The 70,318-nt window shown below is 47.1% G+C and overlaps 5 protein-coding genes across 6 annotated transcripts; 3 read left to right on the forward strand and 2 right to left on the reverse strand.

The window, feature by feature from the left end:
- The first annotated feature begins 17,541 nt into the window (after window positions 1-17,541).
- Window positions 17,542-22,556, forward strand: LOC136450401 (phospholipase D beta 1-like). The gene is made up of 10 exons (XM_066450818.1): window positions 17,542-18,604; window positions 18,851-18,967; window positions 19,095-19,289; window positions 19,471-19,728; window positions 19,820-19,888; window positions 19,975-20,122; window positions 20,320-20,468; window positions 20,733-20,903; window positions 21,035-21,232; window positions 21,658-22,556. Exons 1-10 carry the CDS (start codon window positions 17,717-17,719, stop codon window positions 21,949-21,951), a joined length of 2,487 nt encoding a protein of 828 aa, XP_066306915.1. The 5' UTR covers window positions 17,542-17,716; the 3' UTR covers window positions 21,952-22,556.
- Window positions 22,557-23,526: 970 nt separating this feature from the next.
- LOC136470142 (protein FAR1-RELATED SEQUENCE 5-like) lies at window positions 23,527-26,004 on the forward strand. Its single transcript, XM_066468092.1, has 3 exons — window positions 23,527-25,617; window positions 25,701-25,877; window positions 25,969-26,004. The coding sequence occupies exons 1-3, from the start codon at window positions 23,533-23,535 to the stop codon at window positions 26,002-26,004; spliced, it is 2,298 nt and encodes a 765-aa protein (XP_066324189.1). The 5' UTR covers window positions 23,527-23,532.
- A 1,984-nt stretch (window positions 26,005-27,988) lies between these two features.
- On the forward strand, window positions 27,989-29,876 carry LOC136450396 (uncharacterized). Its single transcript, XM_066450808.1, has 4 exons — window positions 27,989-28,214; window positions 28,566-28,813; window positions 28,928-29,114; window positions 29,594-29,876. Exons 1-4 carry the CDS (start codon window positions 28,011-28,013, stop codon window positions 29,714-29,716), a joined length of 762 nt encoding a protein of 253 aa, XP_066306905.1. The 5' UTR covers window positions 27,989-28,010; the 3' UTR covers window positions 29,717-29,876.
- An 8,537-nt stretch (window positions 29,877-38,413) lies between these two features.
- LOC136450388 (uncharacterized) lies at window positions 38,414-42,067 on the reverse strand. Its single transcript, XM_066450796.1, has 3 exons — window positions 41,491-42,067; window positions 39,294-40,144; window positions 38,414-38,767 (listed from the first exon to the last, which is right to left on the reverse strand). The coding sequence occupies exons 1-3, from the start codon at window positions 42,014-42,016 to the stop codon at window positions 38,762-38,764; spliced, it is 1,383 nt and encodes a 460-aa protein (XP_066306893.1). The 5' UTR covers window positions 42,017-42,067; the 3' UTR covers window positions 38,414-38,761.
- A 727-nt stretch (window positions 42,068-42,794) lies between these two features.
- On the reverse strand, window positions 42,795-54,325 carry LOC136450377 (hydroxymethylglutaryl-CoA synthase-like). 2 transcript variants are annotated; one of them, XM_066450780.1, is made up of 13 exons: window positions 54,189-54,325; window positions 53,963-54,068; window positions 46,135-46,241; window positions 45,578-45,710; window positions 45,173-45,316; window positions 44,606-44,764; window positions 44,437-44,510; window positions 44,279-44,354; window positions 44,057-44,112; window positions 43,855-43,942; window positions 43,633-43,773; window positions 43,375-43,524; window positions 42,795-43,282 (listed from the first exon to the last, which is right to left on the reverse strand). In XM_066450780.1, exons 2-13 carry the CDS (start codon window positions 54,032-54,034, stop codon window positions 43,088-43,090), a joined length of 1,395 nt encoding a protein of 464 aa, XP_066306877.1. In that variant the 5' UTR covers window positions 54,035-54,068; window positions 54,189-54,325; the 3' UTR covers window positions 42,795-43,087. The 2 variants fall into 2 exon arrangements, with proteins under 2 accessions (XP_066306877.1, XP_066306884.1); XM_066450787.1 differs by having other exon boundaries at window positions 54,197-54,233.
- Between the last annotated feature and the right edge of the window lie 15,993 nt (window positions 54,326-70,318).

Raw genomic sequence — 70,318 nt, forward strand, 5'->3', positions numbered from 1 at the left:
CGGCGTGATCCCAAGGACACAGGCGTACCCGCTCGGGCAGATCGACCTGCCCATTACGTTTGGCAACCGAGCCAACTTTCACGCGGAGGTCCTCACCTTCGAGGTGGTGGACTTTCTAGGGTCCTACCACGCCATCTTGGGGTGGCCATGCTACGCCAAGTTTATGGCGATCCCCAACTACACCTACCTCAAGTTCAAGATGTCAGGACCAAACGGTGTCATCACCATGGGTAGCACCTTTTCGCATGCCTACACGTGCGACCGTGAGCATTATGAGCTCGCCACTGCTGTCATTAACTCCGCCGAGCTCCTAGAGCTTAGGAATTCATCGACTCCGGCTGTCCTAGACTACAATGAGCTGACCTGATCGAGTGCCTTCCACCCGACGGAGGAAACCAAGGCGGTGGGGATCGACCTCGCTGACCCAACCAAAATGGTGCGGATCAGGACCAAGCTCTTGGCCAAATAGGAAAGCAAGCTCACCGACTTTCTACGCGCCAACCATGATGTCTTTGCATAGAAACCTTCTGACATGCCAGGCATATCAAGAGAGGTCACCGAGCACGCATTATGCATCATCTCGGGCTCAAAGCCCGCCAAGCAACCCCTGCGTCATTTTGACGATGAGAGGCGTAGGGCCATAGGTGAAGAGATTGCCAAACTCCTAACAACCAGATTCATCAAAGAGGTATACCACTCCAACTGGCTAACGAATCCAATTCTTGTGAAAAAGAAGACCGGGAAATGGAGAATGTGTGTTGATTACACTAGCCTCAACAAAGCATGTCCAAAGGATCATCTTCCTTTGCCATGCATAGACCAGATAATCGACTCCACCTCAGGATACGAAAATCCTATCCTTTCTGGATGCCTACTCTGGCTACCACCAGATCATGATGAAAGAGTCTGACTAGGTCGTGACTTGATTCATCACCTCGTATGGTTTGTACTGTTATGTAACCAGGCCTTTTGGTCTAAAGAACGCAGGCATCACCTATCAACGCTGTATGCAGCGATGCTTCGCCAACCAAATTGACTAGCCCAACCAGCCTGACCAAGTCAGGTGGCCAAAACCAACGATCGCCGTCTATGTAGATGACATAGTGGTCAAAACAACTCAACCTAGCGACCTGATCACAAACTTGGCCGCAACATTCACGAACCTCTGAAGGTTTAGCGTCAAATTGAATCCCAAAAAATGTGTTTTTGGGGTCCCAAAGGGAAAGCTGCTTGAATACATCGTGTTCGAGCGAGGCATCGAGGCCAACCCCAATAAAATCATGGCCATCTCTAATATGGGACCTATATGCAACATCAAGGGCATATAGATACTCACAGGTTGTTTGGCTGTCCTGAGCCAATTCATCTCCCGACTAGGCAAGCGGGGGATGCCTCTCTACAAACTTCTCAAGAAGACAGACACATTTGCCTGGACAAAGGAGGGACAACAGGCTTTAGAAAACCTCAAAACATCAATGACGTCGGCCCTAATCCTCTTTGCTCCTGAACGGGGAGAACCCCTCCTCCTTTACATCATGGTAAACAACCACGTGGTGAGCGTCGCCCTTGTTGTTGAAAGGGAGGAGTCGGGACACCCCCAAAAGTTCCAACGACCAGTATACTTCATTGGTGAGGTACTCTCCGACGCCAAGGATCGATACCCCTAGGTGTAGAAGCTTCTCTATGCCATTCTGATGGCGACCCAAAAGCTCATGTACTACTTCACCGACCACGAAGTCATGGTCGTCACTTCATACCCGCTGGGAAACATCGTCCACAACCGTGACGCCGCAGGATGGTTCTCCAAGTGGGCACTCGAGCTCATAGGTCATGACATCAAGTATATCCCCTGCACTGCTATTAACTCTCAAGCTCTCACCGACTTTATCGCCGAATGGATGGAGGTCCAGCTCACGACCCTAGATGTCACCCACGAGTACTAGACGATGTACTTTGACGAGTTGGTCATAGCGCCCGGCTCGGGGGCTTGAGTGGTTCTATTCTCCCTAGATGGGAGCAGGCTCCACTACATGATCCGTCTCCATTTCTTAGCCTCAAACAACACCGCAGAGTGTGAGGCCCTCATCAATGGACTACGCATCGCCATTGAGCTCAGAGCTACATGGTTGTTCATCCGCGGCGACTCGGAGTTGGTCATCGACCAAGTCATGAAGGAGTCCTCTTGCAAGATCCCTCTCATGGTAGCATACTACTAGGAGGTACGCAAGCTCGAGGACAAATTCTGAGGGATCGAACTGCATCATGTCCCCCAAAAGGATAATAAGGCCACCGATTTCCTCACAAAATTGGCTGCCTGGCGGCTCTTCGGATGGGGTCTTCATCAACGATCTCTAAGAGTCATCTGCCTAGATTCTGGTGGATCCAATCCAAATGCACTCCAACACTAATCTGGCACCTGGGGGCTCTGACCTCCTGACATGTCCTGACCCCGACCAAATGCTCGGGCGCTCCAACCTTAGTGCCTCAATGATGACGTTGTCCGTCGACGTCACCGTGGTGGCACTTGATTCGGTCGACTAGAGAGCACCACTGCTCACCTACCTCGTCAAGGATGTTCTCCCACCAGGAAGGACTAAAGCGCGATGAATCGCTCGATGCACCAAGACGTTCGTCGCCATTAGTGATGAACTTTACAAGCGGAGCTCGTCGGGAGTACTCATGAAGTTTATCCCAACCGACCTAGAGAAACAGGTTCTCTTCAAAGTCTATGCCGGAATCTACGGACATCACGTGGCCCCAAGGTCGCTGGTCAGGAAAGCCTTTCGCTAAGATTTTTACTGGCCCACCGCGCTACGAGATGCAGAGGAGGTCGTTCGTAGGTGTGAAGGATGCCAGTTCTACGCTTGGCAAACTCATTTGCCATCGCAGGAGCTTCAAACCATCCCCATCACCTGACCATTCATGGTCTGGGGCCTCAACATGGTCGGACCCCTCAAAAAGGCCCTGAGCGGCTTTACACACCTGCTCGTAGCGGTGGACAAGTTTACCAAATGGATAGAGGCGAAGCCCATCACCAATATCCCCTCGAAAGAGGTGGTCAAGTTCTTCCTCAACAACATCTATCGGTTTGGTGTTCCTAATTGTATCATCACCAACCACGGAACAAACTTCACCGAGAAAAAAGTTCTTAGACTTCTATGATGGATACGACATCAGGATTGATTGGGGCTTAGTCGGACATCCGCGTACTAATGGTCAGGTCGAGTGGGTCAATGGCATGGTCCTCTAAGGACTCAGGCCTCGCATTTTTGACTGACTCAGTAAGTATACCGGGCGATGGGTTGCTGAGGTCCCAACGATCCTCTGTAGCCCGAGAACAACCTTGAACTAATCTACAGGGTTCACACCTTTCTTCCTAGCCTTTGGAGCTGAAGCAATGTTGCCCTTCGATCTCGACCATGGCGCCCCAAGAGTAAAGGTCTTCGACCGAGACTGAGCCGTGGAGGCTTAGCAAGACATGGTCGACCTACTCAAGGAGGCTCATGAGACGACTGTCATCCGCTCCGCTCGCTACCAACAAACTCTCCGTAGGTACCATGAAAGAAAAATTAGGGGGAGGATCCTCGAGGCTAGTAATCTTGTACTTAGGAGGACCCAGTCCACCAAGGACAAACATAAGCTCTCTCCACCATGGAAAGGACCCTACATGGTGACCGAGGTGATCTGACTAGGCACCTACTGGCTGAAGGATAACAACAACAACATTCTCACCAACACATAGAACATCGAACAGTTACATCATTTCTTCCCCTAAAGCTCGGTCTTACCATTTCTTTCCATTCAATGTTTGCTCCTATAGCACCCCAGCCCAAGCACTCTCGGCCTAGGTCGCTCGAGGACACCACCCTCCCTTTTTACTATCATGTAGTAATACTTTTTGCCCAAATGAAAGGGTGTCACCCAAATGAAAGGGCATTCTGTTCCTTTGATTACCCTACGTAATTTATGTTTTAACCTCCCGATCGATCACACCCCGCCACAACTTATGGTTACAAGTAGCTAAGCCTCACGGGCCACGCTCGGGTTCTTAAGGTTGCAGCCTATGGGTCAATGGGCAGGTGCAAAAAAGGCAGGAGAAAAAACAAAGCTACGCTAGGGTAAAAACAAGGGTGGATGGGACAAGGTTCCCCTTATGAGTGATTCCATCACAAAACAAAATTGAAATAGTCACGAATGTAAAACTATTCACATAAGGGCTCCTCCATGAACTTGACTTTTACATATACTGACTATTTCTACTCTAAACTCTACTATGGCCCCCGGCGGCATCGGCTGACGGGACGGTCGACGAGGATGAAGGCAGCTCGCTTCCGGTCGGGACGACATTTGGCTTGGTCGAAGGCGGGATGACGCTCGCCTCCGACCCGGTCTCCACTTCTTCCATAGGCTAGACGACATCTTCCTGGTGCACATCTTCAGCCACTCGAACGGCGAGCCTCCATCACCCATTGTGCGAAAACTTACTCGGCAACTATCTGTGCATATGGCACCAAGCTCTCCCCAAGCGCATGGATTTCATCTATGCTCCACCCGTCGGCGTACCTTCTATAGATGGCGGCGAAGTCCAGATCGGGGTGATGGGTCGCCACCGAGGTCAACACCCCTGACGTCCCGTAGAACACGCCATCAGAGATGAGCGCTCGAACTTCATTTGGGACCTCTACCAGCTGGACGACGGGTGTACTGGTGCTCGGTCCTGACCCGAACACCTCAGAGACGACCACCTGGGTGACACTGTGAATTTGGTCGAGCTCTCCCTCAAGAGCGTGTCGCTTCTCAAGAGACTAGGCTAGCGCCTCCGCGCCTCGACCGACCGCCGCTTTGGCCATCTCCAGCTCTTACTCTAGAGAGCCGATCTTTCCACCTAGTTCTGGGAAAAGGCGACAAATTTAGAGGCAAAGGAGAGAAAAAATCAAGGCATTTACCAAAGGCGGAACAGATACATACCAAGATGGGTGCTTTCAAGAACGAAGAGCCCTTCCTCTTGCTGGGTCACCTTCTCGAGCAGTCGGGCGTTCGACTCCTCTTCTTCGAGCATTTGCCCCCGAAGCATAATCACTTCTTGTTCAGCGCCCGAACAGGCCATCCGTTCCTTCTCTAGAGCCTCCAAGGACTTCTGAAGCACTGCCTCAGTCTCTGCTAGGTGGACCTTCATCATAGTCGCCTGCTCAACTGCACACAGTTCTACCAGCCTGCGCTCCCATCGCCTTGGCTGTTCGGTCTTGGGACTCATGGCGAGCGAACTCTAGCTGGTGCTAGAGCTCGTTGACCCACCACGATGTTGTTGCTTCCTGCTCCATCCGACCGTGTTCTTCCCAAATAAAACAGGACTTATGGATCGACATCATCTCCAGATCCTGTGAGACAAGAAGCAGGCATGCTAAAACAACTAGTGAAAGGCCAAGGAATCAAGGACAAAACCAAAAACACAGAGAACTTACCTCTACTACACGTGGTAGGTCGACTATCATGGCCTGATGGACGAGCTCAACCGTCTCCGAGGCATCCTTGAGCCTCGCCTTGGTAAGGGCGAGATCAGACTCCATCGATAGTCCTCTCTCCCCGAGCAAGTGCTAGAGCTTCACCTCCTCCTCATCGTGAAGGATGAACCAAGCCTTTCCTAGCTCATCGGGGCAAGGCCACACCAGCTCGTGGGTCGCCCCCGACTCACTGGAAGATCTAGCAATTGTAGTGTCATGCGATGACCAAATCATCACCAACTCCCATGATGGCGGGACGGCTGGCGGCTCCACCCCGATGTTTTCCCCACCAGAGAAGGGGATATCCACCGCTTGGACTCCATGGCTCACCGGTAGATGTTTTACCTCTAGCCTAGTTGTGTCTCCACCCGACCCCTCTAGCTTTGACCAGGAGGGCAAACCGTGCACTCCTCCGCTGGGTGAGGTAGGGAGCCTAGTTTCCCTCCTCTCCTCCTCTATAGCTGTTAAGGGAGGGATCATGAGGGTCACCTCTGACCCAACCTCCACCATCACCATGGGGATTGCCGCCATCACCACCGCCGCCCTGCTCCCAACTGGCTAGGAAGATGCAACCCCCAGTAAGGAAGGTCACACCGCCACCAGCCTGCTTCCTCCACTGCTCGTCGCATCCCATAGCAGGTTGGGTCTCCATTCTTCTCGCATGGGAGGTGGGGAGACTCCCAATCCCGCAGCCCCTGGCTACTGTCAAACAAGCATGGGTTAGTCACACTAAAAAAACTCTACTATGAGAACAGGAGGGAGCGTGAATGTTTACCTAAACGAAAGCGACAAAGCCCTAAAGCCCCAACCGGCTGACGACGATCCGACCAAACAAAGACCGCTCGTGAGTCATGACCCACGCCCCTCATATCGACCGAGGGAGGAGCCGACCCGACCGGCTCCCGATCGCCCCGCGAATGGTCGCAACTGCCAGCTCATGGCGAACCCACCAGAGCAACTAGCGGGGCATCTCTCCATTGTGGGTTGCACACACGCGTTGACCCCGAAGATGTAGGGGAACGAACATGTTCCTCTGATCAGCCGGCGTGCTCCACCACACTTGGAGCAAGGGGTGCAGATCCAATGATGCCTTCGAAGGGTGCGGTGACCGCGCCCGCTTCGCCTCTCATTCGACGGCAGTGTCTTCGCTCGTAGAGTGCTTCCTTGATTTGGGAACGTCGCTGCGCATCTCCATATCACGCCTGCCGTAGTCGGATGTGGTCGTAGGCTCATGGTGCTCCACCAAGGTCATGATAGCGCCCCTGTCTCCTTCATGCATAGAGGCACTCGCATCACCACCCATCTTCATGGGCTCCTCCGACTCGAGCTCTGCCTCCACGTCGCTCTGACTCTCACCCCCTTGAACCCACCGGTTGATCTTCTTGTCCATTTCAAACCTCCTCCGGGCTTTCTCAGCCTTCTTCTTCTTCTTGGCAAGCGCAGCCTCCCTTTGAGCAGCTTACCGAGCTGCGCCCTCTGGCCCTCTTAGAAGATGCGGTTGGGATTTATAACCCGTGAGTCCCTACGAAATAGGCAACTCAAAATCAATCAAAACAAGAAGAGTAAGAAGGAAAAGGTCACGACAAAAGAAGAGGGAAGCATACTAGATTGGTCAGCGTCACGGCATGGAGAGGTTTGGGCTTCCCTTCAAGGGAGTCTTGATCCCTCAACTGCAACACCTAATCGAGTTGACTCTAGACTTCATCCTTTGGCAACTCCTCATGCGACGCGCGGTCGAGATCCATCGGGCTGATGTATTCCCACATCGGTCACGTTCTTTCCACCAATGGGGCAACCCGACAGTGGAAGAAGGTGTGGAAGACCCATAACCCATTGAGGCCATGCTGCACAAGCTTCTAAAGCTCTGCCTCGATAACCTCCAACTTGTATTGCCGACCGGCAGGACCCCACGACCAGCTTTCCCTCCTCTCTGGCCTTCTTTCGGTGAACGACGGGAACGGGCCTCCACTGGGTTCTTGATGTAGAACCACTCGTCGTGCCACCCCTGATTAGAGTCACAGGGGGAGTACGCAAGGTTGGGGGTTGACGGCTTCGGCTTCTTCTGCAAGACAGATCCCCCAACCGACGCAGTTCTAGGCGGCTTCCCCTCGGACAGGGCTCGCCCGCTGAAGATCCACCGGAAGAGGTCCATGTGCGGCTCCATCCCAAGGAAGGCCTCACAGACAGTGATGAAGCTGGTGATGTGCTGCACCCTACTCGGGTTGAGGTGCTGCAGCTCTAGGCCCCACTCATTGAGGAGCCCACGCAGGAACCGGTGTATGGGATACCCAAGCCCGCGCTCATGGAAGGCGAGGAAGGAGATGACCTCATTAGCTCAGGGTTATGAAACAACTTCCCCCACGTGCAAGAGCCCTCCAATATGCCACCTCCTTCGATGGGAGCAGTCCCTTCTTGACAAAGGTGCTAGCACCTCCTCGTCCACGGTGGAAGGCCTCTAATTCAACATCATGCCTTGGATTCATGAATGGATCTGTAAGTTCTCCTCTCCCTTGCTTTACCCTCTCTCCTAGAAACCACCATGGCGCATGAACGGGCCTAGCAAAAAGGAAGGAGGAAAAGAGGCAACAGTTGGAGAAATGTGAAAGAATGGGAGGAAAACCCTCTCCCTTCCCCATATTTAATGTGGAGAGGTGTGCGCTGGGACGCGCCCTACCCAACGAAACATTGCCTGGTTAAACATGGCGTGGCCTGGGTAGGTCCCACCACTACCGCAACTTGGCATAGGAAACAAGGCGCAACCGCACGCAAACGACCCTCCACCTTCCCAGGCAGGGGTTGGAAGGGCCCACCAACGGGATCTCCATCGAGGAGAGACCAAGGGGTCACCCGAGTCGATCGGATGACTCGGGAGGCTACTGAGAGAGAGGAAAGGAGCAGTGGGATGCCCCATGTGGGTCAGGCTGGCTCCGTCATGAACGACGGGCCCGGGATCCATTCGGGCATATTCGATAAAAAGCTCCCCGAACCCGTCACTCGAGCCATCGAGGTAACTTTACCAAAACCCCTTTTTATTTTCTAGTACATAATCATTCATTCATCCATTCTCATGTATGCATTCATACATTCATGCATACATCCATCCCATACATCCAAGCATTGCATATGCAATTGTTGCATCACAACGCTTCGTGTTGCGTCACGAAGCGGTAGTCGCCTCATTCGATGTGAGCGACGACCGACTAGGGTTCGAAGGCCAACCCACAAAGGGCTCGTGGCCGCCTCACGTCAAACAAAGCTAGGAGAGAAAACACAGATGAGCCCCAGTGGCCCTCGTCTGATCCACTTCGAAGTGGACAGAGTCATCTCGACCTTCTCGTTCGATCCAAACCTCGAGCCATGTCCACAGAATCTCCATCGAGGGGAGACCAGCGGGCCACCTAAGGCGATCTCCGGAATGGCTCGAGAATCTACTAAGAGGCGGGTTAAGGAGTAGTGGAATGCCACATGCTAGCTATGCTAACCCCGTTACGAACGACGGACCCAGATTCCACTCGAACGTACCAGTTAGTAAGCTCACCGAGTGCGTCACTCGAGCCATCGAGGCAAACGACGTTAGCTCAACCCCTCCGATTGCAAAAACCGTGGATGCGGTAACACATGAAACTAGACCGACCCCTTGGCCATACCTGACACTTGGGTTGGTGAGTCCGTCTCGCCCGACACCTCGGTCGCACCCGACACTCAGGTCAGCGCCCGACACTTGGGTTGGCGACTCTGTCTCACCCGACCTCTCAGCAGGGCCCGACGCTTGGGTTGGCAGTCCATCTCGCCCGACCCATCGGCCGTGCCCGACGCCTGAGTTGGTGCTCTGTCTCACCCGACCCCTTAGCCATGCCCGACACTTGGGTTGACGCTCCGTCTCGCCCGACCCCTCTGCCGCGCACGACACTTGGGTTGGCGGCTCCGTCTCGCCTGACCCCTTGGCCACGCTCGACGATCAGGTCGGCGCTCAACGCCTGGGTTGGTGCTCTGCCTTGCCCGACCCCTCGACCGCGCTCGACCCCTGGGTTGGCGACTGTGTCTCGCCTGACCCCTCAGCCACGCCCGACGCCTGGGTTAGCGCTCTATCTTGCCCGACCCCTCGGCCACGCTCGATGCCTAGGTTGGCACTCTCGACGCCTAAGTTAGCTCGCTCGACACTTCGGGTCGGTGCTCCATCTCGCCCGACGGCAACCCACGATCTTACGCCCATCGGTGCTCTCAGAAAATGAGTGTAAACAACCCCTTCATGACTTCACAGAAGTCCCAAAAGGGTTAGGGGGCTCCTATCGGGTTCATAAACCCACTGTCCCCAATGGACTCGCTTTCCAGCGAAAACTCGGCCCAACAGACGCCGTAGCAACAACGAGCGCCTCCTGGGCCAGCCTAGTTACCTAACGATTGGCCGAGAGAAAGATCTAGTCTCCGACCGGGAGGCTTGGCCAAGGAGGAGACATAGTCCGACTCCGACCTCTTTTTCCGACCGGAAATACACCGGACCTCCGCTCAAGATTCTTCCCCGACCGATACGGTCGGAGCCAACTAGGGAACGACCGACGGGGGACACCCGCTCGACGAGGACCCGAGGATCAGGCGGAGCACATAAGTAAGGCGCTTAAGTCATCCACAATACCGAGGACCGTACCCTGCCATACCCTGCACGTCTGCAGGGCAGTGCCACCGGTCAGTGCCAGACGGGTACTATGTAACCTTCTAGGCATGTCGGAACACAAACAGTGTTGTGGACGTCGATATTTGCCTTACAGTATTGTAGACGCCAACGTTTACCATACCTGGCGAACACGGTAAAACCTGCCAGACGCGTCTAGGCATGAACAGTATTGTGGGCGTCGACAATCGTCTCGTACCCGATGGCGTGAGTAACGAGACTAGATAGCACACGTACACACACTCTCTCTATCTCTCTAACTTATAAGGCCATTCTCTTCACCTATAAAAGGGGATGCGCTCTCTCCCAACAGGGACGGTCGTTCAGACTCTCTCTGGCTGGCTCTAGACAATTTGACCATTCAAACAGCTCCACATCTGGAACTCTAAAAGCTACATAGAGCATACACTCTAATACTTAGCGCACGTTAGAGCTCCCGTCACTCTCTGTCCTTCGGTTCAGAGTCCGACTGGACCTTTAACACCCCCTTCTTATTCCCACTCGTTTGTAATCCCACAGCAAACTTCGAGCACCTAGGCTCAGGAATAAAGTCACTGATCAACAGAAACTGGACGTAGGGCACGTTGCCTGAACCAGTATAAATCCTGTGTCATTGGATGCTAGGCCATATCCGATCATAACGCACGGCAAAACTATAAATATTTACTTGTTGATCACTTTTCGCACCGACATATTTATACTAAAATTTAAAATGACTTGACTCATCATAGCATTGGAAGGTAAGTTTTTGGTTCTTTTTAGAACAGAGGTATATATAAAAAAAAGGCACTGGATGTGGGGAAAAAGGGCTCCATAGTTTTCTTTCACGGGAAGGTCACATCCCGATCCTTTGCGACGGCATCTAACAAAATTATAGAATTCGTTAGTATACCGCGAGACGAATTTATTAAGCCTAATTAATCCACTATTAGCACACATGTACTATAGCGCTTTGTTGTCAAATCATGGACTAATTAGGCTTAAAAGATTCATCTCGCAAAGTAGTCGCAATCTGTATAATTATTTATTTATTAGTCTATATTTAATATTTTATGTATGTGTCAAATATTTAATAAAATATGGTGTAAACTTTAGAGTGAGGATCTAAACAAGCCTCGCTACCACGCATGGAAACGGGGCGTGGAGCCAGTGAGCCACGCTGCTCGGTGCTTGCGTCAGCTGCCGTTTCGTGCTCGGACACGTCGCTTTGAGCGAGCACGATCATGTCGGACACCTCACTTCACCTCGCCGCCCTATCAAAGTCCCAGGAAGCACAAGCACTGCACTAGCCACTGGATACACAGGCCGTGGAGCCATGGACGCCACTTCCCTGTGCTTAGTCGCTTTTTGAACACCTGACGAGGGATGAGTGATGACAATCAGCCTGTTTGTCTGTTGGTTTCAGCCAGAGTTTATTAATTATGATACAGTATTTTTGGGCTGAATGGATGTCGTTGAGAGAGAGGAAAAACAGCAAAGGCTGCTGGGCCTGGGCTTGCATGGTCATCCTTCGGCCAGGTGCACAGCCAGGTCAACGAGTCAGCGAGATCACGAGGTGCACACCGCACAGCTCACACGCACCAGCAGGAGTGTGTGTGTGAATGAGTGATAGATGAACGGAACGGACCTCGAGCGCCTTTTGAGCAGACAGCAGAGGCCGGGCACTGGATGCCAGGAACAGCCGAACAGACTGAGGCAAATGCAGCGCAATGCAATCAAGTAGCGAGTACTACACACGAGGACGTCCGACTGTTGTGTGCGGGTGCATACTTCATGCTTGGCTTTGGCGGTTTGGCCTGTCCTCCTCCCGCAGAATCTCCACACGCTTGGGACATGGGGGCTGGCCGGCTGGGGCGATGGCTGATCTGGCGAGGTTGAGAGGCGGGGGCGGGCCGTCCCCGTCTCCGTCACCAACATTTTTATTTTTTTAGCTCTTTTTTAATAAAAATTAATAAATATATTCTTGGAGGTATGATTTTAAAATCTGGACACTTAGCTCAATGTCATCGTTAGTGGCGTCGAAGCTTACACAGTCTCGACGTTATAGATTCTGGAGTCCTAGGTCTTGGGCTCTACGCAGACGTGGCGGTGACTTTGGCAGGCAAGCTTGGCGCCGAGCTTGACGCCAATATCTATGGCACCGAGGTGATGTTTTAACTCGGTCCCCAACCTTCCTGCCCTGAGCTATCTTTCTTTCTTTCTACTTCCTCTCGGGTTTTTTCTCTCCCCACTTCGTCCTGCCTCACGAAGCGGCATATTAGACCTTGGAAATCATGATTTGATCCGTAGATCTTCGAGAGCAAGGTATCCTCGCCCCTCTCAGTTTTTTTTGCATCGATTCGGTATATATTAGTCGGAATTTTTCAACCTTAGAATCGTCATTACTTAGGGTTTCATGCAATTTTTAATATTTGTATTATACAACCGCAGGATGCCAAGGCGTGGAAAACTACCAAACCAAGGTAACCTCAGCGCATGTTGTTATATTATGGGTTCATTGCTGTGCATCAAATAAGAAATCCTAGATTTAGGGTTTAATGTGAATTGCTTTCGGTTCTTAGAACGAAATTGATTCATTTGTACTTATGGCTGGATGACCGGAAATACCTTCGACCCATTGCCTCTGCCTAGTGGTGTTCCGGTGCCTATGTGCTTATGCGGCGATCCTTATAAGGTAGCCAAGTTCGATAAAGAGAACACGTATAGGCAGAGGTATTGGATGTGTTCTAATTTTGCGTTTGAGCCTACACTTCGTCAGCACCGCATTAACAAGATGGTGAGGAATTGATGTTTGTGTCATATGACATCTTGCATGATTTTTTTGTTTTATAACAATTGCATTTTTTCAGACCCCTCCACTGCTCTGTGATTTTGAGCAGTGGATCGACACTGAGATCAAGCCTGAAGACAAGGAATGGATGCATAACTGTTGCGGTGGGAGGCAGAGAACAAGGAGATGATGGAGAAGAGATGCGGAGAGGAGGCTACAAAAAAGGAGCACAAGGAAGAGGAGCAAAGGAGGCGTGTTGCTGCGTATAGGGAGGAGAGGGAGAAAAAGTTTGAGCATGCACGCCGAGCGAAAGCAATGATGGAGGAGAATTCCGTTGCCCTGAGGAAGGCAAAGTGGCCTCGTTGCACTCAGTAATCTCCATGACTTGCTAGTTCTATGGTTTATTCATGAACAATGATGTCTACTATCGACACGTACTTCTAGTATTATTGTGTTGTTTAATGTGGCATAGTATTGGACTTTTTATTATGTAGTTGTTTTCATTATTTGTGGGGATAATATTCAGTATAATATTACGGACGTTGTGATATATGATCACGTGCTGTAAATAAAACCTAATGAAATAGGACATTATATAATTTAACACACAAAACACATGAAATAATATATGAGAACATGTATCGAACTAGGGTACAGAGTTCCTTCGACTAAACCTAACATGCCTTAGCTAATTAAATCAAACAACAAAAACATGGATGTGCCATGTGAATAAGATAGGGTCGTCCTAGTAGTGTGGCCACATAGCAAATTGTGTTGCACCTTCTCCACAGTAGCCTCCCATTGTTGGTGGTGGTGGCGGCGGGGGTGACGACGGAGGCCCCTTATTATTGTGGTTAGGGCAGGTCCAATATAGATCATTGTAGAGTGCCTCCTATGAATCGGCACCATTGTTGTTGTTGTTCTGTTCGTCGTCCTTGTAACCGCTGCTAACTTTCCTTTCTAGATCAAAGATACGGTCCTGTAGGTAGTAGATGTACTTCACATGCGGATAAATAGGTCGAGGATCGACCCACCTAGTGAACCCACAATTTTCTTCGATCAAGGAAGACTGCAATAAGTATATCATGTAAGTTGTATAGAAGTGGAACATATTGAAGAAACCAATAGTAATAGCAATTACACATGCTCGCGGGCATTTAAAGAAACAACGACCTCCATCTATTTCCTCGGTGAACATCTGCACTAGGCAGTCCTCACCATGCATGTATTTTGGCCACTCTTCTTTCCGTTCATCGTATCCTCTCAGTGGTGCCTCTTTGGTTAAATCACTTTTGCTCTTAACTAGGAACCTCTCATAAAAAGCTTCCTCAAAGAAACCTGGACCAAGAGAATCCTCCCACACAATAGTAGTTCCCTTCCCCTTTTTTCTCCCTCTGAACGACCCGCCAGACATTGGTACTACAACGAAAGAAAATACTAGTTGAGAAGTAAGTAGCAATGCATCCAGCATTGCGTATATATAGGCAGAGGCAGGTTTAGTTGCCGTTTCAATGTGTTATAACTGGTCACAAGGAGCCTAATTAGTTTCACTGAAGAGCCTATTTCAATGGACACTTAAAAACCTAGATTCATTTCCTGAAAAGTCTATTCGTCGTTGACATGATAAATCACTGAAAAGCCTAGATTCGTTCACTCTTACTGAAAAGTCTAGATTCGTTTACTATTACTGAAAAGCCTAGATGTTATAGGTGTACTATGTAAGTGAAGTGATAAATCACTGCTGTCATCGTACTCCTCGTCCTTGTAACTGAAAAGTCTATTTTCAATGTCTGAAAAGCCTAGATTCGTTCACTGTTACTGAAAAGTCTAGATTCATCTGCAAAGCGTTTGTACGATACGATTGGACTATACATGTTCTTGTCCACGTTCTCGTGCAATAGCTCCCATTGCTCAATGTAGTACTGGTGGTGCTTCTCCCAATCAAAAATCTTTCTGTTCTTCTGACGATCCAACCTGCACATATGTCATCATTACTTAATCTATGTACATGTCACCATATTAATGGAAATAGACCATCACGAGATAATTAAAATAGCAAAACACTTACTTGTGTAAGTCAACGCCAGTCGAGAACAGAGCCGTTGACCAAAGCTGTCTCACTCTAAATTGGTGTGCAACTCTATCTGGCAGGTGGAACTCGACAACATAGAAATAGATTAGAGGGCAACTCATCCAAAGAACGTAGGCAAACATGTGTAGGATCCACGCCCTGCAGTAGTACCCAACTATCTCCTCATCTACCTCTTCGGAGCACTGTGCGAACTCTTACCGGGGCTGGAAGATCAGATCTCCAGAAGTACGAGGCCCTTGCGGTGGCGGGCGCGGGCGCGGTGACGGTGGCGAACGCGGGCGAGGGCGAGGGCGCCGGTGGCTCGAGAGAGAGGAAGAGAGAAAGAGAAATGAAGGGATGGCCCGTATAAGACAGAGCTCGGCGCCAAGCTCGACGCTAAGATCCATGGCGCCGAGCTTGGCGTCAAGATTCACGGTGCCGAGCTGGCTGCCATATTAGCGTCCACGCCGCCAACGTGGCCCGATCTAGACGTTAGAATCTATGACGCCGAGACATATAAGTTCGGCGCCACTAACGATGACGTCAAGTTAAGGGTCTGGATTTTAAAATTATACTTTCGTAAGCATATTTGTGAAAAAATTTCTAAAAAAGCTAAAAAAACAAAAAAATTCGGTCTCCGTCACCGTCTCCTCAGGCTGCAGTGCAGGCGGCCTGTTGGACTGGGGCTGGACCACGGAGGCACAGCAACAGCGACGCGCGCTCCCGGACCGTACCCGGCCGCACAATCGCATTTGCGAGAGGAGCAGCGTCAGCCGTCAGGGGAGAGGATCGAGGTTTCAAGGCTCAAGGGCCAAATCGAATGCACACGCAGGGTGTGTCTCGTGCGCGCGTGTTCCTCCGTGGTGTCGCGCCAGGGCCAGGACACGACAGCTGTGGTGTGCACTGTGTGTGTACCGGATTGTACCTGTCTGTGCTGTTTGAATTGATAAATCATCGGTACACCAGGGAATAGTCACAGTAAGACCTTAGCATAGTTTTTTTTTTCAGCATATACTCCCAAAATAACTATCGTTTTCGCTTCCAAGAAACAACTAAATATATTTTAAAAAATATTAATATTTATGGTATATAATTAGTATTACCGGAAAGATCTTTGAATCTAGTTTTTTAACAAATTTATTTAGAGATACAAATATTACACATATTTTTCTACAAATCGAGTCAAATTTGTGGCACATAAACCCAAAACGACAGTTAATTTAGGACGGAGGGAGTAAGCCTTTTCTAACACGCTATAGTAAGGGTCTGTTTGGATCGCTGAACTAAAATTTAGTCCGTTGTTGAATAGTAGGGTAAATGTAGACTAATTAAAGTTTTTTTTCTAATAAGTTTTACTCAACAATTAGCCTCTATCAATTTTTGTTAGACTATGATTAGTTCATGTTTAGGCCTTCTATTTGACATCCAAAACATGGACTTCCATCCAACCCCCCCCCCCCCCCCCCACCCCCACCCCACCCCAAAGTAGTATGACCTTGCCACAACTTGTATTTGAAGGTTGAGGCACTAAATAAAATATGACCCATTTCTTTCTCCTCCCTTAAGGGCTTATTTAGGATCTCTTTGAAGGGGCTTACTACGACTTCTGCTTTTGCACTGTGGTGTACTATAGTGCTATTATAGTGAAGCCTCTCTAACCTGGCTTCACTGGCTTATCTTTCTTGGTAGTTCATGTTGGAGGTGGAGAGAAAGAAAAAAACTCTTGCTACAGTACAATACAGTATGCTACAAAGTTTTGCAGGAGAAGGTGAAGCATGTGTGAGCTGCACCAAAGAGAGCCTTAGTGTGGCTCCCGCCCTGTAGCCACCATCATCAGAGTCGCACATACGAGCCCCAAATCGTAGCTCCATCTCTATATGGAAAAAAAATGACTCTAGCTCCTCTGCCATACGTCCAAAATAACTACTCTTCTAGATGTTCAGCGCGTGGTTCTGTTCGCTTCAATGTTGATACTGTCGCCAAAGCGATACGAAATAAGCTATGAATAATCTACTCCCTCTCTCCGAGAATAAAAGCACGCCTAGATTTTGGGGGAGCAGGTTACTGTGGATGGGGAATTACATTATTGCCTCTACAAAAGGGTCTGACACTTGTTGTAGACGGGTAAACTTGTGGTTGGTACTTTGACTGCCGATGGATAGTGTTGTATGTCTTTTTTTTATATGAACATTTATTTTGGGATAATATTTGAACTCTAGAGGTGCAATTATTTGGGATGCAGGGAGTAGGAGCCGGTGAAACCACTTTTATCTAATTTCACCAGCAGACCAGCTCCATAGCAAGGTGCCAGAGCTGTAGGAAACCCTGCCAAATGAGTCCTAGTTTGCAAAGCAGGTTGGGCCTTGAGAGCCCATATAGGTTAGGCCCAGTCATGACGGAGGCCTTGAGGGCTTTGGAGCCCATGGATCGAACGGAGCGTCATTTGCCCAGTTCGCGGACACTCTTCGGCTCAACCGCTCCCAGTCCCAGTCCCAGTCCCAGTCCCAGGCTCCCCTCCAATTCAGGGGAAGCGGCCGATCCGCGCGACGACGAACCGGGTACCGGGAGCGGGACGAGAGGAGAGGAGGCATGCACATGCACGCCGGCCCGCGCGGGAGGGAAGGAGGGTGACGACTGAGGAGGCCACCGCCACCCAGCAGGAGCGGAACCGTGCCATCGGATCGAGGCAGGCGCGCGGACGGACGATGCCCCAGGACAACGACGAGAGCATCGCCTGGGTGGTGCAGGGCGCCGGCGGTGACGACGCGCCGGCGGTTCTGCTGCACGGCAGCCTTTTAATCTGGATCCACGAGGCGCGGAACCTGCCCAACAAGGACATCCTGTCCAAGAGGATGCGGGACCTTCTGTGCAAGCCGTCGGAGGGCATGACCAGCGACCCCTACGTGACGGTGCAGGTCGCCTCCGCGGTGGTGGCGCGCACCTTCGTCATCCCCGACGACGAGAACCCCGTGTGGGCGCAGCAGTTCCTGGTGCCCGTCGCGCACGAGGCCGCCGCCGTCAACTTCGTCGTCAAGGACAGCGACGTCGTGGGCGCGGAGCTCATCGGCGTCGTCGCCGTCCGCGCCGACCGGCTGCAGGCCGGGGACAGGGTCGAGGGCGCGTACCCGGTCCTCGAGCGCAACGGCAAGGAGTGCGCGCCGGGGGCCGTGCTCCGGCTGTCGGTGCAGTACGTGCCCGTGGCGAGGCTCACCATGTACCACCACGGCGTCACCCCGGGCCCAGACTTCGCCGGCGTGCCCAGGACCTACTTCCCGCTGCGCCGGGGAGGGAAGGTCACGCTGTACCAGGACGCGCACGTGCCTGACGGGACGCTGCCGGAGGTCAGGCTCGGGAACGGCGCCTGCTACCGGCACGGCCAGTGCTGGCGCGACGTCTACGACGCCATATCCCAGGCACGGAGGCTCATCTACATCACCGGATGGTCCGTGTTCCACACCATATACCTGGTGCGCGACGGCCACGGGGGCATGGCGCTCGGCGACCTGCTCAGGAGGAAGTCGCAGGAGGGGGTGCGGGTACTGCTGCTCGTGTGGGACGATCCCACGTCCCGGAGCGTCCTCGGCATCAAGATGGTACGCCGTACGCATGGTTCACCGGGCGGCTCCAAGCGCTTGACAAGGATTTCATTTCATTTCCAAAAATATTCGAACTGCATTTCTTTCATCAAATTTGATCTCTCTCCCAGACTTCATTTGGGATCTCAGAAAGAAAAAGAAAAACTTTATGGATACATGTAGTCGCTGTAAAAATGTGGCAATAAGCCGTGCTGTTGTAGAATATGAACAGAGCCTGTTTGCTTATTGGATTCTTACCTGTAGGAAGGTTACATGGGCACGAGGGATGAGAAGACTCGGAGATTCTTCAAGCACTCTTCGGTTCAGATACTGCTTTGCCCACGATCTGCTGGGAAAAGGCACAGCTGGGTGAAGCAACCGGTCTTATACTAGAGCATAACTATACATTCTGATGACCACATAAAATTAAGCATCCCTCTCTCCATCCTAATGTTTACCTGCAGCCATATCATCTGGGGTGTGCACTGATGGTAACCATTGGTTCCAGGAAACAGGCACTATCTTTACTCATCATCAGAAAACAGTGATCTTGGATGCTGATGCTGGGAATCATAAAAGGAAGATTGTTGCTTTTGTAGGAGGCCTTGATTTATGCGGAGGGCGGTATGATACACCAAGACACACTCTATTTCGGACTCTTCAGACATTTCACAAGGAAGATTATTACAACCCGAATTTTGCGGTGGGTCTAATTTTGCACATGTATTGTATCAAACTGATTTAGTTGAGAACCTTATGCAGTGGCCAGAAAAAGAATTCCTCCCTTGTTGTCTTGGAGCTTTGTTCCATTTTGTTTTTCTTTTAGGAGACAGGAAACCCGTCGCAATTCGTTAGATCCTCATGTGTCAACCATTTACTCGCAGGTTGAAGATGCTCGTGGCCCAAGAGAGCCATGGCATGACTTGCATTCCAAGATCGATGGTCCAGCAGCATATGATGTCCTGAAAAACTTTGAGGAGCGCTGGTTAAAGGCATCAAAGCGCAGTGGCGCTAAGAAACTGTCAAAATTGTCGAGATCGCATAATGATACGCTGCTCTGGATTGAAAAGATACCTGATATTATAGCCATTGACGACGAAATCTATTCAAATGACAATGATCCAGAGAGATGGGATGTGCAGGTAAGTCCGGCAAAGGGATCCATAAATCACTGCAAATAAAAAATTCTGTTATTCATGGTGGAGCCCTGAGCAAATTTCACTTGGAAAGCAGATTTTCCGATCAATTGATTCGAATTCTGTCAAGGGTTTTCCAAAAGATCCACGGGAGGCCACTAGTAAGGTAAATGCACTAGATTATACCTATGTTGACCACATATGCAGTGCTTCATTGTTTGATTTAATACAAACTTTTGCTTTGATTAATAGAATCTTGTTTGTGGGAAAAATGTACTGATTGATATGAGCGTGCATACAGCATATGTGAATGCCATCCGAGGTGCTCAACATTTCATCTACATTGAGAACCAGTACTTCCTTGGCTCTTCATTTAATTGGGATTCACATAAAGATGTTGGTGAGCATAAAAATCCACTTTTCCCTTCTGAACATCTGAAGTTTCAAGCATGTATTTGGATCCATTACACCCCAATGGCACTCTCTTGCATCCAGTGGTCCAAATTGTGTTGATCCCCTCATTTTCCCAAATAACACCAGAAACAAAGTAATTAAAGTACTACAAAATTCAGGACTCTGAAGTACAGTACATTGCAGGTGCTAATAATCTGATACCCATTGAGATAGCACTCAAAATTGCAAACAAGATTTATTCGAATGAGAGATTTTCAGCTTACATAGTAGTTCCAATGTGGCCTGAGGGTAATCCTACTAGAACTCCTACGCAAAGGATTCTCTATTGGCAGGTTAGGTCTTACAACCCTTCTATTGTCTGTGTTATTAGAATATGACTTGTATTAGGATTAGGATTGTTTCCTTGTTTTGGAGCAGTGAATTATCTATTCTGTAAATCTTTAGTCGTGCGCCTCCCTCTGCAGCGAGAAAATTGCAAATTTGCCAATGCCAGCAGTGGGCTTCACAAATTTGCCATTTTTCATATATAAACTCTTTTTGAAACAGCATAGGAACTTATCTCATGTAACTCATTTTTCTTCCTTTTACAATTGTAGAAAAAGACAATGCAAATGATGTATGAGATAATCTATAAGGCATTGAAAGAAGTAGGACTGGATGATACATATGAGCCGCAGGATTACCTGAATTTCTTCTGCCTTGGTAACCGTGAAGCTGAGGACACTACTTGCACTTCTGGTGGACCATTCTCAGCCAGCAACCCTCAGGTTAGACTGCAGACTATTGTTCTGTTTTCTGCTGCTGATTGCGGCACACTTTAGAAATGTCCAAAACTGAAGGATGTACTGATTTCAAAAAAAAAAAAAACAATTATGCTGCAACTTGGATATCCAATCAGGAGCAAGCTCGGAAGAATAGGAGATTCATGGTGTATGTGCACTCGAAAGGCACGATTGTGGATGATGAATATGTGATCATTGGGTCTGCTAACATCAACCAGAGATCCATGGAAGGAACTAGAGATACAGAGATTGCAATGGCTACATACCAACCCCAGCACACATGGGCAAATACGCTTTCCGCTCCTCGAGGACAGGTAATATGCCTCAGTTCTGATAAGTTGGTAACTTGGTATTGCAGTACTGCCATAGCGCTATCTTGTGTATCATATTTTCTGTGGCAAAATGACAAAAACAGAAGTTCATATCACAATTCGAATTGTGTTATTTTCCTTCCAAGAACACTTAGGAGATTTTTTTTCGGTAATACATAGTAGAGCAACGTATGTTTTCATTAAGAGGAAAATGGAGTTTACAATGTGGGCCAAGCGAGTGGCGCACACATTTGCTGCTTACAGACACGTTAAACTAGCAATACCCAGAAAGAGATCCTAACATTAAATGCTAAACAAAACTAACTCACTAGCCAACACCGTACGTTCCTACGGAGGCAACGCAGGAGAATAGTGTATTTTCATAGAGACAAATGGGCTTTGCTGATCTGGTGTGCTTTCACCTGCAGATTTTTGGGTACAGGATGTCTCTATGGGCAGAGCACATCGGATCCATCGAGGAGAGCTTCACCAGGCCGGAGAGCCTAGAGTGCACAAGGCAGGTGCGGCACATCGGACAGCAGAACTGGGAGAAATTCATCTCCAGCCATGTGACCGAGATGAAGGGCCACCTGCTCAAGTACCCCGTCATCATCGATTCCATGGGCAAGGTGAATCCTCTGTCTGGGTGTGCCACATTCCCGGATCTTGGCGGGAACATCTGCGGCTCGTTCCTGAACATCCAAGAAAACCTCACAATATGAGCAGAGCTTATAGGTTACCAAAGTCACTGTGGGTGACATTGACCCACTCCTTCAACATTGTGTCAGCAGAAAAGAGAATTCCATGCCTCCATCTGGATTGATTCAAGAGATCACCTAGCTTTCTGTAGGAAGGTCAACACCAGAGATTAATAGGTTAGTACTTTGTAACCAATAGCAGTGTCACCAAATGGTTCGTCAGTTCAGTTACGTAAATTGTACATGAACACATTATTGGTTTTTTTTGAAAGGTAAACAATAGTGGATCTGGCTCTATACTTTTCTCTGTAACAGTAGTTTCTGCAGCAGATAAAAAAGAATTGTAGCTCACCTCCGGGTGTGCTACTACTTACAATTGTCCGACATATATAATGGAAAGAAATATCCGGCTTCGCCCTCTGGAACAAAGAATCAGACCACCTTATCATAAAAATCACACGACATTGACCCAATCGAGTTTACCAAAGAAATTGAAATTTTCAGAATTGCCTAAGCACATATTGAAGGAGTAGCTCAAATATGTTAGTGATCAGTTAAACAACCAATCTGCTGAATTTCGCAAGCACCGTAGTAGCAGCAGGAATTCGAAATAGGGGGAAGCGGTAGTCGATAGAGCGAGATAATCACCTGTAGACGCCCACCGGGCCAAGTTTTTCTTCAACCCATCTTAGCCGCGCTCATCGGGCGAACTTCCGAGTTCCGCCACTACCAGGAACCGGGAACAAGCACCGGTTTCCCCACCGATCCAGTCATCCGCTGCGGACAACGCCACGTAGTCAACCCCAACCTCCGTTTCTTCACCATGAGTTGCACACTGGTGCATTGAGATTGGGGAACGAAGCTGCCGCATCAGCGCAGCGAGTGTGAGGAGACGGGCGAGGAGGGACACGGAGGCGGCGGGGGCCGGAGTAATACGGCGCGCGATAGGTGATATCCGATGTGGGAATGGGGAGAGAGGCCGCGAAAGGAGGAGAAGCCCATCGACGGGAATGAGATGGCCTAACTTCACAGCATACGACTGCACCTGCAGTCAGCATAATCAGCACCGTCCGCTGCTGATCCAACGTCTCCACGTATTGGCTAAGCACTCTGGCTGCCGTGCTCCTCTGCTACATGGGCCTTGGCCCAAGAATAACACCGCCACTTCCGTATTTGGCGGCGTCTTTTCCTTTTTGGCGCGAATACTGCGTGCTTTCCCGCTAGCGAAGGTGAAGCGTCGGCGTCGGCGTCGGCCATCGGCTTTCTTGCAAGCACGGGCGTCAGGCGTCGGCGATCGGCTGTTGCCTGTGTTGTGCGCCAGAAATATGTTTGCAGGTTTGCACCGCTTCTCTCCTCTCCACATGTGTTTGATTGTATCAGTTTTCTTCTAATTTATTTGCTATCCTCTACTACCTCAGCTTATGTTGGAATTGATTAAAGAAGAAATGTCAACTTGCTTTCAGAATATATGAGATGGAAGAAAAGAGGTGTGTGACCCATGCCTGTTTCTTTCTCCCCATGCGTTCAGACACATTTCAGTTGCTTATTGAATATTTCGTGTGCTATAGGGATGAGTTTTCTTCAAATTTCGCACCTCAAGTTGGCATGGAATTCAACAGTACACATGAGGCTTGGTTGTTTTGGGTCAACTATGGTGGTCAAAAATGTTTTGAGGTTAGAAAAAGATACTCAAACAAAAGAAAATCAGATGGAAAGATTAGGTCGTGCAGATTTGTTTGTGCGAATGAGGGTCACAGATTGAAAGATAAAAGAGATCATTTAATAAAGTCTCCGAGAGCTGAAACTAGAACTGATTGTGAAGTTCGCATGAGTCTCGTACTAGACCAGGAGAAAGGAAATTATAAAGTCACTGAGGTGATTTTGGAACACAATCACACCCTTCAGTTGCCACAAACCTCACATTTGTTGGTGTCTCAAAAGAAAATTTCAGAGCTACAAGGTTTTGAAATTGAGACGGCTGACGATGCAGGAATTGGACCCAAAGCTGCACATGAGTTGGCTTCTATCCAAGTTGGTGGCTCAGCTCATCTCAGTTACACTCTTCGAGACCACAAGAACTATTTAAGGACCAAGCGCCAATGTGAGATGGCATATGGTCAAGCTGGAAGCATGCTTATCTATTTTCAAGAAAAAATTGACGAGAACTCGTCATTCCAATATGCATTGCAAATGGACCGGGAAGAACAAATAGCTAACATTTTCTGGGTTGATGCTAAAATGCTCACTGACTATGCATATTTTGGTGATGTTGTTAGTTTTGATACTACTTTTGGAACAAACAGGGAGAGTAGGCCTTTTGGAATATTTGTTGGGTTCAATCATTTTAGAGAAACTGTGATTTTTTGTGCTGTTCTCATGTACGATGAGACATTTGAGTCCTTCAAATGGCTATTTAAAACCTTTCTAAAAGCACATAATGGCAAGCAACCAAAAACAATCTATACCGATCAAGATGCAGCAATGGGAAATGCTGTTAAGGAGGTCTTTTTGGAATCTTGGCATGGTCTATGCACTTTTCACATTATGCAGAACGCTGTCAAGCATCTTGCTGAACGTGACGATGAAGAATCAGATACTCCTCCAAAAAGAAAGAATGAAGACAATAAGGAAGAACCAAGTATTCTCGCAGATTTTAGTGCATGTATGTATGAGTATGAAGATGAAGAAACATTTCAAGAAGCATTTAACACTATGAGGACAAAGGCCAGCAAGCAAACTTGGTTGGATAGTATATATAAGGTAAGAGAAAAGTGGGTTGCATGTTATATGACTAATGTGTACACATTAGGAATGAGGAGTACACAATTGAGTGAGAGTCTAAACAGTGACTTGAAGAGACATTTCAAATCAGATTTTGATATCATTCGATTCCTTAAGCATTTTGAAAGGGTTGTGGAATTTAAAAGAAATAATGAATTGCATGCTGAATTTGAATCAAGAAAGAAATTACCAAGACTCAAAATGAGGACACCTATGTTACTCCAAGCTAGCAAGCTATACACATCAATTGTTTTTGAAGCTTTCCAATCTGAATATGAGAGGTCCATGGCAGCATGCACCACGCCATTGGAAGACAATAATGAATATGTTGTAGCAGTTGGGAGTATTGACGAAAATTGTATCCTTGAGAAGGAGTACAAAGTTACTGGTGATCCTGCAGACCAAACAAGCACATGCAACTGTGGGCAGTTCAATAGAATCAGAATATTGTGTGCTCATGCTTTAAAAGTTCTTGATTTAATGAACATCAAGTTAATCCCGGAACAATATATACTGAAGCGTTGGACTCGAGAAGCACACAGTGGGGCTGTACAAGACAACCAAGGCCGAAACATAATAGAGGATCCAAAATTAGATGCTATGCTTTGCTACAAAAATATGACTCGCAAATTCCTCAATTTGGCACACCAAGCTGCAAGTCATCCACGGTGCGTCCTATTAGTCAACGAGGCACTTGACATGGTTAGCAAGCAAGTCGAAGAAGAAATCATGAGTCTTCCTAGTGCAGTGAATCCAACCAATGTTCCCACAAATGATTCTCCCCCAATTGATTTGTTGAGTACAGCAAGCCTAAAGAAAAAGCATGTGGAAACTAAAACCTCAAAGCGTAAAAAAGCTTGGTTTGAAAAGATGCGCAGAGTTGCAAAGAAAAAGGAAAATGGTCCAAAGGTATGTGGTAACACAAAATATATCAGATTTCCTAATACTGTGTTTAATGTGCACATGCTCAGTTTTATTTCTTTTATTTGAAGGAACAAGAAACTGCAAAGAAGGAAGGTAAGAAAAAGAAAAAAGAAGATGCAGTACGAGAAACAACATCAATACAAGATACTGCAGCAGTACAAAATATTTATCCTAGTACTTCTTTGCCCATGAATGAAATGCCTGAACCATACATGACCATCAATACCTTCTCTCAGATATTGAAGGTGATATTTCAATCTAATACACCATTTTTCTAAACCATACATGGCCATCAATACATTCCTCATTTGTTTTTTTGAATATTTTATTTTGCAGGGGGCAATCATAGATGATGTTATTGCTGACTTCTAGTAGTTTAGGAGAATAGCTTTTGGAAAATAGCCTCCTGAAACATAGATTGTTTAGGAGAATAGCTTTTGGAATAGCCTCCTGAAACATTTCTGCATCTCTGAACATTCTGGAGCTTGCATCTCTGAATGAACAGACCATTTTGTGCATCACTGAACTTGCAACAATCGGTTACTTTTTCTTGAATTCCAGGACAATTTACAACACAATGGCAATCTATACAATTTGCATGATTTTTTGTGCTTTCGATACAATCACAAGTTACATAGTAGTCAACACAAGGTGCTTAGCTACATTCCAAAAGTGATCAGGCAAAATCACTCAAAAGTGATCAGGCAAAATCTCCTGGACAGTGAGAGACTGGAGCATCCCGATACCCATCGCCCAGCCCTCTCCTGGATCGCCCAAGGGCCTTTGTCTCTGCCTTGTTCTGAAATACTTGGTAGAAGTAGTAGTAGACACCTGACGGTAACACAAAAATTCAGGCTAAATCACCGGCAAGGATCAGGCAAAATCACTCAAAAAATTCAGACAAGGAAGGGGAAAGAGGAACGAGGCAACGAGGCGTCGTCAGCCACGTACAGTGTGGAGCGGGTAGATAAGGAGCTGGGCGATGATCCCGCCGCCGGCACCGGCGAGGTCGTTGATCAGCGCGTCTGACATCTCCGCCCGCTCGTAGGAGACCAAAACGAGGATGGCACGTACGGCCGGACGGCGACGGCGGCACAGCTCGACTAGAACTACGAAGACGGCGGCGTTGATTTTTCTTTATTCACGGGAGCTCTCAGCAACAGCAGGTATGTGTGGGCTGTGATGGGCCTTTCCATTGTGCAACCCATGTCACTTTGGTGGGTGTGTTGTCGGATCAGCAACGAATGGCACAGATGTGCCTAACTGCAGGTGCAATCGTTTTCATCGAAGTTAGGTGATCTCGTTCCCATCGACGACTGCGGGGCGGCGGAGGGCGAGCGCGAATGGATTTATCTGAAAAAAATCCATATCGCCTCGGTCAACTTTCACAAAAATTCAATTTTCTCGCTGAACTTCAAAACTAGACAAAATACCTCTCTCAACTTTTGAAATCATTCATCTTATCTCCTGGCCATGTTATAAACAGTTTTTAGGCGGTTTTGTCATTTTCTTTTTTATTTATTTCAACTAAATTTTTAAAAAAATCATAACAAATCATAGAAAAATCATAAAATGGAAAATCTAATTTTGTTGGACTCCAAATGAATAAATCTACACAGTAAATATATAATATGGTATGCTTTAGTACAAAGTTTTTGGTGTGGCTTTAGATCTATGTTTTTTAATTAAATTGAATAATTTATAGCTACAGTTCTATGGTCCAATTATGGTGAAATTTTCATGGTGAACTAATTATTGTATGTTTAAATTATAGTAAAAAATTTATATTCATTGAATCATGTATAACTTAGTTATAGATTTTATTTAGGTTTATGCTTGTTAAATATAAATAAATCTATAACTAAGCTATACATGATCCAATAAGTATGGAATTTTTACTATAATTAAAACATACAGTAATTAACCCACTATAAAAATTTCATCATAATTGGACCATAGAAACTGCAGCTATGAATTATTCCAATTAATTTCAGAAAAACATAAATCTAAAGCCACAATAAAAAACTTTGTACTAAAGCATACCATATTATATGTTCACTGTATAGATCTACTCACGTAGAGTCCAACAAAATTGAATTTTTCATTTTATGATTTTTTTATGATTTACTATGATTTTTTAAAGATTCAGCCTAAATGAATAAAAAAGAAAAAGACAAAACCACCTCTAAAATCGCTTATAACAGGGTTAGGGAGGTAAGATGAACGATTTTAAAAGTTGAGAAGGTGTTTTGTTCGGTTTTAGAGTTCAGGGAGAAAAAACGGACTTTCGCGAAAGTTGAGGAGGTAACGTGGGGCTTTTTTTGCAAAATGCATTGAAACCAGTGGCCCAGGCCCAGTCAGCCTTCTCCGTCTGCCTGATGCCACCGAACCGCAAGAAGCGAGCAGCAGCCATGGATCCCGCGGCAGGAGGCGCCGGCCAGCAGCGCCAGAACAAAGCTTCGGCGGGCAAGAAGGCAAAGAAGGGCGGCGGCGGCGGCGGCGGCAGCGGCGGGAGATGGCCGGCGGTCAAGCCCAAGAAGGATCTCCAGATTAATCGCCTCAAGGGCACCCACCTCCTCACCGTAAGCCCTCCTTGAAGCAAGTATGATTACACGGCCATCCTTGATTTTGGTGGCGTCTCTTTTTTCTGGAATTAGAGAATCTTGATTTGAGCTAGCTAGACAAGCAAGTATGTTTTCTGCAAAGTTATTCTCTGTATGGAAACGCCAATCATGGTAGACCACTATGGCCTCCTGAATTCCTGATAAGAATGACTTTTGGAAGTAGAAGCCATCTCTGATGGCATGCTATTCGATTGAAAAGAATTTCTGCCAAAGAGTATCATAGGCTTTGTTAAAAAGAAGAGTTGCTAATTGTCACGGCAACCTGATCCTATCTCTTCTGAGTTCTGAGCAATTGTCAACTTGTTATAGATTCCAGACTTCTTCACTTCCGCCGAGGCCAAGACTTTCATTGATGTTGCTGAGTCTATGGGCTTCACACACCAGGGCAGTTTGGGGCCACTAAAGGGGGAGGCTTACAGAGACAACGATCGGATATCTGTGACGGATCCATTGCTTGCTCAAGCCATTTGGGAATCAGGAATAAACAGAATTTTTACAGACATCAGCGTCTCTGGCAAAGTAGCAACAGGATTGAATCCAAATATCAGGTTCTACAGGTATGTACTGTTAGAAGTTGAGCAGTGATCTGCTGCTGGGCTAATGCGATAACCACATTGTTAGAAAGCTTGAGTCGTGAATGGTATCGAATGCTGATTTTTTGTTGCGGACAGGTACACTGAAGGTCAGCGATTTGGTCGGCATATCGATGAGAGTGTCGACCTTGGGGATGGTTCTAAAACATATTATACGCTTTTAATTTACCTTTCTGGCAAAGGAAGTGCAAAGGATTCATCTGCACAAGCTCTTGTGGGAGGGGAGACTGTCTTTTACGATCAAAGAGGTGGAGTTGTTGCCGAGGTACTTCCTGATTCCAAAATCCTCATCTCTTTGATAAAATTGCATCGAGTCTCTCTGATTGTTTCATCCAAAGGAATTCTTTCGTGGAGAACTTGTACTGCTGGCAATTAATTGAATTTCATCTTGTGTCTGGTTTCTCACTCATACCATTGGAGGCAAAGTGGATTATATGCACTGCCATCCAGTTTGTTGTCTGCATTGGGACAATTATGCCCAAGAGAAAGTATCAGCTAAGCAATCTGTCATGCACACATGACAGCTTACGAGTCTTTCTTGCACTTCAGAACTTCATGTAGATTATAGAATAGTCACCAGTCATCCATAATCATGTGATTTCCCACTGTAAAAGTTGGAAAGGTGCCTGAGGGTCAAACAACATTGCATGACCCTATTTTATATCTATTATCTATATATATGACCGGTGGTTGGTATAGTGCCACACGTTAGAATGATCCTAATCTGAGGCTACTGCGTGATAGGTTGCTCCAGTGCAAGGAATGGCACTCCTCCACCTACATGGTGCCAAATGTATGCTGCATGAAGCCCGGGTTGTGAAAAAGAATGCCAAGTATGTACTCCGTTCAGATGTTGTATTTTCTTAGCTGAAGAAATGCCTCAACGTGTTTCGGATCAACCCACCGTCTAGGGCATAATGGATCTGGGGCTGGGAAGTACTTCTGGTTACTTCCCCATTTTGTAAGTTTATCATACGAGAGTCCTGTAACCTCTTCAATGTTGGAAGTGATTCTTTTGACATCAGAATCGTGTTCTATTATCTGTTGATGCATTTGCTTGGCTACATCTAGTACTGTTAGCTGCAGTTTGAGTCCCTCGTTGTGCAATCTGTGACGTCTTGAAGCCTCCAAAAATATCGGTAATGCCCACTCGCGCCTCGCACGGTCGCACGGATCCGCCGCGTGCCCCTACGCCTCGCACGGTCGCACCAGACCTGCCTCACGCCTCGTGCCACACACCCCGCCTGTGCCTCGCTCGCGCCTCACGCCCTCGCTCGCGCCTCGCGCTACACTCCCCCGCGCCGCGTCATAACCTCTATTGGATGGCAGCAAGTAGATGAGCACATGCTGTAAAAGTAGATCTGGTGTTGCATATATTGCAATAGCTATACACGTATGTTGTAAGTGTATGTTTCAAGTATTTCAGTTGTTTCAAACGTATGTTGCAAATATTTTATTTGGATATTGCATATGTTACCGTGGCTATACATGTATGTTGCAAGTGTATGTTCCAAATATTTCACATGTTTCAAACCTATGTTGCAAGTGTTTCATCTGGATGTTGCATGTGTTGCAATGTTGCATATGTTTCAGACATATGTTGCAATTGTCTATACAAAATATTTCATCTGTTTCATACTTACGTTGCAAATGTGTTTATTTGGATGTTGTAGTTGCAATACACATATGTTACAAATGTATTTTTTGTAAATGTTTAAGATGTATGCTACAGAAGTGCTTTCATGTTGCAACATTAGCAGGCGTAGGAAGCAGGCACATGCAAATGCGGTATGTGCGTGCGTAGCGGTCCCCACCTGCATGCGCATCAGCACACACGAGGCGGACATCAGCAGACACAAGGTGGGCATCAGCAGGCACGAAGCGCACAACTGCATGCGTAGGCGCACTAGCATGCAGGGGCGGGTTTGCAGGCGTAGACGTGTAGGCGCAGTCACGTAGAGTTGTGTGCGGGCAGCAGTTGCATGTGGGGCAGGCGGGGCAGTTTTTTTTAAAGGCGGGGCGGGCGCGGGTGTCCGGACGTGTCCTCGCGCCGAACGTCTGGGCCCTAGTTGTTCCGCAAAAACATTAGAGAAGTTCAAAAGCTCACGGGAAGACGAACTGCCCTTAAATAGATTCATTTCAAAGTCAGCTAAGCAAAGCTTCCCGTTATTCCAATCCTTTAAAGGCTCCAAAGATGACTTCGTATGGGGCACTCCTCAGCGAGAGACAATTGATCAACTTATCAAAAAAAAAAAGAGGCAATTGATCAAATGAAGGAACACTTGGCCAACACCACCATACTTGGAACCCCAACACCAGGGGCTGGTGCTGAGTTACTTTTGTATGTATCAGCTTCATAAAATGCAGTCAGCACTGTCCTTGGTCAGGAGCAAGAAACAGAACATACAAAAAAGCAAGTACCAACAAATTCCTTGTAGTTTTGGTAGCCCGCATAATCAGAACAAATCATGAGCAAAGCTTACAACCATTTTTCATGACATCTCTAGTAATAATATGCTAAGTACAATCTTATTAACCAAAAAAACTTAAAAGCTTTAGAACTAGCATACATGACAACAAATTCCAGGTTTCAACACAGAACCAGATAAGAATTTCAGAAACTCGGCATATCTACTTACTGTTAATTTTCGTAGGACTCAATCGAGTCAAGTTCATCAAATCGGAATGCATAGTAATAGGAATACATGTACACAGTGAAGTAGTGGTACATGTTCTTGGATCCCAGTAGTTAAAAAACATAACATACGATCTACAAAGAGGCAGAGAGAAGGGGAGTGAGAGGTTGCAGACCATCGAAGGCCGTAGTGGTCGAAGTGCCGGCCGGGATCTCGTTCGCGGATGTCATCTGCGCGCCGGCAGTGATGTTCGGTGGAGAGAGGAGTCGGTGCAGTGAAGTGGTGGCGCAGTGGAGACGGTGGCGGCTTCCCGTCACTGGCTGCGCCCCTCTCGGATCGGGATGGGGAATATCGGTGGGAAGTCACGGCTCAGGTGAACCTCGTATCGAGAGCCTGCCGGCCCCCACCTTTATTTATAGCGCAGTGTGACGGGGGCCCACCAACCATGTAGGGTTGGGCGCCCCCGATCAGGGCGCGAGAACAAGGCCCAAAAGGCCATTGGGCCTAACTAGTGGGAGATCAAACCTAACATTCTCCCCCTTGATCTCTCATCTATTCTTCGTTCTTTAATTTCATACTCAAAACTTTCAATTCATATTTTTCTTGCTTTCATCCTATTTCATCACAGATTAGTGCATAGAACTGTCTCATCGTCACAGCAATTAGTGCCGTTAGACTAACAACCACAATACACTTCTCCGTTTTGAAATGTAAACTTTCTTTGGGCCCTTCGTATGTTCGGGAATTATAGGCTTTCCCTTAAACCCATGCCGGCTACGTGTTCTCTGAACACGTTGGGTGGTAAGCCCTTTGTGAGCGGATCCGCGAGCATTTTCTCTGTACTTATATGCTCAAGATTTATTATATAATCTCGAACTTTATCATTCACAACATAGTACTTTATGTCAATGTGTTTGGCAGCACCACTTGACCTATTGTTGTGAGCATACTGTACCGCTGGATTGTTATCACAATACAATCTCAGTGGTTCATTTATATTATCAATCACTTTCAATCCGGGTATGAATTTCTTCAGCCAATTCATCTGTCCCGTTGCCTCATAGCATGCTACAAACTCGGCATACATTGTCGAGGATGCAGTTACAGTTTGTTTGGAGCTTTTCCACGATATAGCCCCTCCTGCGAGAGTAAATATATATCCTGACGTGGATTTTTTTTCTTCTCCCGCATAATCAGAATCTGAATACCCCTCTATCTGCAGGGAATCAGATCTTCTATACGTAAGCATGAGGCCTTTCGTACCCTGCAAATAACGCAGGACTTTCTTCACTAATTTCCAATGTTCAATTCCTGGATTCTTTTGATATCTGCCAAGTAACCCGGTAACAAAAGCTAGGTCAGGACGTGTACATACTTGAGCATATTGTAAATTTCCAACAGCTGAAGCATACGGTACCGCTTTTATTCGGTCAATTTCATATTGGTTCTTGGGACACTAATGTTCCCCAAATCTATCGCCCTTGACTATAGGAGCAGGTGAAGGACTGCACGCATGCATACTAAATTTCTTCAGGACCTTTTCTATGTATGTCTTTTGCGATAATCCTAGAACCCCTTTTCTCCTGTCTCGGTGAATCTCTACTCCCAAAACGAATGAGGCCTCACCGAGATCTTTCGTATCAAAGTTTGAGGACAAGAATTTGTTCGTTTTCATTAGTAGATTGATATCACTACTAGCAAGTAAGATATCATCCACATATAAAATTAGGAATATGTACTTTCCATTCTTGAACTTTGCATAAACGCAATTGTCCTCAACATTTTCTTTAAACCCAAAACCTTTTATCGTTCTATCAAACTTCAAATATCACTGTCTTGAAGCTTGCTTCAATCCGTAGATTGATTTCTTCAGGCGGCATCCCATATTTTCCTTTCCTTTTACGACAAAACCTTTCGGTTGTGCCATATAAACATTTTCTTCCAAATCCCCATTTAGGAAAGCCGTCTTTACATCCATTTGATGTAACTCTAAATCATAGTGGGCTACAAGTGCCATTATAATTCTGAAGGAATCTTTACATGAGACTGGAGAAAACGTCTCATTGTAATCAATCCCTTCTCTTTGCGTGAAGCCTTTCGCCACAAGTCGCGCTTTAAATCTTTCTATATTCCCTTGGGAGTCATATTTCGTTTTGTAAACCCATTTACAGCCTATTGTTTTGGCCCCTTTAGGAATATTTTCTAAGTCCCAAACTTTATTGGTACTCATTGATTTCAATTTATCTTCCATGGCCTTAAGCCACTTTGATGAGTGGTCGCTTCTCATGGCTTCTTTAAATGAGGTGGGATCATCCCCCATCTGACATTCTTCTGTTTCATAAACTTCATAGTCATCAGTAATAGCTGATCTTCTTATTCTTTGAGACCTTCTAGGTGCCTCCGGCACTTGTTCCACATTGGGCTGTTGTTGTTCTTCCTCATGTGCAACATTTGGTTCTATAGGTTCCTCAAGGATAGGTTCCTCAAGGATAGGTTCCTCATGTTCATTCATTGTCGCCACGGGAGAACTTGCAACAGATGTTGTCACTACAGTGTCCTGCACTGTCGATGCAACAGCAGCAGGTAGCGTGAAGAATGGTTCTTCAACCATCGGAGTGGGTACATGTACCCACTTTTTCTGTAGGCTTATTTCTCGTGCTACCATGCTCCCCCTGATCATGTTATCCTCCAAGAACACAGCATGTCTTGTTTCTACAATCTTCGTATGTCTGTCAGGACAATAGAAGTGATATCCTTTCGATCTTTCTGGATAGCCAATAAAATGGCAGCTGACTGTCTTGGAGTCTAACTTTCCTATGTTCGGGTTGAAAACTTTTGCCTCGGCTGGACAGCCCCACACACGTAAATGGTTGAGTGAGGGTTTCCTTCCTGTCCACAATTCATATAGTGTTTTAGGCACCGACTTGCTTGGTACACGATTAAGTATGTGAATGACGGTTTTCAGCGCCTCCATCCATAAACTAATCGGTAATGTGGAGTAACTTATCATGCTTCTTACCATATCCATTAAGGTACGGTTACGTCTTTCAGCCACTCCATTCTGCTGAGGCTCCCCCGGTGTGGAGTACTGAGCAACTATGCCATTTTCCTGTAGGAACTTTGCAAACGGTCCAGGAATTTGGCCATATGAGGTGTGTCGCCCATAGTACTCTCCACCTCGGTCTGATCGTACTATCTTGATTTTCTTATTGTGCTGATTTTCAACCTCAGCTTTAAATATCTTGAATTTATCCAATGCTTCCGATCTTTCTTTAATTGGATAAATATTGCCATAACGAGAGTAGTCGTCTGTGAATGTTATAAACGAATCATAACCATCCACACTTTTCACAGGAAAAAGACCACATATATCTGTGTGGATTATTTCTAAAATTCCTGTGCTTCGTTTGACATCTTTCTTAATTTTCTTGACATACTTTCCTTTGATACAATCAACACATTGTTCTAAATCTGAAAATTCTAAGTGCGGGAGAATTGATTCCTTAACCAATCGTTCTATTCTCCCCCTCGAAATATGGCCCAAGCGACAATGCCATAATTTCGAAGAGACAGTATCAATTCTCTTCCGCTTCTTAGTTACATTCGTAGATAGGGAATCATCCACATTCTCATCGCATACATTGTTCGTATTCTCAGCAAGAGATAATAAATAAAGCTTGTCTTGTCGGAAGGCAAGACCGACACATTTATTATCAACCAGTATCTTATACTTGCCACCACCAAAGTGGCAATCAATTCCATCATCAAGTTTCGAAACGCTTATCAAATTTCTACGCAAAGAGGGAACATAAAGTACTTCTTTAAGTCTAAGTACAAAACCATTATTCAATTCTAAAGAAAAAACTCCAATGGCTTCAACATTGGCTTGCACTTTATTTGCAACTTTAATCGTTCTTTCTCCTCTTTGCAAGGTTCTCGTCCCACTTAACCCCTGTAAGGAATTTGTAACATGAGTAGTTGCTCCTGAATCAACCCACCAGTGGATTTATCATAACATAAATACAGGGATTCATCTACAAATGTAATAAATTTATCACATTTCTTTAGCAGAGATTTCAGAAAGTCTGGACAATCCCTCTTGTAGTGTCCCTTCTTAAAGCAGTGATTGCACTGATCTTTTTCAGCTCCACCATACTACTGATTCTCAGAATCCTGGGGTTTCTTTCCCTGCGAATTGGAGGAAGAGGCCTTATTCCACTTAGGTTTCCCTTGTGGTTTAGAATTTTTACCATTAAAGTTCTTTCTTTTGTTATCCTTCACAAAATGAGCGAATTCACCCTGTGAGGACTTTATCCTCTCCTCTTCTTGAGCACACATTGAGATGAGTCTTTCTATGCCCCATCTTTCAGGCTGCATATTGTAATTCACAATGAAGGTGTCATATTCTTTTGACAAAGAAGCAAAAATCAAATGAATCAGGAAATCCTCCTTCAAATTCATTTCGTTTAGCTTAGATGCCGTAGTGTTTATCTTTAAAATGTGCTCTCTTATGCTACCACCAGTGAATTTCTCATTCACAAGCTTCTTAATCAGTGAACTTGCTGTGGCCTTGGTAGACCCAGTAAACTGACTCTTGATTTTCTCAAGATATTCTTTGGCAGTAGCACATTCAGGGATTGAGCCCCTTATCTGTTCTTCTATGGTGGCCTTGACCACCAACAGGCACTTGCGGTTGGAGAGAGTCCATTGCCTATGTTCAAGGTCATATTTCATTCTTATTTCAGCATGATCACGCTTTCGAGCAGCGAAATCAGCGTCAGATTCATTTTCACCTCTCACTGGGTCCTCTGGCTCAGTAGGACACGGTGAGGTGATGGCAAAATCGACCTCTCCCAACGCAAGTTCTAATTCATACTTCTCCCGCCACACACGGTGATTGGTCCCATTGAGTGTCGGGATGTTGGCAATGTTCACAATGCATTTGCCTCCTGAAACCACACCAGAGTAAGTAAGAAACCTTTATATATAAAATTTCATGCTTTAACTCAATGTTGGTCAAATTAAAACTTATAATTCATCCATGCAAAACATTTTACATCACCGTTGGGCAGAAGTAAAATTAATGTACAATTTCTCATGGATCAAAATTATAATATTGTTATTAACAACGTTGGTCAGAAAATAACAACATCATAATCTCATCAAAATTATCAGAAATTCATCACTTCTCTTAAAATTAAATTATCCCGTTGGTTCAAATTTAATCAAAAAGAACAATAATTATCATGCACAGCGGAAACATTAATAATCTTTTCATATTATTATTTTTCCAGAAGCACTAAGTACTTTACTGTTTTCTGGCAAAATATCGTTGGATAAAATTTGCACAGAAAATTATATCAAAATCATTCAAATTCATAAAAAAATATGCATTAAAATTGCTTCTGGAAAAATAATAACAAAAAAAAATTCCTTATCAGTTCAGCCCAGCGCGGCCCAGGACGGCAAAAACCGGCTCGGCCCAGTCCTCCGCGCGCGCGCAGGCCGTACCCAGGCCGCAACCTGGGCCTGGGCCGGCAAAGTCGTGCTGCCGCGCGCGCCCGCGTGGGCTGCGAGTCGGCCCGTGCATCTGGCGCTGTTGGATCTGATCGGACGGCCGAGCGTTCGTTTCGGGTGAATAAAAACCCGCCGACGGCCGCGTCCTCCCGAACCCTAGTTTCATTTGTTCCCTTGCTCTCTCTCTTCGCTCTCTCTCTGCCGTTCTTTCTTCCTCAGCGAATCCAGCAGCGACCGAGAGTGACAGCGAGCGAGCGAAACGAGAGCGACGACGGTGGAGCGGCCATGGCGCCGTCGCCGGCCCCCTCGCCGGCGCGCGTGCTCCCCAACGGGTGAGCACGCCACCGTCGAGCGGCCTGGCTGCGGCGCTTCCTTGGCCGAGCCCGGCGAGCCAGCTCCCCCGGCTCGGCTTCTTCTCCCGCGCCGGCGAAGGGACATCCCGACGCACGGTGAGGTAGATCCACCCGTTCCCCTTCGGCTTTGTATTGTTCTTCTTCCTTTTCTTTTCGAGTTCATCTGAATGGGAAACTAGGGTTAGGGTTAGGGTTCCGACCCTTCTTTTTCTTTCTTCTTCCCCTTCTTTCCCCTTTCCTCTTCTTCTTTTGGGATTAACCCGATTTGGGATGGGGTTACAAATTAGGGTTAGGGTTTCGGTTGAACCTTTTCTTTCCGAATCTTAAATTGGTTCAATCGTTCGATCTTTCTTTCAATAGACCTGGCTCCGATGCCATTGTTAATTTTCGTAGGACTCAATCGAGTCAAGTTCATCAGATCGGAATGCATAGTAATAGGAATACATGTACACAGTGAAGTAGAGGTACATGTTCTTGGATCCCAGTAGTTAAAAAACCTAACATACGATCTACAAAGAGGCAGAGAGAAGGGGAGTGAGAGGTTGCAGACCATCGAAGGCCGTAGTGGTCGAAGTGCCGGCCGGGAACTCGTTCACGGATGCCATCTGCGTGCCAGCAGCGACGTTCGGTGGAGAGAGGAGTCGGTGCAGTGAAGTGGTGGCGCAGTGGAGACGGTGGCGGCTTCCCGTCACTGGCTGCGCCCCTCTCGGATCGGGATGGGGAATATCGGTGGAGAGTCGCGGCTTAGGTGAACCTCGTATCGAGAGCCTGCCGGCCCCCACCTTTATTTATAGCGCAGTGTGACGGGACCCACCAACCATGTAGGGTTAGACGCCCCCGATCAGGGCGCGAGAACAAGGCCCAAAAGGCCGTTGGACCTAACTGGTGGGCAAACCTAACACTTACTACTATCTACTATCAAGCACACTACACACCTTGCTCGCCTAGATTAACTGATACGCAAGGACTACCTGCACAGCAAATACTACAGTTCTGAAACGCTACGTAGTGATGGACTATCGATGGCACCATGTTTGCCCAGACTAATTATAGATACATAACGGAAATTTTGGAAACTGTAATATATCAACGGCATAAAACTAAATTTTCCACACAGGAAGGACCACATGTTTAGCGCATATCCATGTTTTCCGCATACAAATTTTAGTTTCGAGACCACCAACCACATACATTTCTGTAACTGCTTTGCTTACAACGAATTACTTCTCTCAAAATCCAAATCACTCGTAGCGAAATTCTGTTTTCTCAATCATAACCACCATATATACATGCGACCTCTTCCTCATTGGAGTACATTGCAGACTTTTTCAACCAAAAGGTAGCACATGTATTCATAGCCACAGCATGAACATAACTTTGATTATGGCAGTGCCTGTAGTCAGAGTTCAAGTCTGCAAAACGAATTATGCAGTCAGTCAATCAGTCAGATAACACTGCTGCTGTCACATTGCAATTGAACAGTATAACCAATTTAATGACAAAATGCCAGCGGTTATTTTCAATATTAAAAATACTGAGATTTGTTAACACAGTTTTATGCAACCACAGTCCAAGACATCGGTACGTATTTGGTCAAATTATCAATTTATGACTCATAGGGAACGCAGAAAGACAAGTTCATCTACAACTCAACTATATGTCTATATTCATACGAAATTATGAGCAAAGAGCTTACAACTACATAGTAGATAACAATTAAGAATAAACACAACTCGATGCAACTGCAGTGTAACCTAGATTTCAAATACTACAATAGAATGCTCTTGATAAACAATTAAACAAATCACAGAATGAACCAGTTATCTAGTTTAACAAACATTTAGGATAATAAGACGTGGATAAAAGCAAATGCAGTTATCTATAAATATCCAATCCAAACTTATTTTAGATCAGGTAGACAGGTACAGGTATACTTACATCAGAAGTATTGACCAGTTTTGGACGACCTGTTTCCTTGTCTATCTCCACCTTGAGGCCTATGTTAGCAATCTCTGGAGTTATAACAGGTTCTTGCATCTCAAGTTCAGAAACCTCCTTCTGATTTTCTTCATTTTCTTCAAGCAAGTTCTTAACAGCTAGCAGACCCCACTCCCTCAAGTATGGATTATCTTCATCGATGATGCACTGCTGCAGTAGCAACATGATCCCACCTAACTGCCTAATCTCATCTTGCACCTTCTTCCTTCTGTGTAAGCAATTAGCAATGACCGCGACCAAATCTCTCCTGTAACCAATGTATGGGCAGACCTTTGCATTTTCAAGAGCTGGATGGTTATCTCCTTGTCCTCCTGCCATTGATTTTCTGATTGTACTTGGTGGCTCAAGCTCACCTAGGTATCTCAGAAGGCGCTTTACAAAGCCAGTCTGCAATAGCGAGTCAACAGGGCGTTGAGTATCTGATGAGGTGGATTCCCAGGCACAGATATCCCTCAGGAGCTGCAGTGTATATCCAAGGACATCAATTGCAGGGCTCCCAGTTGGAAGAGGGGAGGTACCTCGGTGAGTAAAATTCACAGTTTCGGCAGCATGCTTGTGTAGATTGAAAACATCATGCGCAAAACTGTCCGAGACAGTAACTTCTTTGGGATGGCTGTTCAAACACCTTGACAGCGTACCCAGAAGAAAAACATGGTTAGCATTATACTCGCCACTGTCTGTGCGCTCAACATCATTAGTGGAGCATAAGGCATAGAACAAGCTCTCAAACTTCTGCTCCTCAACACAGACTTTGAACAGAAGCCACTCTAACCACTCTTCCTTGTGCCCCACTGCATTACATAATTCTGGTTAGGGTCATATACAGCTCTGTACTTGTACAGACAAAACAACACGGAGGAACTCCTATAACATTATAATAAATCCCAGTGTTAAAGGCTATACTGCACATTGCAACAAAATAACCATACCATTTTCTTGTCATTAGATATAAACAAAAGTATGCATCCCAATTTCTAACTACGATAGCAGGCTCAGACATCTTGCTATGCAATGCAACAATCTGATACTAGTACTACAATGCATCATAATTCCAACTGTCAAATTACAGACTGACCTAATACTAGTATCTGAAAATAAATCCTCACGTTCATAGCACGTACAGTAAAGAGCGTACCCAGTGTAGAGAGCTCCCGCTCTGTGTGGGGTCTGGGGAAGGGTGTCAGTGGCAAGCCTTACCCTCGCCTGTGCAATGCGAGGAGACCGCGACTCGAACCCGGGACCTTCCGGTCACAGGCGGTAAGACTCTACCGCTTACACCAGGCCCGCCCTTCTGTTCATAGCACGTACAGTACTACAGTATTTTGTTTACTCTAAAAGGCAGGCCCGAGCCAAGGGGCGTGTGAGCGGTGCGTGGGAACAGGGCCCATGATTTTTAGGGGCCCCCAAATCCTGATGTGTCAGCTACCAGCCATCACTACGGTAGTTTGTCATTAGGCGCATGCAAACTAGTACTAGTGACTACCAGCTACGCCTAGCTAGAAGCTAGGGGATCAATTCAAGCCCATGGCATAAACTACCATCATGTATTAGCACTGGAAACTAGCCGATACTACATACTATGTACTACGGAGTACATATGAGTCAGGAGTACAAAGTGTCTAATATATTTAACCAAATATATAAGTAAAAAATATTAATGCTCAAGTAAACATATTATGAAAGTATACCTCATGAAAAATCTAATAATATTTATTTAATATCATAAATATTGATGTATTTTATATATAGCTAGTCAAACTTGAGATATTTTAACTTTTAACTGTGCTAAAATTGCACTCGTTTCTGGACGGAGAGAGTACTAGATAATTCTAATCTTTTTCCCAATTTTGAATTCTACTGTCCTTCATAACATTATATGAACTAATGTTTTTTCGAACAATCATTATATTATAAACTATAATTATCCTTCATATATATGGTTATTTATCGTGTTCTAAGAGATTAATACATTTGCATGATATGTATGTAGAATTTATAATAATTACTATAATTCTGTCTATCAAGAGATAAGGCCTCATTTTATAGTTTGGTACAAGGCCCCAATTTTTGCCGGCTCGGCCCTGCTAAAAGGACAGCTGAAGAACACTGCGGCACTGCGGGGACGAGGTCATCTCACCTTGCGAGGCCGTAGTGACAACTTGGACGAGGATTGGCAGGCCCAGCTCCTGGTGGCACAGCTCCTCGAGCCTCCGGCGACCGCCTTCCCCGCCGCAGCACGTGTCGAGGACCATGCACAGGGGATCCAGGACTCCCTGGTCCCTGAGCCCCGCGAACTTCCGCAGCGCCTCGGGGAAGAGCGCCTCCCAGACGGCGTCGCGGTGGAACTCCCCGGCGAGCGCGGCGTTCCCGAGCGCCTGGAGCGCGGCGCACGCCACGTCGGGGGCGAGCGAGGGGAAGGAGAGCACGGAGGCGGCGACGGCGGCGGGGCCGCAGCGCTCGATGAAGGCGTACTGGTTGAGCTCGTGGCCCGCGAGGAGGTTGCGGAGGAGGCGGAGGCGCAGGAGCAGGAGGCGCGACGGGGAGGCCGGGAGGAGGAAGAGGGTGTCGGCGAGCACGTCGGAGAGGCCCTCCCGGCCCTCAGGGGTCCTGGAGGCTTGTATCAGCGCGGCGAGGGTCTCCTCGCCGTCGTCGGATCGAGACATGTTTGTGGGGGTTTAGCGTGTCCTGAACTCCGATTGCTCGTTCTGAATGCTCCTGCCCTGCGCGCTCCACGATTCCGTTTGTTCACGGCCACGGGCCACCAGGAAGCAAATGGAGCACGGCGCGCTGCGGCATCTTCTGGCCGTTTGATGAAGCATAGACGGTTGTGATCAAGATCAAGTGACGATTGCTAGGCTTGGCCAATTTACACATTATTGAATGTACAGTAAAAGGAAAGGGTTGAAATCAGCCAGGCCTCCGTTTGCCCGGAAAGTCTGTATACGGATGAAATGGGGCGTGTTATTTGATTGAATTTGAATGCAGATTTGCGGGAATATAAAACCAAATGCCATAAATAAATTGGCTGGTCACACGTACCGCTGGACATTGTTTATCGAATTCAACTATGAACGGAAGACAATCCAGGCTCTGTTCGGCTGATACATAAGTCGACTGAAGCTGTTTTGTTGTGAGAGAAAAATACTGTAGATTCTAGCTGATAAGTTCAAACGAACAAGGCATGGTGCATTTCCTGGGTATTGAAACTAGAATACGAATACCGGAGAAATTTTTACTAAACCAACAAAATGTATAGTCTAAACTGCATGCGTACCTCACAGGGCAAGAAACATTTCTATAGCACAAAAAGAAAAAACCATGCTATTCAGCTCCCTCCAGTCAGCCCAACCATCAAGGCACGACACGACTGCTCCAGCAATACAACTTAATCCAGATGCATTAATCGTGTTAAACATGAAATCGTGCATTCAACAGCATAACTTGGATGTAACCAGTGATTCTGCAGATTATTCAGAATTCTTATAACCCAGCAGTGTGCTTGATTTGAATTTTGCAAGCACTGCAATTCACGCTAAAGAACTGAAGAGCACCAGAATTTTTACTAAGCAAGCATTACAACAATGGCGCAGCTCTAACTAACTTTACAACCTTACAACTGGGCAGAGATTAATCTAAGCTCCAGCTTCCCCTCCTAATAGATAATCTAAGAACACTCAGAATGCTTAGGACTGCCTCTGTTATTTGACCTGTTGCAGCTTCGGGCAGAAGACAGATTAGTGCCCGTTGGACATTGCAGTGGTGACAATGTCACCTTTCACGTCATAGAACCTTCGGTACTTGGAGTCAACGTGCGTGAGATAATATGTGCCTGCGGATAGCAAACTTGTATCTTGACTGGTCACAAAATCTTTCGCCCCATAGCGGTGCTCCATCAGTTTCAGTGCCTCGACAAATTTCTTTGGGGGAACCTGCATGGAACATACCCTCACTTTATGTTAAACACAGTGGGCTTCAGTGATAATTGAAGATTTTTTCTTGAAAGAATATCGCTAATACTCACCACATGTCTTGCCTTCAATTTCTTGGAAACATCCATTATGTTTGCAATGTTCAGTAGACTGAAAGGTTGCTGGCCTTCGTTAATCTTGAAAGAGAACATTGTTGATGTCAACCCACTGCCATATGAAAACATAACAATCCTCTGGCCTGCCTGGACATGTCAAAAGTACAGAAAGAAAAGAAATTACTTTAACATCGATCGGCCAGTCTTGTAAAAGCAGAGGGAAACACACACTGCAAATACTAAATAGTATTATACCAGAGTTTCATGTCTATTATGAATAATCGATGCAAGAGCGGCATAGAGTGATGCTGTATACATATTCCCAACTTGTTTTGGGATCAATGTTGTTGGCTGAACCTTGGACTCGTACAGGTTCTTTGCAACTTGCTGAGATGCCTGTGTAGCACAGCTTAATTGATCAGCGCCAGATAGTTTGACCATGTGGAGATACTTCTAGTTATCTAACCTTTTATATACCTTTTCAAGGTCGCGACTCTGGTAGCTTTCTTCAGATGACAAGCCTGCATAGGGTGCCAATTTTTCCCTTGACTCTTCATCAACCGTGCTGCTTGATATGGATGGGAAATCTTTTAGTTGAGCCAGTTGTCAATTTTGACAAGTGAATCAAATAGTTTACTGTTTGAAGCATGCAAAGATGCTAATATAGTAAATCACCAACCTGCAGTTTCTCAAGAAATCATTGTAGTACAAACGAGCGAAGCTTTTCTGTACAAGCTGAACAAAACAAAAACTTATAATTAGGAAAACAAATAATAAAAAATACTTTGCAGAGAGCAACAAATTTTAAGTTGGGTTTGCAAGACCATCACCAAGATGCCACCTGTCATGTGCACTTTGCTACGGAAATATTAAAATCATATTGTAAGTGTGTTTCTGGTACCTTGTTGTATGGAGAATGGAACACAACATAATCTGCATCAAAAATTGAAAACTGCTTTCCCTCATGCTTTTCGTACCTGAAATATGGGATAGTGGATTCAGATTCAGTCAGCTCACTCAACTTGGCTAATGTGCTAAAATAAAAGTGCTATAACTTACTTTTTGCAAAATACAGTGTAGCAGGAGTCCAATGCCATGAGATAACATGTCTGTGATAGCTTCCCATCAACCACCTACACACATTACACGGCATAAATTCCTTTCCATTAACTTTCAAGTTTATTGCGTCTGTTTTGGTGTGCAAAACACATGTAGAGTAGAGACAGACCGGATATTCACTAGCAAGATCGGGCTTGTAAAAGTCATATACATGGGCCATATGAGATCCCCTATATTTGCTTTCAAAAGAAATAGGAGCATTTGGTCCAATCAGCATTGCAATAGCAGCCGCACCACCAGTAGGACGAGCTGGACCTTCAGCATAAACCTGAAAGAAAGGATATCAAAGTGGATTGAAAATGTCAGCACGAGAAATAGCAAGTGCTTCAAAAGGTCAAGTAAAATAATCATGTTTTAGCTAATACTCCCTCCATATTGGTAATTCAAGTCATTTTGGATAGCGAAACGGTCTACAAAGCATAACTTTGACTTATTATTTTTATAAAAATATTTATTGGAAAGTAATATATGTATATTTTTATGAAAATACTTTTCAAGACAAATCTATTCATATGGTTTTCACATTTTCAAACTCAACAACTTAAAAGTTATTCATGATTTATATCCCCAATGTTTGACTCAAGCCTTGTCCAAAACGACTTGAATTACCAGTATGGAGGGAGTATAAATATCATCTTTACTCAAGTTGCAAGCTGAAGAATAACATGTCACCTACCGCACTGTCTGTGCAAACAACAAGTCCATAACGCCCATCCCATGAGTTGCTTTCAATCCAGTTAACACAATTAAACAATGCAGCTGTTCCACCATAGCATGCATTTGAAGAGTCAACTCCTTCAATATCAGTATTGCCAGATTCCTGAATTCAGATGAAGCTGTCAGAAACTGTAGCAGAAGCAAGCTCAATTTGAAATTTTCAAGACAAATATTGAAAATAAAATGAATTATTTCACTTTTTAGCTTTATCAACAAGGATCACTGGATCATACCTGAAAGCTTCAACCATCTAAGTTTTTTTTAAAAAAAAAATCGAGGGCCCCTTTGGAAACGCAGGAAACAGGAAAGTTTCCTTTGTTCCAAAGGGGGCCTGAAAAGATTTTTTGTAATGAAAGAAACAAACCTCAAATATCTGCATCAGCCATGTCTTTATAGACTTGCTCTTGTCTATTACTGTTTCACTGCCCACTTCCAAACGTCCAATGCAGTTTGGGTCAATGTTATAATTTTTCAGGAGGGACTTCACCACTGTCAAGCTGAGCCAATATCTCAATAAGTTAGATTTATAACAAAAGGATTAAATGAATATTGTCTGGGTATTGAAAATGAAATAACATTGTTTCAAATTGTATCATTTTAAACAGGTCATAACCATTTGGATTTCACAAATGAAAGGATAAAGTTAAGGGATCAAGGACAATTACTTTCACAAATACAGGAACTAATGTTCTGGTGTTGAAGGCAGAATCAAATAACTTAAAATCAAGCATGGCAAAGTGCTATATTTTGGTTTTGCAATGGCCCTCCCTTGCTTAATTTTGTGCATAATTACCATGCATATAACTCCGAAACAAAAGAATGACTAAGATAACAGAAAAGAAGAAAAGAAAGATATAAAGAAAAGAGAAAACAATGAAAATTGGAGCATTAACCAGTAAGTACTCAGAAAAAATAATATACCTCATCGAAATAACATCCTCAACTTCAGTGCAAAATGCCATACTTTCCTGTCCAAGCCCAATGGTATACTTCCCTTTGCTCACGCCATCATGTGTTTCCAACTCTTCCTGTAACAAATATCATGTAAATTTGCAGTACACCATAACAACTACCAAATAGAATGATACTATACTAATAAGTTGAAGACAAACTGAGGCGTTACGAGTGATTCAACTATCTCACAATAGAAAACTGAATGTGTCCTAAAAAACACCAGTTGTTTTCAATGGGATGAAGCTCTCGTTTAATTTACAATCTTTTTTTCCCACCTGTCGTATTCAAGTTTACAGATATTTTCTAAGAGGTCTGACATGTTGACCTATGTTAGTCGCTGAATTCTTACTCTTGGTAGTAGCAGAATTCTTACTTGTTGTTAGTCGCTGAATTCTTACTCTTGGTAGTAGCAGAATTTTTACTTTCATCGAGAGATGATGACACTAGGAGTTGGGGCAATTTTCTGGTTTATTTTCAAATACCATGCCAACCTGAGGGGTTGGGGTACATATTTATAGGCTGCTAGCCAGACAAGCATATGCCAAGATGCTAGTCTAAGATGCTAAGATGCTGTCCTCTAAGATGTTGTCCTCTAGTTTAAGATGTTGTCCTAAAAATAGACCATGCAGCCACAAGGACCATGTGACCAGCACAGCCCCACAAAGACCAGCCCACACATGAGACTTATCCCATCATTCTCCCCCTAAGTCTTGTGCATCGTCCTGTGGGAAAGTTGAACCATCCCGGTCCTGGAGCAGAGCTCAAGAAACTTGATCCTCCCAAGGGGCTTGGTGAGCAGGTCCGCAAGCTGGTCCTTGGTGTTGATGTAGCTAGCCTTGATGCTCCCTTCCTCCAAACAGCCTCGGATGAAGTGATACCTCACTCGGATGTGCTTGCTGCGTTCATGGAACACGGGGTTCTTTGCCAGGGCCAGAGCGGACTTGCTGTCCACCCTGAGCTCCACCGCTCTAGTGTCTCTGCCAAGGAGATCACCGAGCAGTCGAGCGAGCCAGAGCGCCTGAGTCGAAGCGGTGGAGGCCGCTATGTACTCGGCCTCGCAGCTGGACAGGGCCACCACCTGCTACTTGACCGACTGCCAGCTAACGAGGCACTTACCGAGGAAGAAGAGGATCCCGCTCGTGCTCTTGCTGGTGTCGATGTCGCCGGCGTGGTCGCTGTCGCTGTACCCGATGAAGTGTGCCGCCCCAGGGCACCTAGGGTAGTAGAGGCCGTGGTCGAGAGTCCCCGCAACGTAGCAGACGATCCTCTTCACAGCCTGCTGGTGCTCCGTTGTCGGTCGCTGCATGAACCGACTAACGTAGCCGACGGAGAATGCCAAGTCCGACCGTGTGTGGGCGAGGTAGCGAAGGCTCCCCACAAGACGCCGGTACTACGTAGCGTCCACCTCCTCCGTCGTGCTGTCGCAGCTCAGCTTCAGCCTCTCCTCCATCGGAGTGAGAGCTGGGTTGCAGTCGGTGAGCCCAGCTAGCTCAACGACGCGCTTGGCGCAGGCGGTCTGTCGAAGCGTGATCCCGGAGTCATCCTGGTGCACCTCGATTCCTAGGTAGAAGGAGAGAGGCCCCAGGTCACTCATTTGGAAGGTGGCCTTCATCTCTTCCTTGAATGCCGCCACCTCCGCATCCTTGGTGCCGGTGATCACCAAGTCGCCGACGTAGACACCTACCAGCAGAGCATTTCCTCCACTGCCCTGTCGGTAGATGGCCGTCTCGTGTGGGCTTTGCTCGAAGCCCATCCCCTTTAGCATGGAATCTAACTTGGCATTCCACGCCCTCGGTGCCTGCCGCAAGCCATAGAGGGCCTGGCGCAGGCGGAGCACCTTGCCCTCCTTGCCGGGGATCGCAAATCCCGACGGCTGGTGCACGTAGACCTCCTCCTTCAAGTCACCGTTAAGGAACGCCGACTTGACGTCTATGTGATGAACACGCCAGCCCTCCTGGGCAGCTAGCGCAAGGAGGAGTCGCACAGACTCCATCCGCGCCACGGGAGTGAAGGCGTCGTCGAAGTCGACCCCCTCTTGCTGCACGAAACCTCGTGCCACCAAGCGAGCCTGTGCTTGACGATGGCGCCGGCTTCATCCCTCTTCAGCTTGTACACCCACTTAAGGGTGATCACGCGGTGACCACGAGGAAGGTCAGCGAGCTCCCAGGTGCGGTTCTTCTCAACCGCATCCATCTCCAACTGCATCGCGGCGCGCCATGCCGCGTGTCTCTCGGCCTTTGCGAACGATCGAGGCTCGCCGTCGTCACATGCAAGGTGCAACTACGCCTCCAGGTCCTCCAGGTCGTGAGGCACCAGTCCCGGCACCGACTGGTCGCCGAGAAGGTTCTCCATCGTACGGTACCGCAACGGCTCGCTGTCGTGGTACGCGTCGATGCGCTCCTCGTCGTGAGAGAGCGGAGTAGCGAGCTCAACCGAGCTGTGCTTGACACGAGCTGGTGTTGGAGTAGACGTGCCCGGAGAGGTGCCTGTCGGTGCTGGAGTGCGTGGCGTTGCCAGCTGTGGTGGAGCCGGCGAAGGACTCATCGCAGCCGAGGTCCTGGCTGGAGAGCGTGGTGCTGTCGGAGTAGCAAGCGCCGAGGTCGGTGGAGGCTCGGGGACTGGGGTAGACGCGCTCGCCGAAGAAGAGCTGCCTACTCCCCCAGCTCCCTCGAAGTGGACGTACTCGACAGTGAAGTCATCGTACGTCAGAGCCGAGCCGTCATCCACCGCCTTGTCCCACGCCCATCCTCGCCCTTCGTCGAACACAACGTCGCGCGCCGTGCGCACACGCTGTGTCTTCGGGTCGAGGATGCGGTAGGCCTTCGAGCCCTCCGCGTAGCCGATAAACACTCCCGGAGTGCTCCTGTCATCGAGCTTGCTGATGTGGCGAAGCTCCTTGGCAAACGCGAGGCAGCCGAAGACCCGCAAGTGGGAGACCGCCGGCTTGTGCCCACGCCAAGCCTCGTACGACGTCCTGCCGTCAAGCGCCTTGGTAGGCGAGCGGTTGAGGATATAGACGGCCGCCACCACCGCCTCTCCCCAGAAGACAGCCGGCATCCCTCTCTGCTTGAGAAGGGCCCGAGCCATCCCCACAACCGTCTGGTTGCGCCGCTCGACGACGTCGTTCTGCTGCGGGCTGTACGGCGCGGAGTAGTGGCGCTGAATGCCCTCATCAGCGCAGTACGACGCGAATTCAGCCGCCGTGAATTCGCCGCCATTGTCGATGCGCAGCACGCGCAGCTTGCGGCCGCACTCTGCCTCCGCAGCAGCCTGCGAGCGCCTGATGGCGTCCGCAGCCTCTCCCTTGTTGCCGAGGACCATCACCCACATGTAGCGGGAGAGGTCGTCGACGAGCAGCAGGAAGTAGCGTCGTCCTCCCGATGTGGCCAGTGTCACCGGGCCACACAAGTCCCCGTGCACAAGCCCGAGCCTCTCCTTGGCTCAAAAGCTTATCCGCTGGGGAAAGGGAAGTCGCCTCTGCTTCGTCAACACGCAGACGTTGCAGAGCTGCTCCACATGGTCGAGGCACGGCAGGCCTCGCACCATCTCCGTGGCACTAAGCCACTTCAGGGCCTCGAAGTGAAGGTGCCCGAAACGCTCGTGCCACTGCCACACCTCGTCGTCCCGACGAGCAGCGAGACAGAGGGCTTGTGCCACCTGCACATTGAGGACGTAGAGTCGATTTGCGCTTCTGGTTACCTTGGCAAGAAGGCGACGACGGCGATCCCAAAATCCTCATGACTCCATCCTCAACCACCACGCGTGAACCATTCTCATCTAGCTGTCCCAAGCTGATGATAGAGTTCCTCAACGCGGGGATGTAGTAGACTCCGGTGAGCAGCCTGTGCTCACCAGACACGGCGGTGAAGATGACGGAGCCGACGCCCTTGATCTCTACGCCGGAGACATCCCCAAACTTGACGGAGCCTCGGACGCTAGAGTCAAGCTCGGTGAAGAACTCCCGTCGACCGGTCATGTGATGGGTGGCGCCGGTGTCGAGGCACCACCCGTCAGTCTTGTCGTTGCTGGAGCTGTCGCCGAGGAGGGCGTGTGCTTTTGGCTCGTCAAGGTGGGGGAGAGCCGCTGCGGCCGGTGCCGCTGGAGGTAGCTCGATGCTTGCATGTGCCATGAACAGAGTCGGCTCCTCCTCCTCCGCCTATGCGACGTGGGTCTAGCCGCGTCGTGGCTGTCGACAGTCCTTGGCCCAATGGCCAAGCTGGCCGCAGTTGCGGCAGACGTCGTCTCGTGCCGGCTTGTGCCTGCTGGCGGCGCCGCCCAAGGCGTCTCCGCGGGCATCACCCTCGGCACGTCCTCGCGCCCCGGCCTGGGCATCTCTGCGCGGCTTGCCACGCTTGCGGCCGCCTGTCGCGGAAGAAGGCTTCCCCTTCTTCCAGTCACCTTGGCTGGCAAGCCACTGCTCTCGAGTGAGAAGGAGCTTCCCGCCAGCGGTGATGGGCCTCGAGAGAGCCTGTGGCTCATCGCTGTCGACGACCTTGAGGCAACCTATCGCCTCTTCGATCGACATCATAGAGAGATGCAGCAGAGACTCGATCGAGCGAGCCATCTGCTTGTACTTCTCGGGGATGCAGCGGAAGAGCTTTTCGACAGCTCTCTCCTCGCCGTAGGTGTCATTGCCGAACTGCACCATCTTCTGCAACAGAGTGTTGAGACGGAGAACAAAGTCATCAATGTCCTCACCTGGCTTGAAGGCCAGGTTTTCCCACTCCTTGCGAAGTGCCTGCAGTGTGGACTTGCGGGCGCGGTCGCTGCCGATGCGTGCTGCAGCGATGGCGTCCCAAGCCACCTTGGCAGTCTGCTTGTTGGTAAGCGAGAACTGCATCTCGGGCGGGACTGCAGCGATGTGGGCATCTAGCACCCGTCGATCAAGGTCGTAGTCGACGTCGCCGTACCGGACTGCCTCCCACATGTGGCGCACCTGGAGCTTTACCCTCATCACCGCAGCCCACTCGACGTAGTTGGTCTTGGTGAGGGTAGGCCACCCACCGCCGAGGTCGACGTCCCTGACGATAGCCTGGAGCCTGTGGTAACCACGATACTGATCTGGGGAGAGAGAGCCACGCTGCCTGTGAAGGCCGCGCTCTCCATTGACCCGTCCGCCACCATCGCCGTGCGCGCCTCCTCCAGGAGCACCGCCGACGCGTCCGCGCCTGTCTGGGCTGCCGCCGCGCTCGTGGGCGTGCGCGCCTCCTCCAGGAGCGCCGCCAGCGCGTCCGCGCCTGTCTGGGCTGCCGCCACGCTCGTGGGCGTGCACGGCTGCCCCAGGAGCGCCACCGCCGTGCGCGCCTCCTCCAGGAGCGCCGCCAGCGCGTCCGCGCCTGTTTGGGCTGCCGCCACGCTCGTAGCCGTGCGCGGCTGCCCACTGCGCCGCCCGCGCTCGCGCTGCCTCCCTCTCTAGCAGCTCGAGGTCCGCGTCGGCGGTGTCGTCAGCAAAAATGGAGCTGCCGATGCTGCCGCGCAGAGCCTCGACCTCCGCTGCCGCCGCACGCGTTGCATCCGCCGCCGCCGCTGCTTCCGGCTCCGCTTTGGCTGCTGCCAGCTCCGCCGCTGCCAGCCTCGACGCCCTTGCCGCCGCCGCAGCGGTCTCTGCCGCTGCTCGCTCGCGTTCCTCTGTCGCGGCAAGTTCGGCCTCCTGCCGACGCCGCATGCTCGAGGCGACCGAGCTCTGAGACTGCCCTGCGGACATGACGCGCTAACGGGGGCTGCTGCGTGGGGAGAGGGCTGCTTCAGACGAGTTGTTCGTCTGCGCAGAGGGAGAGGAGTGGACAGGAGCGGCCGGAGGAGCTGCTGCTGCCAACAGCTGGGGCTGTTGTGGGGCTGGGAGAGAAGATGAGCAAGAGATGCTCAGGCTATAGGATAATACGGCTCTGATACCAGTTGTTAGTCGTTGAATTCTTACTCTTGGTAGTAGCAGAATTCTTACTTGTTGTTAGTCGCTGAATTCTTACTCTTGGTAGTAGCAGAATTCTTACTCTCATCGAGAGAGGATGACACTAGGAGTTAGGGCAATTTTCTGGTTTATTTCCAAATGCCATGTCAACCTAAGGGGTTGGGGGTACATATTTATAGCCAGCCAAACATATGCCAAGATGCTAGTCTAAGATGCTAAGATATTGTCCTCTAAGATGCTGTCTTCTAGTCTAATATGTTGTACTCTAAGATGCTGTCCTCTAGTCTAAGATGTTGTCCTAAATACAGACCATGCAGCCACAAGGACCATGTGACCAGCACAGCCCCATAAAGACCAGCCCACACATGAGACTTATCCCATCGACCTATTATTCTACTCAGACAAATTAATTGTAGAAATAGCAGCATGCACTTGAGGACTGAAATTACTATGCACACGACTGAGGTGAAAGCTTCACTGATTTTCTGTAAACATGGTGAAACAACAAAGCAATACGTGATGGATTCTCCCTGACCGTATGTGCCTGTATACCGTACTTTGGCTGTCGTAGGTAGCATGTTGTGAACTGTGTAGCGTGTGCTAAGAACAGTTTTGACAGATCTTTCATCACTCATCAGCACAAGGTGCTTAAATGCCGCCACCAGCCCTGCACCTTGAACAGGCCACAGGGGTCCTAATACTACCAGAGAGTTCGTTTCAGTCGGCATCAACTAGGCCTTTTCCTCCCTGACACAGCATTTCCCCCTGTTCGGGGTGGCTGAAAAAACGGCTGATGCTGATTTATTGTGAGAGAAAAATACTATTATTTTGCTAAGAAGAACAAATTTTCTTTTCAAAGAATGCAAAAGGACCGTTGCTCCTTAGAGCAAGTATAATAGCAGGCTATAAGCCGACTAAATGCTGAGATGGAGGAGAGAGCAGAGGAGAGAGAGGAGAAGCGGGCTGTAAGGACTTGGGCACAAGAACCAAAAAAGTCTGTGAGAGAGACAAGTGGGCCATGTATTAACTGTAAAGAGCCAACTACTATATGAGTAGACTGAGAGAAGGTTGCAAGGAACCTTACAGCCAGCAAACCGGCTGTATTATTAGCCTTGCTCTTAGCCTGCTCATCAATGGCCAACACAGCTAGTACTTCATCTACAGTTCCCTTGGGCTCAATCGACGCATGGTTTAAGTACAGCTGGAAGTACTGATCAGGAATTATTAAGGTTGATTGGTGTATTTGGTGGACAACAATTAAACAGATGAGTATTAGAGGGACTTGAGTCAGGTGGGCCTAATTGCACTCAAGTCCCCCGATAATAGCCAGCTAAACACGGGAGACGATATTTTGATACGACCGAGCTCAACTTGCCAACGACACAACTCATACGAGGTATGGATCGAAACAGCTGTCTCGGCAGCAGGGCAGCTCTCTGAGCAGGGAGCCCCACCAGCTCTGCTCCGTGCCGCACACAACTGCCACGGCGAACGGCCAACCTCGTGTCGCCGAGGGAGGGCCCAGGGGACCGACGGGGCCGGACCGCTGGACTGCTGGAGGAGTGGAGGTCCTTCCTCCCACCCCCGCAAGGCGCAACCCGGCGCGAAGAACGGCGGGTGACCTCAAACTCCTACCGGAACCAACAGCCTTGACAGGCTAAAAGCCTAAACCCGCGGCAACCGTAAAGAGGTCGCGCAGCCGCAGGGGAACCACGCAAAGCGTGTGGTGGTGTCCACGCCGCCTGCCCGCGCGCCTTGGAATCGAACAGACGGAGAGTGCGTGCGTGTCCGGTGATGCCCCCGACGACGGCGAATCCAAGGGAAGGGCCGAAGGGGAATGCGAATCTGGCGCGCGGGGAAACAGAGGTGGCGACTGCGCGATGGTACCTGGAGCACGCAGTTGGGCGGGAAGTAGATGTCCATGGCGAGGATGCCCACGTCCTTGGCCTCCGACGCCATCTCTCCTCCTCCGACGCCGCCGCTGCACGCAAAACTGCAGACAGCCCAGGGGCATGCATGCAAACCATGTAAGAGAACAGAGCAAGTGAACTGCAATCTGGAAACTGCCAATCTCCGGCCACGGATTGGGAGATAGAGAGACAGAGGCCAGTACCACTGTACCAGTGGGAGGGGCGAAGCGGATTGGGGAGGGAGCCTACAAGAGCGGATCGCAGTTGGTAGGCAAGGGGTGCGGGATGGGCCGGACGGGCAAGGCCTCCCCCTCCTCGGCGCCGTATATATATACCCCGGCAACAGCGCGCAGCGCCGCTTTTTCGAAATCCTTTTCGCTTTTTCTTTTCACCTCCCGTCAGGACTTTGGGGCCTGGCAGTGGCTGTGGCAGTGGGAGCTGCCGCGGTTGGTGGTGGGACCGGCGCGGGCGCGGGACGCTCGGCGCAGGACGGCTGGAGGCTCCTGTACGGGCTTGTCCTTTCCCTCGCCCTCGGGCCTCGGTCGTATCGCCTGGTTGCCACGGGGTCCGAGCACGTGGCCAGCCACGAGGTCCTGGGCCTCAGGGGAGTAAAGTTTTCCAAATGGGCTGCCCGGACACGGTACGGCACTAGCACGGCGCGGCACGGCACTATCAGGCACGGCACTATCAGGCACGGCATCCTGACCGTGCCGTGCCGTGTAGTGCCGCCGTGCCACCACTCCGGCCCAGGCACGGCACTAAGGAGTCCAGGCAGTGCCGTGCCGTGCCACAAGGCACGGTAGCCCAACGGATTAGTGCCGTGCCTGGGCACTAAAACCTCAATAACACTTAAAATGTTCACAAACAGCAGCACAATTCAATGATCAAATTCAAATTTGAAGAAAGCAAAAGAAAAAAGAGAACACAAGAAGAACAGAATATGAAATAAAAGGAGCTGTGCAATGGCTGTCTCATTAAAAACCTGTCCAGGTAAAACTCACCCTTGTGAGAAACCCTGGACAGGGAAAAAGAGTGCAGCCAACCCCTTAGTTTAATCCAATTGTTCATTAAATCCAATCCACAGGTCCAAAGCATCCAAGTCCAAGTCTTTAAGATTACAGACCATTACATAAATGAATGACTAATCAAGATAAAGGTTTTCAAAGGCCTCCTCGAGCTCCTTATCCTCCACCATATGTTGTAGCCTTGACTCAGCAGCTTCCCAGTCCTTGATGCTCGTCGTTGATGGTCATGGAGAGACCGATGTCCTCCTCCTCGTCCGACATCTCGTCGTCGCCGGCCTCCGGTCCCTCAACGTCAGCGGCTTCAAAAAAAAAGAAACAGATCTAGAGTTAAATCAAGAAGAAGAAGAAGAAGAGATGAAGAACAAACAATCAAGAACAAGAAGTGAAGAACACCGAATCAAGAACAAGAAAAGAAATGAAGTGAAGAAGAAGAAGCAGATCTGAGCTCACCTCGCTTGACGGAGCACCAGAGGCAACGATGACGCCGACGTCGCTCAGATCCGGCGTCCTGGTACCTCAACGCCTCCTTGCGGAGCCCCAATGACACCGGAGTCTGGCGAGGTCGACGAGACCGACGAGAGAGAGACGAGGAGGAGATGGAGACGACTAAGCTACATCGCCGGTCAGGGAGAAGAGGGGGGGTGTAGAAGGCCGTGCCGTGTGCCCGTGCCAGCCACCGCTGTCGTCACCAGCCACCGGAGGGCGGGAAGAAGAGAGGAGATCGGGTGAGTGAGTGGCTAGGGTTTCGAAGAAGAGAGGAGAGCGGAGCGGAGCGCGGAGCGGACTGGGAAGCGGCCGAGCGGGGGAGAGAATGAGCACAGTGCTCAGCGGCTCAGCGCAGCCAGGAGCGGCCGCTGGCTTATATAGCCACTCGTCCCAACCCTACATCCAACGGCTAGGAATCGTCGGGGTCTCCATCCAACGGCTCCAAGCCGTGCCGACCCTGTGCCGGCCTCTGGAGCGGGCCGTGCCCGTGCCGTGCCAACGGGCTGGCATCGCGGCCCAGGCACGGGCACGGGGCCGTGCCGTGCTTGGCACGGGCACGGGAGAGGCGGGCCGGGCCGTTTTCGTACCGGGACAAATCAGCATCGTGCCCGTGCTGGCCCGATGGGCCTGGCCCGTTTGGAAATCTTTACTAGGGAGCATCTGGTTCTGGCCCTCTTGGCAGGGCTTTGGAGCCTTGGAGGGTTGCAGCACCAGGACTGGTTGAGACTTGTTGGGAGCCATCGGACGGGAGTGGCGTGTGGGGGCCTGGCCTAGCCCTCGTTTAGTTCGGCGCGAAATCGGCGCCGTCAGAGTTACTCTAGCCGCAGTAGATACTGTAGCATTTCGTTTGTATTTTATAATAATTGTCCAAACGTTGACTAATTAGGCTCAAAACGTTCGTCTCGTAAAGTACAACCAAACTGTGCAATTAGTTTTTGATTTCGTCAACATTTAGTACTCCATGCATGTACCGCAAGTTTGATGTGACGGAGAATCTTCTTTTTGCATAGTGCCAAATTCTGGAAATTGAGGGAACTAAACACCCCCTAGTGGCCTCCTGGCTCCGGCCTCTTTTTGCAGATCGTCGGATCCGGCTTTTTGGACCATCATGTCCTTGTATACAGCCTGTTCGTTTCGTCGTAAATGATTATAAATTTTCAGTCATAATAATATTTTTCTCTCACACCAAACCAACCAGCAGTAATAATCCACGATGATATACGATCGTTTCAGCTCCAGCCGAACAGGCTGCCGTTCGCTTGGTTGATAAGTCATGGATGAAAGTACTGTTGGCTGATTTGTTGTGAAAGAAAAATATCGTTCGTTGACTGAAAAAGTATGGCTTATAAGCCAAACGAACAGGACGCATGCTGTAAATTTGGAGTATATACTATACTGTAAGTGCTAAATTTATTTCCTCACTAAAGAAAACAAGTTTCGATGTGGATGCTGTATAAATTTATTTCCTCACTAAAGAAAACAAGTTTGTGTTGATGTAGCCATGTAGGTCAGCCGTTACGCTAAGACCTCATTCATCGCTGTCTCATTCTATCGCTCCTTTTCAGTTTTCATTCATTGGCATGGGAAACAAACCCAGCCGGGTACAGTGATTGCTCACCAACCACAGCCGGTGAATCCTCGCGTCGCAACAAGCTAAGAGAGTCAATTGCTCAATGCCATCGAAAAATTTCGCTCTTCCCTCAGTGCCGTTGAAATTTTAGAACTTCCCTCGTTATCATCAGACAAAATTTATGATTCTCTCAACGCCATTCACGTCAACATCTTAAGTTTGTATCGCTGACTAGTGGGACCCATAAAAACAGTGCATTTTGTGTCAACTGCAAAATGACCTCCCTTGCCCCTCTTCCTATGACAATACGGGCCCACGTTTCATGGTCTAAAGGCCGCAACAGCGAAGGATCCTCTCGTCTCGTGGCGGTGGCGACTGGGCGCAGAGGAGGCAGCGTGGTGCGGGGGCCCAGGTGGTGCGCGGCTGAGCTGCAGAGCGGGGGCAGGGTCCGCGCGGCCGCGGGGGTGGCTGCAAGCTCCACTGCTCTAGCGGCCGTGGCCCTGCTCCACTGCGTGTGGGGCGCTGCCTGCACGCCGCCGCCTGCCGCACGGGCGACCGTGGCAAGCAGCTCTGCGCGGGCGCGGCGCTAGGCACGCACCGCATTTCTTGGCCATGTCCTGGCCCTCCACGAGCACAGCCATTGCCTCCAGGACGGGTACGGCACCGCGCCGCCGTGGCCGGACGCCACCTCCTGCTCCACGCTGCTGCGCGCGAGCTTGTCTCCTCGCACCGCCGAAACGGCGAAGACGCTGCCGGCTGGTTCATGGTGGAGTGGTGGGCGCTGGCCGCCAAGACAGGATAAGGCGACGCCAACGACGCTGACATTGACCTGCTTTTGTGCCTGCACGCGCGGTGCGGGCGCTGAGAGACGCGGCTGCACGAGTTCCGGCAAGCACCGCATGCTGTTGCTCCTTGCACGCCTCCTCGATTATATGTCCCTGCTACCCGTCACTTTGCACTCTTCCTTTCGCAACCAGAAGCTCACCAAGGTATAGGTAAGTATCAGGCTATCACCTGCTCGATGCAATGCTCAAACGGAGACAGATGAGCTACGGTGTGCACGAGGGAGCTTGCTGATTATTGAAATGCTAGCGAGCTTGTCCATCGATCCCATCATGGCGAGAGCCTTTTGTGCGGCCTCCCCACTGCCCCTGCCAATCTCGAGGAGCGCCACCGTGGTGACGAACGGTGCACGTGATAGGCTTCTGAACACCTAGACTCATACTTGTTCACCTCCGGTGGCATTGACGAAGAAAAGGGGCAAAATTCACTTCATTTGCTTTGGGAGGGGCAAAATGATCATTTCCATACCAACTTAACAACAAACTAACAGCTTATGGATGGAAATGGCATTGAGAGGATCGGAAATTTTATCCGAAGGCAATGAGGGAAGTTTTAAAATTTCAATGTTAGTAAGGGAAGAGCTATAATTTCTGATGGCATCAAGGGAATTGGCTCAAGCTAAAAATGGTGTGAGTACAAGCGGAGCGAGTGAACACAACACAGCAGTCGATCTATCATTCCTTACTAACTTTAAAACTTTTATACGCCGCTTTGACTTTTTAGTACGTCCATTTTACTATCCATCTAGATATTAATAATATGTCTAGATACATAGCAAAATAGATAAACAAACCAAAATTAAAGCAACTTATAATTTACCGGATGCTTCACCAGAGCATTTCTCACGGTCACACGGAGCATTCAATACTGCGAATCAGTTGCCTCAATTGATAACAGAGTTGTTGTAACGGGCGGTTTAACTAGGTAAGACACTAGAAACTGATCCTCGTTACTCTGCATGTCTCCGGGTACGGTTTATCCCACACTCTGATATCTGACGTCACGTCTATATAAGAGGGCAAAACCCTCTTTCTGGTTACATGCACATGTAATACGTAAACGTACACTGCACACATAGCACGACACTCCGATTCTTATTATCATCCCTACATATTCTGCGCCGGGAGTAGAGCCAGGACGAATTGCGTGCTCGTTGTTGACTTGTTGCAAAGGACGTGAACGGCTTTGCTTCATTCTTTTCAGTTATATATACGTACATGATTCCATTGTTTACAATAATAATGTTATTGGGCTTTGGTATATATGGTACACCATAAACCCAAATGACCGTGAGTCATTCATTCGTTTTGATCGGATGGTTATTACGATCATCTAGGAGGTAGTATATTTATTTAACCATTCATTCGTTTTGATCGGATGGTTATTACGATCATCTAGGAGGTAATATATTTATTTATTTTTTTGTTTTGTAAAATAAGGTAAATAAGAAAAGTTTTAGATATATTAGACCCCGTATTAGTTATCGTTTACGTTTCTGCAATACTCCCTGAACTTTGTAATTTCATTATGTCAGTAATGAAATTCGGTTTTTACCATGGTGGAAAAAGTTTTAGATATAAAAAATCTTGTCTAAATTTGATTAAAGCATGTGTCAGACATCCCTGCCCCTCATCATGCATAATCTTGCATACGTGTCCAATAAGGCAACGAACGTGTGAGTACTTGAACCCAACATATATGTGAAGTTTATGTGCATAAGGGCCCAACGTATACATGTCCAAAGTACAAGAAATTTTACGTGCATACCAAACTTTACATAGTCACTTCTGTAATAGAGTTTTAATCCTGTTAGTATTGTAACATATTTTTATATCGCTAAAGTTCACGGATCGATTAATATATGTGTTAGTTATTCATATTTTTCATACATGTATCTCATCTTGCAACTGAATATGTAACGTATTTTTCATGCAAAGCGGCAAAGGGAACGATGCCCACAGAAAAGGAAGGGACCGTGTGCCCGTGCTTGTCTCCCGTGATGAGGTGATTTAGCGATATTTCCTTTTTTTATTAGATTAATTAATTTATTAATTCATAAAATCTAGAAATCAATGGCTCAGATTCTTTTTGAGGTATTATTTCCTAGTAAGTAAAAGAGGTATCATAGCATTGATCATTGTTATTTGTGATACACATGTTAATTACTCAACGAAGCACGTCGTGCTTGAGTAGTACTGGTCAAATGTTTTTTAATTACTCTTATCATGATTTATAGCATGTTTTTTGGGATTGAAGTAAAGTGAAAATTGCGGGTATGACATTGTCGGAAGATTACAATCATCGATACACTTTCACATAACTTATATATAGTTATATATATTTATCGACATTCTTGCTGTGAGCAACTAATAATATTAGCTTGTCTAACCGTTGTGCCTATGCCTATATCTATATGGACGTCTGCCTCACGACTACTGTGTGAAAGGGAGCATACACATGCATAATCGCATGTGGCATTCTGTTATTTTTGGATAAATATTCTCATGGTCCCTAAAATGTTTTTTTTGTTTGCAAAACTACATTCTCTCTACTAACCACCCGAACCGTAGAAGAAGTTACTGAAGAATCTCTGTTTAGCCTAGAGGGGGGTGAATAGACCTGTTAAAACAAAACTTGAACTTTTGTCAAATTCAACCCGCGACACTGCCGCTTTATGCCCGTAGCACTGCTGCACCTGCAGACAACTTCGTGATGTAATTCAAAATCTATAAAAGAAAACTTGGATCTAAGAGGTTACTGAGGTCCCTGCAGGTATATTGAACACAGATCGACAGTAAGAAGTGGTAGAAACACCACACACAAGTAGATCGATCTCAAACCTAGAAATCACCTCAACGACAATATGAATCACAAAAATGTAAAGCAAGCACAAGGTGACACAATGATTTATCCCGTGATTCAGCTCGCCACTAAGGCTTGCCTAAATCCACGTTGTTGAGGTTAGCCACTAAGGCTTAGGACTTTCCAATCCTTCCTCGTTCTCAAGTCAAGAAACTTAACTCTTGAGATGAAGGGTGGGTTTACTAGCTGCAAGAGGTGGTTACAAACCTCCTGGGGCTGCCACACAAGTTGGCAAGCTCCACGGACGACGCTCTAGCCGGCTAAGAGCCAAGCTCCAAGAGTAATAAACACAACCGCTGGCCAAAACGTGAACCAAGTCCTCTTTAGAGGTTGGGAATCCGTGGATCTGCTCTCTAATCGAGTTTGGCACCTTTTCCTCGCAAGGATTGATGGAGAAATCAATGGAGAAGCTTGGGAGCTCAAGGTCACCAATGGAGGAGAGAGAGAGAAGCACTTTTCTGTTTCTGCACAAGCTGAATGATTGAGGAAGAAGAGAGAGACGTTGGGGAGGAAGGAGAAAGGTATAAATACCCTCAGCCCCCAACGATCACTTAAGTCGCGGTAGTGTCGCGGCTTAAGTGCCTCTCTTCATGTGCGACACTGTCGCACCAGGCAAGATAGCAAGGGTAAGAGTGAAGTGCTGGCTATCTTGGCTGTGAAACTGAGGATATATGTGTAGGATTGAGCACTTGGTAGCACAGGTTAGCTTAAGCATTGTGTTCCCCTTTATAGTACGACTTTTCCTATACTTAAATTTAAAATATAAAAGAATTCCAACCTCCTTTAAATTTGAAGCCATCAACATTTGTAATTTGGGGGTCCTTCGTTTCATATAACATCCTCGATTATAGATTCCCTTCTTGTCATCTCGATAAATCACATTAGTCCTCTAATTGCGTGGTCATTATCACCAAAATCCATAATTAGAGCTTGATTGCACTTTCAATCTCCCCTTTTTGGTGATTGATGACAACACAATTAGAGTTTACAAAAGATAAGAAATAAATACTGAGATTTTGGAGCCATGGGTGTAGAGCCTCCCCCTAAATATGTGAATGAAGAATTTGAATTCTCAAATTAACATAAGAGGCCAAGATTCACATTTTTAATGAAAATGATGGAGCTCCCCGTACCTGCATGCTCCTGTGGGGTGCAGCACACTTGTGTCAAATATATAATCATGATGCAACTGATAGTTCATGCACAACAAGATAGTTGTGATAGCTGGATGTGACAGTGTCGCTCATTAGCCGCAGCACTACCGCAGAGCGGCACTGTCGGGCCTGGGCGTGGCACTGCCGCACTTGCTGCAACATCATAGATAAGAACAGGTACCACATAACATGTAACACATATAAAGAAGTACATTCTAGCATAATTATATCACAAGCTACAACACAGATTAATACATGTCCATATCTCACACGTATAGAGTACTTAGGTAGCATTATTACACATATAGAGTTTTGATCGTCTCTCAAACTCTCAACCTAGCAAAGTCTACTCTCAACGGATAAGAACATGAAGCTCCTGCTACAGCAACCTCTCCATGGCGTCGAAAAAGTTGTTGACCCCTCTAATTTTCTCTCTCTTTGGCATAAAGCACCAAAAAGAGAAGAAAAGAAGAAAGACCAACGAACTCACTCCTCATCTTCTTAGATGTTCTCCCAATCTACATCATCGCCACCAGCAGTGTAACACCCCGGTGTTATGCCTACATTTAGGCACTGCAAATCACGCATATCATGCATCGTCAAGCATCCAAATCATATATGCTTAATCATGTGAATACCAATTGAAACATTGCTTTGAAACATCTGAAACATGCGTGAAACCCGAATGTTGCATACGCCTGTTTAAGAATTGTTTTGCCCTGGATTTTTTCTTGCTAGATTAGTAAAACATGTTGGGCTACTATTATAAATCATCTAGCAATATTTAGTTCAAATTTTGGAGCAATGTTTGTATTCAAATTTGTTGACACCGTTTTTTGCACGTGTCAAAATAATCGGAGTGGACTAATCGGCAAGGGGAAAGTTATTGAATACTTTGATAGCCGATGAAAGCCAGCTTGTAAAGATGGTTGCCGATAGCTGGTGATGGTCGATGGAGAGGTTGATTTGGACTCGGGCGTTGCCGATGAGGTTGGAGGTGTTGTTGTCGATGCCGATGAAGGGAGGCTTGAAGACTACTGCCGATGAAACAGGGAGTATGCCAATGAAGGAAGACTTGAAGACTGCTGCCGATGAAATAGGGAGTATGCCGATGGGAAGGAGGACGGTGAGATTTCCATCGTAATTGAGGCGGACAGGGAAATAGATAGGAGTTGATTTCCTTTTCTATATTAGTTAGAGTATGATTCATGTAAGAGTCACGTGTTTCCTTAGATATGGGATTGGTGTCCTAGTTGTGTTTGGTTGTGTCTCTTTAGATCAGGGTATAAATATGGAGTAAGGGGCAATGTAATAGATATATCAATCAATATCAAAACCAATTTTTACTCCTATTTACATCTACTTACTTTTCGGCGACTTCGTCAATTTGCATATTTTTCCTTTTTACGAGTTCTCATTGATTCGGCGAGCTGCATCGTCTCAGTACGACCTTCGGCGATTCTCGAGTTCCGCGTGAGCACCTCTTGGCCGTGACTTCCAGGCGTATCGCTGTTGTCAGGACCAAAGTGTTCGTATCTTCATCCTTGTCGATTAGTAGGTCAAATCGACTGGCACGCTTTGGATATCGATTCGGGTATTAGCCCTTTGTGTTTGCAGATCCACTTTTGCATCAACACATCTTTTGGCACGCCCGGTGGGACCAATCAATCAATATGTTCAATCCCGAGATCGATTCAGGGAACATTATCGCAGTATCAGAAGAAGATCTCAAGGAAGAACAGAGGCAGGCTATGGAAAAGGCTGTAGAAGAATACAAGCAGCTTTGTCTGAGATCGTTTAGCCTGAACAAGAGTGGACAAGTCATCCAGAAGCAAGATTTGCCGTTGCCTCGGCAGGTTACCTTTGACTCCAATCCTGGTAAACTCCAAGAGATGGTTAATTCTGCAGTAAATCATGCTTTGATTAATCATTCCAATGTGCTGTCCAATACTGTTCATAATGCTGTGGTTCGAACTCTCAAAGAAGGACAAGCGGCACCACATTACGTTGGGCCGGCCTATCATCAACCAGAGCCGGCATCTGTCAAAGCTCCATCGGTTCCTTCGGCCGTTGTGGGTACAGAAGTTACTTCCCCTCCAGTATTGGCAGACTCACCTAATATTCAATCTACACCGATACGATCAGATCAGGTACTACCAGGAGGGTGAGTTCAGCTTAATACAGATCTATCGGCATCAGCTATGTCAGGCCCTGTGTCTCAGAATAGCCAGATTCCTACTAATTGGTGGGGATATGGCATGCCTCCAGAGTCATCTGCTTTCAATCCTAGATTACCTCAAGGGTTTGATGCAGTAGGAAGAGCGCCTATATCATCGGCCGTTTCGCCGATGGCTCAAGTGCCTCAATATGCCGCAGCTACTTCTGTGCAACCAACTCCAGGAGGTTTCCAGATGCCTATGGTTCAAACATTCAATTCAAGTCCATCGGCGAGCTTACTGCCGATGCAGCAGAAAGCCCCTGCTATGAGTCAAACTGGGGTTCAGTTCATGCCTCAAACCGGTTATAATTATCCAACAATATCAGCAAATTACCAGCCATCGGTAAGTTTTGTACCGATGAGTTCCAATAATGATTGGTCAGGACAGTTACCTGTTCAACATACAGTTCAGCGAAATCAGCAGGTTGCAGGGATTCAACAAGGTCATATGCAAGCTGGTTTCCAGAATCAAGCATCGGCAGCCCAGCCGATGAATCCTTTCCAACAGGCTAATGGACCACAAGTAACGGCAAATATGCCGATTGCTGGAGATCGTGGGCCACAAAGATATGTGGAGGGATGTCAACAGGCACCTCCGGTAGAAATTCAGCCAGTTCGTCAGCAGGAGGCTGATGCTTTTTGGGCCGATAAGATAGCAGAAATTATGAAGGATCAGTTTGGGATAAAGCCCAAGGTCAATACTTATTCTTATCGAACTCCATACCCTCCTGCATACGATTTAATTTCTCTCCCAAATCGGTACAAGGTACCGGATTTCACTAAATTCTCTGGGCAAGATGATACATCAACAATGGAACATGTCAATCGCTTCATTATTCAATGTGGAGAGGCAGCTAACAGAGATGAATTAAGAGTTCGATTATTTTCATCATCTTTGTCTAGATCAGCATTTACATGGTTCATTTCATTACCACCAAATTCTATTATTACTTGGGTTGATCTAGAAAAACAATTCCATAAGTATTTCTTTGCTGGAATCCATGAAAAGAAGCTTACCGATTTAGTAAAATTGAGACAGCGTAATGATGAATCGGTAGAGAGCTTTGTACAAAGGCTACGAGATGTAAAAAATAAGTGCTATAGCCTGGTGCTGGATGATCGGCAGCTTGCCGATCTGGCTTTCCAAGGGTTATTGCCACATCTTAAAGACAGATATGCTTCTCAGGAGTTTGAAAGCCTCAGTCATCTTGTGCAAAGGATTTCTGATCAAGATACTAGGGTTTTTGAACCTAAAAAGAATTGGAGTAAAAAGGTATCATTTGTTGAAGAAGTAGGAGATTCTGACTCTGATGAAGAACCAGTTATCGGCTTAGCTGAGTGGGTTAAGAATAAAAAGCCGATAGCATGTCCCTTTGGTCAAAAAGAGCCAGAAAAGTTTACCTTTGATATCACCAAGGCCGATAAAATATTTGATCTTCTGCTTCAAGAGGGCCAAATTAAGCTGTCACCTAATCATGTGATCCCATCGGCAGAAGAGCTGAAGAAGATCTTGTACTGCAAATGGCACAATGCAACTTCACATAGTACAAATGAGTGCAAGGTGTTCAGGCAACAGTTACAATCGGCTATTGAATCTGGGAGAATTAAGTTTGGTACTTCCAAGGCCCAGAAGCCGATGAAAATTGATCAACACCCTTTTCCAGCAAATATGTTGGATGCCAAAGGAAAGACCAAGGTATTGACGTCAGAGGCTGCTGAGAAAAACGCGTCAGTGGACCCCCAACATCGGATAACTACCGATGATGCAAAAAGTAAGGGTTTGCTAGGAGAAAGCAGTAATTCCAAAAATCCTCCTCGACCTGGCATTGTGATTACTCATCGAAGGCAGCAGGAGGGCTGGCGTCAACGTAATGACCGATATCGACAACAGCAAGAAGTGAGACGTCAGGAAGAATGGAATCGACATAAAGATCATTGGAAATGTCCGTTTTTCATCCATTGCTGGGAAGAAGGTATTAAATTGCCAACTGTTGAAAATTGCCCTGAGTGTAATGGTTATTACGGGGTCAATCGCTCAGAAAGGAGGTTTCAACTTGGTAATCAGGGTTTGTCTATCAATGAGCCGATCAGAGGCAGAGCGTCAGCGCATGATCGGCTGGGGGGCAGACTTAGTGTACATGAGAGGCTTGGTAAACGCGCTGGATATTTTCCAAGGAATCAAGAGGAGCTTGAGGAGATGGCAAACGCAAGAGTTCCCGATGAGGAAATATTCTACAGGGACCCTAATATACGTCGTGTAGAAACAACTAGGACTTGTTATCAGCCGGTTTGGAAAACCAAGTTTCCTCGATGGTGCCCAGAGGGTCTGACAAAGACGCAGAGAAGGAGGATGCAACGTGAGCGTCAGGAGGATTTATACCAAGAGGAAAATTCCTCCAATGAAAGGCCTGGTCGTCAGCAGTGGCAGGTAAAACACAAAAATAAGGGTCCATCGGCAGATGTTAATATGGTATTCATGTTGCCGATGGAGTTTTTGGCACTATCTGATAATGAGGAAGAAGTTGTTCTCTCCGATCAAGTAGCTCAGTTAACACTAGATCCAATGATGGCTGTTTTTGAGAAACCTACCGATGACGAGAGACAGCATCTTAAGGCTTTATTTGTGAAGGGCAGAGTTGATGGGCAGCCTGTGTCTAAGGTACTTATTGATGGAGGGGCTGTGATTAATATTATGCCTTACGTGATGTATCGGAAACTTGGTAAGGGAGATCAAGACTTGACCAAAACCGATATGATGTTGAAAGATTTTGAAGGCAATGTGTCACCGGCTAAAGGAGCAGTGTGCGTTGAATTGACCATCGGCAGCAAAACCTTGCCAACGACGTTCTTTGTTATCAACGGCAAGGGTGCATATAATCTGCTTCTAGGGAGGGATTGGATTCATGCTAATTGTTGTGTTCCTTCTACAATGCATCAATGCCTCGTACAGTGGATTGGGGATAAGATTGAGGTCGTCCCTGGTGATTCTTCTTATATCATTGCATCGGCAGAATCAGATACTTATGAGCGAACTAAATGCATATCAGGAGAAGCTTGGGAAAAGGAGTTCCTTAGAGTTGCTGATTATGAAATTCCACCGATCCAAGCAGTCGGTTCTGAAGAGGAGTTTTAATGGATAGGTTTGCCGATGATGGAAAATTAGGTCAAGGGTTCACATCGGCAGATGATTTAGTAGAAGTAGATATTGGTGATGGTGATAGGTCAAGACCTACTTTTATTAGTGCTAAGTTAGATTCCAAGTGTAAGCAGCGAATAACAGATTTGTTAAAAGAATATAAAGATTGTTTTGCTTGGGATTATACTGAGATGCCTGGATTAGACCGATCGATAGTTGAATATCGGTTACCTATCAAATCTGGATTTCGGCCACATCAGCAGTCAGCGCGCCGATGCAACCCTAATGTACTTCCTGACATTAAGGCCGAAATAACTAAATTAATTGAAGCAAAGTTTATTCGGCAATGTCGATACGCAGAGTGGATCTCTAATGTGGTTCCTGTTTATAAGAAAAATGGAAAACTTCGTGTCTGTATTGATTTCAGGAATCTCAACAAAGCCACACCGATGGATGGCTATCCAATGCCGATTGCTGATTTGTTGATTGATGCTGCGACTGGACATCAAATTATCAGCTTCATGGATGGTAATGCAGGTTACAATCAAATATTCATGGCTGAGGAAGATATTCCCAAGACTGCTTTCAGATGTCCAGGTCATGTGGGGTTGTTTGAGTGGATAGTCATGACGTTTGGTTTGAAAAATGCCGGTGCTACTTATCAAAGAGCTATGAACTTTATTTTTCATGAATACATCGGCACATTAGTGGAGATCTACATTGATGATGTAGTGATTAAGTCTGGAGATATCACAGCACATTTAGCCGATCTGCGAAAGATACTGGAGTGCACAAGGAAGCATGGATTGAAGATGAATCCTAATAAATGTGCATTTGGTGTATCGGCAGGACAATTCTTGGGTTTTATGGTGCATCAGCGGGGCATTGAAATCAGTAGGAAGTCTATTGATGCAATTAACAAGGTGATTGCTCCTGCCAATAAGACTGAATTGCAATCTTTGATCGGTAAGATTAATTTCATTAGAAGATTCATATCTAATCTGTCGGGTAAGATCAAGGCTTTCAGCCCACTACTTAAATTGAAAGCTGATCAGGAATTTGTATGGGGAGTTGAACAGCAATTAGCCCTTGATGAAATTAAGAAATATTTATCAAATCCTCCAGTGCTAGTTCCACCTCAACATGGGAAGCCTTTCAGGTTATATTTGTCAACTGATGATACAGTTATCGGTTCAGCTCTTATTCAAGAATTTGAAGGGAAAGAACGTGTTATTTATTATTTAAGCAGAAGATTAGTGGATGCTGAGACGAGGTATTCGGCCATCGAAAAATTGTGTCTGTGTTTATACTTTTCTTGTGTCAAATTAAGGCATTATTTGTTATCTGCCGAGTGTACGGTCATATGCAAAGATGATGTGGTCAAGTATATGTTGTCGATGCCGATATTAAGTGGTAGAATCGGCAAATGGATTTTAGCATTATCAGAATTTGAACTACGTTACGAATCAACTAAGGCAGTTAAAGGGCAAGTGATGGCTGATTTTGTCACTCAGCATTGTAATACAGTGGATTCTCTGGGGATTGCTCCCTGGACACTTTTCTTCGATGGGTCCACATGTGGTGAAGGAGCAGGTATCGGCATTGTGTTAATTTCACCTCAAGGAAGGAAGTATGAGTTTTCATTGCCGATTGTTGCTACAGCGACAAATAATCAAGCTGAATACCAAGCCTTGATAAAAGGGTTAGAATTGCTGAAGGAGATACGTGCTGATGTTGTTGAAATCTTTAGTGATTCTATGCTAGTTATAAATCAATTGGCTGGAATTTATGAATGCCGAAGTGAAGCTTTGGTTTCGTATTATGAGAGATGTTTGCAATTGTTGAAAGGATTTAGAGGTTTTCGTCTTGAACATATCTCTCGATTGCATAATGAGGAAGCTAATCGACTAGCTCAGCATGCTTCAGGGTATCAGCCTATTCAGGAAGTGCTAACATCGGCAGTTGATACCGATGACTGGAGGAAAGAGATTGTCGATTATTTAAAGGATCCATATAGAAAGGTTGAGAGACGTATAAGGTTCCAAGCTACCAAATATGTGCTCCTCGATGATGAATTATATTATCGAACTATAGATGGAGTTTTACTTAGATGTGTTAGCAATGACGAATCGAAAAGCTTGATGGGTGAAATTCATGAAGGAGTATGTGGGGCACATCAATCGGCTTTCAAGATGAAATGGATGATCAGAAGGAATGGGTACTATTGGCCGACTATTCTTGAAGATTGTTTTAAATATTTTAAAGGATGCCAGGGGTGTCAAAAGTTTGGTAATATTCAAAGAGCGCCTGCATCGGCTATGAATCCTATAATCAAACCATGGCCGTTCCGGGGATGGGCTGTTGATCTCATTGGTCAGATTTATCCGCCATCGAGTAAAGGACATAAATTTATTCTGGTTGCTACCGATTATTCCACAAAGTGGGTTGAGGCAATTCCTTTAAAAAACGTGACATCGGTCAATATGATTGATTTTGTGAAAGAGCATATTGTTTACCGATTTGGTATTCCTCAGACTATCACTACCGATCAGGGCACTATGTTTACATCAGGAGAATTTGATGAGTTTGCTGTAGGTATGGGAATTAAAATTTTAAATTCTTCTCCATATTATGCTCAAGCTAATGGTCAAGCTGAGGCTTCTAACAAAGGGATCATCAAACTCATTAAGCGCAAAATTGAAGAAAATCCTAGGAGGTGGCATACAGTATTAAATGAAGCCTTGTGGTCATATCGGATGTCATGTCATGGTGCAACCAAAGTAACGCCTTATCAGTTAGTATATGGACACGATGCAGTATTGCCTTGGGAAATTAAGGTTGGCTCTAGACGAATACGTTCTCAAAATCAGCTGACAGCCGATGATTATAATACTCTTATGAAGGATGAGTTGGAAGATGTGGCGGGTCATCGGTTAAGGGCTTTAGTTAGTATCGAAGAAAATAAGAAAAGAGTAGCTAGATGGTATGACAAGAAGGTGAAAGTAAAAGAGTTTGCCGATGGAGATCTGGTCTGGAAAT

Source organism: Miscanthus floridulus, chromosome 1 (assembly GCF_019320115.1).
Source record: "Miscanthus floridulus cultivar M001 chromosome 1, ASM1932011v1, whole genome shotgun sequence".
Taxonomy (NCBI): domain Eukaryota; kingdom Viridiplantae; phylum Streptophyta; class Magnoliopsida; order Poales; family Poaceae; genus Miscanthus; species Miscanthus floridulus.

Bases quoted from the DNA above. Each gene is read 5' to 3' on its own strand.
- LOC136450401 (XM_066450818.1), top strand. From the start codon at position 17,717: ATGCCCCAGGACAACGACGAGAGCATCGCCTGGGTGGTGCAGGGCGCC. The intron at 19,889-19,974 runs GTAAATGCACTA...TTTGATTAATAG, and splicing joins CACGGGAGGCCACTAGTAAG to AATCTTGTTTGTGGGAAAAA. The intron at 20,469-20,732 runs GTTAGGTCTTAC...TTACAATTGTAG, and splicing joins AAAGGATTCTCTATTGGCAG to AAAAAGACAATGCAAATGAT.
- LOC136470142 (XM_066468092.1), top strand. From the start codon at position 23,533: ATGGAATTCAACAGTACACATGAGGCTTGGTTGTTTTGGGTCAACTAT. The intron at 25,618-25,700 runs GTATGTGGTAAC...TTTTATTTGAAG, and splicing joins AAAAGGAAAATGGTCCAAAG to GAACAAGAAACTGCAAAGAA. The intron at 25,878-25,968 runs GTGATATTTCAA...TTTATTTTGCAG, and splicing joins CCTTCTCTCAGATATTGAAG to GGGGCAATCATAGATGATGT.
- LOC136450396 (XM_066450808.1), top strand. From the start codon at position 28,011: ATGCCACCGAACCGCAAGAAGCGAGCAGCAGCCATGGATCCCGCGGCA. The intron at 28,814-28,927 runs GTATGTACTGTT...TGTTGCGGACAG, and splicing joins CCAAATATCAGGTTCTACAG to GTACACTGAAGGTCAGCGAT. The intron at 29,115-29,593 runs GTACTTCCTGAT...ACTGCGTGATAG, and splicing joins GAGGTGGAGTTGTTGCCGAG to GTTGCTCCAGTGCAAGGAAT.
- LOC136450388 (XM_066450796.1), bottom strand. From the start codon at position 42,016: ATGTCTCGATCCGACGACGGCGAGGAGACCCTCGCCGCGCTGATACAA. The intron at 40,145-41,490 runs GTGAGATGACCT...TATGTAATGCAG, and splicing joins TGTCACTACGGCCTCGCAAG to TGGGGCACAAGGAAGAGTGG.
- LOC136450377 (XM_066450780.1), bottom strand. From the start codon at position 54,034: ATGGCGTCGGAGGCCAAGGACGTGGGCATCCTCGCCATGGACATCTAC. The intron at 45,711-46,134 runs GTATATTATTTT...ATATTGGCTCAG, and splicing joins GAGGATGTTATTTCGATGAG to CTTGACAGTGGTGAAGTCCC. The intron at 44,765-45,172 runs GTAGGTGACATG...CCTTTCTTTCAG, and splicing joins TTGTTTGCACAGACAGTGCG to GTTTATGCTGAAGGTCCAGC.